The sequence below is a fragment of the Lycium ferocissimum genome, chromosome 3 (genome assembly GCF_029784015.1).
Source record: "Lycium ferocissimum isolate CSIRO_LF1 chromosome 3, AGI_CSIRO_Lferr_CH_V1, whole genome shotgun sequence".
Lineage (NCBI taxonomy): Eukaryota > Viridiplantae > Streptophyta > Magnoliopsida > Solanales > Solanaceae > Lycium > Lycium ferocissimum.
Genome location: NC_081344.1, coordinates 62,890,940 through 62,963,028, shown reverse-complemented (window position 1 = coordinate 62,963,028; position 72,089 = coordinate 62,890,940). Strand labels below are relative to the sequence as shown.

The 72,089-nt window shown below is 36.6% G+C and overlaps 2 protein-coding genes across 2 annotated transcripts; one reads left to right on the top strand and one right to left on the bottom strand.

The window, feature by feature from the left end:
• Positions 1–38,251: 38,251 nt before the first annotated feature.
• Positions 38,252–43,693, top strand: LOC132050370 (mitogen-activated protein kinase 3). The gene is made up of 6 exons (XM_059441600.1): positions 38,252–38,613; positions 39,621–39,750; positions 40,427–40,564; positions 40,922–41,254; positions 41,838–42,021; positions 43,086–43,693. Exons 1-6 carry the CDS (start codon positions 38,441–38,443, stop codon positions 43,253–43,255), a joined length of 1,128 nt encoding a protein of 375 aa, XP_059297583.1. The 5' UTR covers positions 38,252–38,440; the 3' UTR covers positions 43,256–43,693.
• An 8,934-nt stretch (positions 43,694–52,627) lies between these two features.
• Positions 52,628–67,970, bottom strand: LOC132048979 (uncharacterized). Its single transcript, XM_059439660.1, has 5 exons — positions 67,897–67,970; positions 54,854–54,914; positions 54,241–54,548; positions 53,853–54,157; positions 52,628–53,661 (listed from the first exon to the last, which is right to left on the bottom strand). Exons 1-5 carry the CDS (start codon positions 67,968–67,970, stop codon positions 52,628–52,630), a joined length of 1,782 nt encoding a protein of 593 aa, XP_059295643.1.
• Between the last annotated feature and the right edge of the window lie 4,119 nt (positions 67,971–72,089).

The following is a 72,089-nucleotide window of genomic DNA, read 5'->3' as shown; positions in this document are numbered from 1 at the left end:
ATATGGTCTAGAACTCATAAATTAAGAAATTTGGCTTTGCCTCTCTCTGCTACTACTAAAAAACACTTACTTTTTTCCTTAAAAGTTTAGTCAAATACCTCAACTCTCTAAAATAAATATTTTTGAAAAGAAAATAAGCAATATTGGCTTCCCAAAAATCTGGTCAAATAAACTAATAGTCTCTAATAAAGATCATCTTATTTAAGATTGGAATAAAATGAAAAGAACCTGAGAATATCATGATAGACATATGATCCATTAAATACCTCTAACTCTCTAAAATAATTTTTTCCCAAAGAAAATAAGCAATTTTAGCTTTCCAGAAGCTTGATTAACAAGCTAATAGTCTTCAGTGAATCATCCGTGTTAAGGTTGGAATAGAAAGAAAAAGCACTGCAAGCTTGATGCAGTGGCAGATCCAAAATTTTAAGATTAGAGTGGTCTTTGCCCTTTTAATCTGAAGTTGCTACCACTCATATATTAAGTGCAAATTTTTCAAACACACAATAACTAAAAATTTTAACAGAAACATTACAGGAAAAAATTGTTAAAAACTAAACAAAAAAACTGAACAAAGAAAAAAAAAAAAAAAGAAGCAGAATATATATATATATTGGAGAAAAATAAGGAAAAGTTAGCAGGAACAAGACAACTAAGGAACATAAAAATTTCCAACTCGAAGCCAGTAAAGAAAGTGGTGGAGAAAAAGAAGGAAAAGTCAAAGAAAATAAAAGAAGTCAGGAGCTCTTAAAAGTGTATCACCAGGGAATCGGACCCTCACGCTTCATCAATAATATACCTTAAACTCAGGCTCTAAACCAAAGCACCCACCCAAGTTTTTGTATGATGGGTGCTATTCAGTCAATATATCCATATTTTAACATATTTCTACAAAACGATATATAATTTCCGTTCGGATCAATGGGTGCTCGAGCACTCGGAAAACTATACGTGGGTCCGCCCCAGCCTGAGAGTATATCATGATAGACACATATGACCTATATATATACACCTCATACGATTATTATTAAACACCTTAACTCTCTAAAAGACATTTTAAAAAAGTTAATAAGCAATTTTAACCTCTCGTAAGCTTCAAAAAAGCTAATAGTCTCTAATGAATCATCAGATTTTAGATTGGTATAAAATGAAAACAACCTGAGTATAAATATATCATGATAGACACATGATCCATTAATCCACTTCAAGTAATTTGGTGTATCGAGATAGAATATCCATTAAATTGTATTGGTGCCAGAGGTGGTCCTAGATTAGACCACCACCAAAAGGTGCTCGAATTGGTGACTCTAATATAATAAATGGAGTCATCTCAAGAGAGCAATTACCTCATCAGGCACAAGCGTCCATTAACGGTCCCAGTCAGGATATTATGCACGTTTCTTGCAATATAAACATGATATAATCAGGGCGGCTAGAGTACGGTTCTGGTGCAATCTATTTCCGATAACTTTGATCTAATATACTGATTAGTTATAAATCAATTAGATGTATATCTACGGAATTATTAATTTAGAGCACAATAAAGTAAAACAACTTCTGATTCCAATCGCAAGTATCAAATTAGGATCTCTTATACACAATGATATTAGCTCGTTCAAGTCCAATTCGGTGGTTAACTCACAATTGATATTCATGATAAATACCTAAAATAATCAAATGAAAAGGGAAAAAGTATATAGAAAAGAAGCAAAAATGACTTAGCTTCTGGATGTTGGACGTTGTTATCTAGCTGTATATAGCTCTCTTTCTTTTTTCTTTCTGTCCACTTATTAGGCTATATCTTTACAACCTCTTCCTCTAAAACTCAGTGTCCATGATGCGTGATTGATTGACGTTGATGAGACGACTCGTATTGTAGGGGATGGCTGTAATCCTTGTCAAGAAAACGTCTACCATTTATTGCAGAATGCGCTTTAGGATAGTTGTTTAACCCTAAATAAGTAAGCAGTTAAATTTGTGTGCGGTGCCAAAGATACGTAGCTAAATTTAATATAAGATATGAACAGTAAAACACGCAGTGCAATGGCCCAAAATAAATCAAACCTGACCAAGTATCGGGTTTGCAAGGTCCCGAATTAGGAAACCGAGGTCGGCTTCTTTTATCTTGAGCTTTCAAGGAATATATACAAACAATCTTAAGAGCGAAAAATGAACGAGAACAATATTCTTTTGACTATTGATCTCAATGCTCTCGCTATTCTTTTTTTCCTCCCCTTTGAATGGGGCATCCCTTTATATAGTAGAGGGAGTTACGGACCTAGTACAATTCTAAATAAAGCAAACAATACGGTAACGGTTGTGTCACGGGATTGGCGCGGAAAATCCGGGTGGGGCGGATATTTCGGCCTTCCGTTTTGGCGACGGATCGTCCTTCCATTATTGCCTCGCACAAATCCGTTCTCGAGCTCTCGATCCCGGTGTGATGCTCGGGTTCCGCCCGAGCATAATCATGATAACGGGGAGCGAGAGGCATGGCCACGTCCTCGGTTTTTTACCGTATACAATAGTCCCCCCGTTTCCGTGGCGCATTTATTGACGGCGGGGAATGGAACCCTATGATCAAACTCCACTCGCGATGCTAAGTCATTATTATCCGTCCGCCGAATCTTTACGGGAATCCTCCACGAATCAAAATTCTTGATACGCTACGGGACCCGAATCCTCTCTATATAAAGCCTATGCTTCCATCCTTTTCTTTGCACGTATTTCCTTCAATTATACCTTTCATTTCTCCTTTCGAATCACGCTAAGAAACACACTCTACAACCATGGCGCGTGTTCCATTCTTGACTCAAGGTGAAGGTCCGTCTTCGTCCACACCATCGGCGGGATCCGAAAGCTTAGACAAGGAGTTAAAATCTTGCGGCGAGTATAGTCCGTCGGGTTTTAGCTATGCGAATAGCTTTGCAAAATCCTCCACCATCTCGACCCGGTGGAGAGCTTCGAATCTCTTATTGATGACAGCGCCATTAGCTTGGTTAGGGAAGATTGCCATTTTGGCGTGGATGTTGATATTCGCCCTGTCGGGAGTGGTGTAAGAATAACTCATCACGTCCCCGGCTATTCGTTGGTGTACACATACCCCTTTGCCATAGGGTTCGTCCTTCCAGTTCATAGGATAATCGAGGGCTTCTGCCGTCGATATCGAATATGTACGGACAAATAGCCCCCCAAATTTGGAGGCTCGTGTTCTGTATCGAGAGGTTGGCCAAAGCAGCTGGGGCGGCCTTTACTCTCGATCGCTTACTCCATTTATACATACCTCGAGTGATCCGAGGGGGGATCGTTCAGTTGATTCCCAGGGGAAGCCGAAGTCTCATTGATCCCGAAGATGATTATGACAGGGGGTGGCTGAATCGATTTGTGATGATACGCACGGCTCAACTGCACCGCCCCTCCCCTGTCGAATTTCCTGAAGTGTGGAACCCTTCGCCGACTCCAGTCGAGCCCGCGCTTGAGGCTGATATCTTTGAGTGGGTGATTGTCCTCCTCAGGGCTTCACATAGCCTAGGGCGTTCTTGGAGAAGGATGGCACCCGATGGGTGGAAAGGCAAGGATCACGGTAACTCCTTGTCCCGAATACTCCGTCCTTTATTCCTCTGTATCTTGTCTTGACTTAAAAAATAATTTTTTTTTTTTTTTTTTTAGGACTTCGGTCAAGGAGGGCACCCGGGGCTAGGTCAGTGACCGAGGATGTGGCTCGGCGAAGGAGAGCGCATACTCCATCGAGGCTACCCAGGAGCGAGGGAGGCGGTAGTTTTCCGTTATGCATTCGGGGGTTGGGTCTCGAGTTCGAACTCGCCATATCATGGGAACTCGCGGGGAGATGCCTTCGGGTGAAAGTGCGCGGTGATTGTGCTTGACGAGGAGGATGCGCCGAACGGGGATATCCCGGGTCTTCCGCCCTCGATGCTTGTCGTGGGGACAGTTAACCGGTATCACCGATTACCACTGCATCCTGTGGCTATGCTCGGAGACATTGCCCTTCGACTCATTACTTCGAACCAGGATGTAGCCGCTTTATTACTGCTTTCGAATACAGGCCATTGGATATGGCTTTTTCATAGCTCTTTTTTTTTTTTTTTTTTTTTTTTCTTTGTTTTTTGAGCGATGTGGCATAATTGGGTTTCTATGAAATGGAAAAAGAGCCTTCGGGATCTTAGCGGCTTGATTTTTTTTTTTTTGATTATATCGAGCATTCCTCGAGTGGTGTCTCGTATTTATACGTTTCGAGCATGCTTTTAATAGTATTTCATCAATAACTGTTTATTCCATATCTTGAACGAACCCGCCGTATCTTGCTCTTTCTTTGAATTTCGCATTTCATGAATTTTCATTCCGTAACCGAGAACACGGTCAGAAGACTCTCTCAGGGTCGGTTCGGAACAGTACCCTTTACGAGATATTTACTAGCTATCCTAAGATCGTGGGGAATTTATTCGAGGATATGTCCCGATTGCTTCTCGCATACGCTTCTCATGATTAGATAGGATCAAAGTCCCATCCGTCACATCCGCCTGACAGCGCCCCGTTGGCCTTAAAGACGGTTGCAGAAGATTAACCGTCTCGGCCCCATCCTATAAAAGCGAGTTTTCCCATTCTTTTTTCACTTTACGATTTTTACCAAAGCAGGTTTTTACCTTCGTTGTTCGCTTTGAGTTGTCCAATCTTCATATCTTCATACCTTCAAACCTTCATCCCTTCATATCTTCATCTTTTCTTCTTAAACGCCGTTCCAATCGTCAAACACCTGTTTCTAGCATCTTTAACCTTCATATTTTCAAAATACGCAGGCAAACCCTCCAAAACTAAGGCTGGTGAATCCTCCTCGGCTCCCAGACCCGAACCGCTGCTGTCCGACTTTGTTCCTCAGGATTATTCGACAATTCGAGATTTCAAGGTTGAGAAACCTTCCCGGCGGGGGACCGAGGTATCGACTTATCCGAATACACAGTGCACGATTCCCCGAACAAACTCGAGCGAGTAAAGAGGATTGTGGGTGGAAAGGAAAGGAGGTCGTTATTCCCGATCAAGATAAATCCATAACGACCCACGTAGAAGGGTATTTAAGCGTTTTTACTTATCCTTTTACTTTTACCACACTCGATCCAGTCGCGGTCGACTTCTGTATTTTATACGAGGTCACCCTCGGCCAACTTCATCCGTCATTTTGGAGGATCGTGGTGCTCCTTAGGCATTTTGCCACGAATGCGAACGTCCCGTTCACGGTGCCACACCTTCTCCGTTTGTACAGCCCCCGTATCTTTAGAGGGGGAATGATTAAACTCTCCAAACGTGCTGCAAAAGCGCCGTTCTCCGGTCTAGATGAAGACAGGGATCGAGGTTGGCAAGGGAGGTATGTCCGAATCAGGACAGCGGACACGATCCTGGCGACAAACTTAGTTTCCGGAAAAATGGAACCCCGAAACGTAAGTTAATTTATGTCGATATGATTCGGTTGTATACATACTTGTCATTAACCTCTCGTTCGTTTGTGTGTATGCGGCGTTGGTCCGAACCCTTAGTGCGGTTCCCAGACCTCGACCAATGGATTGGGAAGATATGCTCCCAAGCTGACTTATCTTTGAGCGCAGGAGGCGCTTATCCCGGTCCCGTTGGGAGGCCGGGACCCATGGTAAGCCTTCTCCTTAGAGTTACACTTCTTCCGTTCTGTGTGGTATGCCATATGGGCCAAATTTCAGCGACCTTCCCCGCACTTTCCTTATAGGTTTATCAAAGGCCACCGGATTCGAGGTCGGGAAACTACGAGGCCTCGGCCGATGAGCAAGACATAGATCTTTGCCGGTCGGGAGATCGATCGTAAAGAAAATCTTCTAGGTGCCTCAAAGCCCCGCCGAGCTAGAAAGAGATCGAGGGATGTTACTCGGGGGGCCTCCTTGGAAGGGACCCCGACCCACGCTCTCGATGCTGAGGCTGTTGGTCAATTACTAGATCATCCGGAAGATGATGACCAGGCTTGGGGCGAGCATCGCTATATCGATCAGATCTTTGAGCATGAACTGCGTGGTTCTGCTGCAGCCACTACACCGTTGGTGGAAAGCTCAAGTCGTACTCCGGGTAACATTTCGGGGTCGAAAGCTGGTACTTCTGCTCGAGTCTTTGGCCTTTGCGGCCGCCGGATCGGGGGCGGTAACTTCCTCGATATCAGGTTCTAAGGTACCCACTATCCCGCCTTTGTACGGTATTGGCTCCGTTCTTCCGATACAAGGCGTGGCCGGCTTACGAAATAATAATTTGCATACGGGATTCTCCGCCGCCATTGGTGGACATTCTGGATGGTACGAGAGCAGCCCCAGGGTGGCGGCGAGAAGGCGACCGGTCGTGGCGGGTATGAAATGCGGCTCGGGGATGTCGGGTTTCGAGCATACGCATCCACGTGGCTAAGCGTTTCGGGGGTTAATTTAGGCCCACGGAGGCCCGGAGAGGTCGTTTTCGGCCCCAAGTGTTGACCGAGTCGGAGGGAGGCTAATTTCCTTTAATGTCTTGGCGATATGAATATGCTATCGGGTCTGTTGGGATATCTAGCTACCATGTCCTTGGTATTCCAAGAGGATCGACAAAAGATGGCCGAGGTTAGCGAATCGTGCCTGTTCAATGAGGCTCAGCACGCGTTGAATCGGGTAATTCTTGATTTTGGATTCTGTTTACCCAACTTATTTAACTTTGAATGTTATTTTGATATCCGTCCAATCTTCCCTTCTAGGCCTCCGTGCTCCACCACGCGAGTTTCCACCAGTTGAGGTTCCAAGTGGGTCGGCTCCAGGAAGAACTCGACGCTAAGAGTCGGAAGATTGACGAGCTTCAGGTCTTGTATGCAAAGGAAGTAGAGCATTCCTCGTCTCTTCCAGATATCTCCTTCCTTAAATCGAAACTCGACAAGGCTCTGAGCGAAGCCGCCGAAGCCAAACGTGAGCGTGACGAGCTGGCTGAGAAGGTAAAGGCTTTTGAAATTTACAATGAGTCTCTAATAGCCGATGCTAACGCCTTCACTTCTCAGGCTCGAGCGTATGTCAGCCAGATAGATCAGCTCCGTTCAGAGCTTGAGGGGATCAAACCCGAGCTCGATTCCCTCCACGAAGCAACCATCGGTGCTGTGACCGAGCGTGATATTCTCTGGGAACAACTTCGGTCGGCGGAAGGACAAATAACGAACCTTGGCTCGTCACTCGCTTCGGCCCAGGGGGGAGAGGGATCAGCCGGGCCATGCCATCGCCAAGCGCAAGTTGAGCACGGGAAAACTCTCGATCAACTCTCGGGCTATGACGACATGCTCGATCAATATAAAGCCGACGTGATTTCTTGCCGAGAAGGCCGGTGATCTTAGAGGCGGTATGAACGATGTTTGTCCCGTAGGATGACCCTCGAGGAGGTTCAAGCCACTGGTGCGGATCTGTCGAGTTTGCTCGAGGAGGCAAGAAAGCACGAGGCAGAGGCGAAGGCTGTATTTGATCCCGAGGATTCGGACGTTGACACCGATTCGGCCGATGGAGATTCCGAAGAGTCTGGTGAAGAATAGTTCAGAGACTTTTTTCCTCTTCTTCTTTTTTTTTTTTTTTTTTTGTTTCGGATATTTGTTTTGGGGCCACTGTCTGGGCCTTTGTAAATCTCGTTTTTGCGTATGAATGACCGCAATTTGTATTTGACTTTGCAAAGTATTTTCTTGCTTCACTGTTTGCCTGGTTTATGCCTTTGTTACGATTTGCCATATTGCGGTTAATATAGAATCCGGGCGGTAGCGACCCTTGATCGGGCTTTGGTTCATGTAGATGTTAGCTGCTGTTTTGTTCGTAATTTAAGAGGCGACCCCGATTGTGATAATTTTGCAATTTTAGGTCGAAGTCATCGACCGTTTTGGACCGTGGTCCTTAACGGTTTACGCGATAATTTTGACCATAGGCTTTATGTAATCATTTAGATCGTAGTCTTTTGATTGTTTGTCGATATTTGATAACATAGGATCCTTTAGAACGAATCCTTTAGAACGAAATAAGATTTTTATTGAAGAAACCGGTCTGGGAATACATTCGTAATTGTTGCAGTGGCGAGAACGAACTAAATGGACACGATTCGATCGATCGTTTGGTCCTTACATCAAATCCTATTGTTCAAGCCTGCCTTTTACATATGAATAGACCGTAGTCTTTACTCACGATATAGTAGGTAGTCCCCTAGTACTTGAGTTCGAAGTATGAGGACTCGGGTACTACTTGATCGAATAGTGAAATTCCCGATTCCCGGTCTCTGATCCATATTTGTAGCACGCTGTTCGGCGCTGCCTCATTAAAAACCTTGCCGAAAACCCACTTCGGGACAAAACGGTCGAAGGGAAAAAGAGTGCAGCACGTGCTTTCAGTCTATACTTATGTCACTGGGGCAATCGGTTTATCCGTTTCGCTTCCCTCGGGCTGCATCCCTGCATGGTTAGGTTGAATAAAAGAAAAAGGGGAAGTTATTCATACCTTTAACAATAATATCTCTTCAGGTGTGCTACGTTCCAGTTATTTTTCAACTGGTGTCCCTCTCTATCTTCGAGCTGATAAGAACCCTTTCCTGTTATTCCAGTTACCCGGTACGGTCCTTCCCAATTTGGAGCTAGCTTCCCCTCGTGAGGGTTCTTCGTGTGAAGCGTGACCTTTCTCAGTACCAAGTCCCCAATTTGGAAATGTCTAAGGTTCGCCCTCCGATTATAATACCTCTGCATCCTTTGCTTTTGTGCGGCTATCCGGATATGTGCAGCTTCCCTTCTCTCGTCCACGAGATCCAAGGTGACAGCCATTGCCACGTGGTTCGAGTTCTCGGTGGCATAACGGAACCTTAAGCTCGGCTCACCAACCTCAACGGGTATCAGGGCCTCTGCTCCATACACTAGGGAGAACGGAGTTTCCCCGGTGCTTGATCTCACCGTTGTGCGGTAAGCCCACAGAACTTCGGGCAGGACCTCCTTCCATCGGTGTTTGGAACCGGCCAATCTCTTCTTCAAATTCTGCAGGATGATTTTATTGGTAGACTCGGCTTGGCCGTTCGCGCTTGGGTGATATGGGGTTGATAAAATCTTCTTAATTCTGTACTCTTCAAAAAACTTGCTGACCTTGCTACCCACGAACTGCTTCCCGTTGTCACATGCGATCTCTGCCGGTACCCCAAACCGACAGATTATATGATCATAAATGAAATCAATGACTTCCTTTTCCTGGACTTTCTCGAATGCCACGCTTCGACCCACTTAGAAAAATAGTCGGTCATAAGTAAGATAAATTGAGTCTTACTGGAGCCACGGCGGCGGTCCCCTATGTCCATGCCCCATTTCATGAACGGCCATGGGGAGAGGACCGGATGTAGCTCCTCCCGGGTCGATGTATGGACGGGGGCGTGCCTTTGGCATTCGTTACATTTCTGAACGAAGGTCCTGGCGTCCCCATCCATCTCGTTCCAGTAGTACCCTGCTCTGATTAATTTGCGTACCAGTGAATCGGCCCCTGCGTGGTTCCCACAAGTGCCCTCGTGAACTTCCCTTAGGACATAGTCAGTTTCCCCTGGTCCTAAGCATCTGGCCAAGGGACCATGGAATGATCTTCGGTACAACTGGCCATCGACTAGACAAAATCTGGCTGCCTTAGTTCGGAGGGCTCGTGATTCTTTGGCATCTGAGGGTAATTTACCTGTTTGGAGATAGTCTATGTATTTGTTCCGCCAATCCCAAGTGAGGCTAGTCGAGTTAATCTCGGCGTGGCCGGTTTCTATGACTGATCTTGTTAACTGCACCACAGCTCCAGTGGAGAACCCTTCTGATTCGACTGAAGATCCTAGGTTTGCCAAGGCGTCGGCCTCATTGTTTTGATCACGGGGAATGTGCTCCAATGTCCACTCCTTGAACCGGCGAAGGACAACCTGCAATCTTTCTTGGTATCTCCGCATTCTGTCGTCTTTGATTTCGAAGGTTCCGTTCGTTTGGTTGACCACCAGGAGAGAATCACACTTTGCCTCCATGACCTCGGCTCCCAAACTTTTGGCCAGTTCTAAACCTGCAATCATAGCCTCATACTCGGCTTCATTGTTAGTTAAATCGGCAGACCTTATAGATTGTCTTATCACGTCACCTGAGGGGGGTTTGAGAACGATCCCCAACCCGGACCCTCTCACATTGGATGCACCGTCCGTATGAAGGGTCCAAACTCCCGTGCTAGTCCCCGAGGCAAGAAGCATTTCCTTATCAACCTCAGGGATCATGGCTGGCGCGAAATCGGCCACGAAGTCTGCCAGTATTTGGGATTTGATTGCGGTTCGGGGTTTGTACTCAATATCGTACCCGCTAATCTCTACAGCCCACTTTGCAAGTCGGCCTGAGAGTTCGGGTTTATGCATGACGTTCCTTAGGGGTATGACGTTACAACACATATCGGGTGACAGGAAGTAAGGCCTCGATTTTCTAGATGCACTCAACGAGCTAAGCGAGCTTTTCCAAATGAGGATACCTGGTCTCGGGGTCCGAGAGTTCTACTCACATAGTAAACCGGATGCGAACTCCATTCTCTTCCCGAACCGGGACACGCGCACGCAATCTCGGACACAGCCAGGTACAAATACAACTGCTCGTGCGCCTTCGGTGTGTGGAGCAGGGGTGGACTTGATAAGTATCTTTTGAGTTCTGCTAAAGCCGTTTGACACTCGGTGGTCCATGCGAAGTCCGTCTTTTTCTTGAGCAACGAGAAAAAATGGTGGCTCTTATCCGAGGATCTGGAAATGAAACGGCTCAGAGCGGCTATGCGTCCCGTTAGCCTTTGTACCCCTTTGATGTCGTTTATCACAGTGATGTCCTCAATGGCTTTTATTTTATCCGGGTTGATTTCGATTCCCCGATTTGATACCATGAAGCCGAGAAACTTACCCGATCCGACTCCGAAAGCGCATTTTTCCGGGTTCAGCTTCATGTTGTATTTCCTCAGTATGTCGAAAGTCTCCTGCAAAAATTTCAAATGGTCCTCTGCTCGCAGGGACTTAACGACCATGTCATCAATATAAACTTCCATGGATTTCCCTATTTGATGCTCAAACATTCGATTTACTAGGCGTTGATAAGTTGCACCGGCATTTTTTAGGCCAAAAGGCATTACGTTATAACAATACGTGCCGAATCTAGTTATAAAAGAAGTCTTTTCTCGATCTCTAGGGTCCATTTGGATACGGTTGTAACCGGAAGTATGCATCGAGGAAACTCAGGGTGTCATGACCCGCGGTAGCGTCGATCATGCGATCGATGCTAGGCAAAGGAAAAGAATCCTTCGGGCAGGCTTTGTTTAGGTCCTTGTAATCTACGCACATTCTAAACTTATTCCCCTTTTTAGGTACTACTACAACGTTAGCTAGCCAATCCGGATACTTTACCTCTCGAATGGACCCTATGTTAAGGAGTTTGGTTACCTCGTCTTTGATGAAAGCATGCTTCACCTCGGGCTGCGGCCTTCGCTTCTGCTTGACCGGGGAGAAACTCGGGTCCAAACTTAGTTTGTGTGTCGTCACGTCCGGTGAGATACCTGTCATATCTAAATGGGACCAAGCAAAACAGTCGGAGTTAGTTTTAAGAAACTCAACAAATTCGTCCCTGAGATCGGGCGTTAACGCCGTGCCCAGGTACGCTTTCCTTTCTGGCAAATGGGCAAACAATGCCACTTGCTCGAGCTCCTCAACGGTGGATTTGGTGGCGTCAGAATCGTCGGGTCCCACAAAGGTTCTCGGTACCCCGAGCTTTGACTCGTCATCTAGTGTGTCCCCGTCCCGCTCTTTCGAGGATTCCGAGGTCGGGATCTGTAATTGCTATTTGACATTCTCCCCTTTAGCCCGATCTGGAGCTTTTGCGGTCTTCGCGATTCTTCGACCGCGAACATTTCTTTCGCAGCCTGCTGTTCACCACAGACGGTTTTGATGCCTTCTGGGGTCGGGAACTTCAACATCTGATGCATAGTCGATGGGACCGCCCTTGCGAGATGAATTCACGGTCTGCCCAGCAGTGCATTATATCCCGTATCACCTTCTGTCACATAAAACTTCGTCTGCTGCGTAACACCGGCCATGCTGATTGGTAGAGTGATCTCGCCTTTGGTCGTTTCGCATGCCATGTTGAATCCATTGAGGACTCGGATGGCAGGCACGATCTGTTCTAGTAGTCCCAGCTGTTCGATGACTCTCCATCGGATGATATTAGCCGAGCTACCTGGGTCAATCAGCACACGTTTAATTCTAACATTATTGACAAGGATAGAGATTACCAGTGCGTCATTATGTGGTTGTGCAATGCCTTCCATGTCCTCGTCGTCAACGTGATGGCACCCTCGGGGTCGTCGCTCCCGAACACGCTTTTCCCGTTATGGAGATTTTTGTGCGTTTCGTCACGCCCCACGGGCTCGCTCGGTTCCTCCGCATGATCATATGTATCACCTGATGAGGGCTCTTCCGGTCATAGAGCTTGTTGGAATCTAGGCTTTTAAAATGAGTTTTTGCTCGCTCACTCAAGAATTCTCGAAGATGGCCCAAATTGAATAGACGAGCCACCTCCTCCCTTAGGCCGACAATCTTCGGTCCGGTGGCGTGGTATGATGGTACACCACGAAATAAGGTTCTTGTCCCGCTTCTCAGGGTCGATTGGATGGGCCTTGGATGCCTCGTTTCTTTGTTCCGCTAACGGCGCGATTTGCTATATCGACGCAAAGTTATACTCGGATAGCCTTGGAATCTCTCTGTTCCGAAATTCTTTCGACGGCGTTTTTGTTAATCGACATGACCCCTTCGGCCCTCGGTCGTTCAACTTTGGTCGCTTCTCTTATCAACTTTGCTCGATTCATTGTTACGCCCGTTTCCCCCGATCGAGCGAATATGGTTGGTATCGGTCATAAGATGCTGCGGAATCTCGATCCACCACTCTCTTCGGATGATCGACTCCCTTACCCGAGTGCCACGACACCGAAGCGGCCCTCAAAATCTTATCGTCTTCGACTCTTATTTTGGGCGGTATCGCACGTCCGCCCGGCGATCGGCGGGTACTCTATCAGGGGATTCCGTTTCGGCCCATCGAGGTGATTGAGCTCTTGAATTGAGCCATGGGCGAAAGCCGTCGTCCGTAACCGGTGGCAAGTCCATGCGTTCCATTTGAAATCGAGCCACGAACTCGCGGAGGGTCTCGTCGTCTCGTTGCTTGACGTTGAATAGATCGCGGGTTTCGACTTTGATAGCCCTGCGCCTTAACGAAAGCATCGACAAGCATGGCAAACGAATCAATTGAATGGGGCAAGTTATGATACCAAAGCATAGCTCCCTTCGATAAGGTTTCTCCCGAATTTCTTAAGTAGCACCGATTCCCGTTCATCATCGGCGAGATCGTTGCCCTTGATAGCGCGTGTATGTGCGATTACATGCTCGTTCGGGTCGGTTGTCCCACTGTACTTAGGGATATCGGGCATGCGAAACCTTTTGGGGATTTTCATTGGTGCCGCACTCGGCGGAAACGGCATTTGAACAAATTTTTTCGAGTCCGGCCCCTTCAGCATCGGCGGAGCCCCCGGTATTTGATCGACCCTCGAATTATAGTTTTCCACCTTCTTATCATTCGCCTCTATCTTCTTTTCACCGGATTCAACTCGTTTAGTCAATTCCACGAGCATTCTTTTCAATTCGATATTTTGCCCGAGGAGTCCGTCGTTGCCCTGCGGGACCTGCCTCTCCTCCGTATCTTGGGTCGGCTCCGATGGAACAACATCGGGTGCCTGATTCCGATTTTGCAATTGCACTATGATCTCTTGTTGGGCTCGCACCGAGCCAAGGCTATGTCCAACCGGAGGCTGCTGACGCGCTCCCGTTATCTTCACCGGTAGGCATATTTCCCAATCATGAACCGACTTGGAAGCCGGATTAACGGGGGAACATCGTGATCCGTGCGTCACCGCCATCATGCTCGTGACGGCTCGGTTCCATTTGAAAGTTAATGGGGGCTCGTGAATCCGACATTTCTGTATACCGAAATCAAACCTAAAGAGCAAGTGTTATACCCCATTTTAACGGGTTAAATTAGGTACAACATATTGGTGATTCCTATTTTTGCTCATTTTAAAGGGAGTAAGCCACCTAATTAATTTTAAGGTGAATTAGGGCACCTAATTATTAACTTAAGGTAAAACTAACCTCCGTTAATAGTCTGCTTAATCTTAATTCTAGGTAAGGGTTCTAATTATCCTAAAGGGAAGGGATTAGGCATCCTCTAGGATCCGTTAACTACGGTTTACCGGCCAAACTTAGGTTAATTAATTAGGATGCTTGAAATTTTAAGAAAAGGAGCTAAGAAGTGTGGCTAAGGTTTTAAGAAAAAATATAAGAATATTGCTTAAAATAGGATTTAGAGAAAATATAATGATTTGCGTAAAAGAAAAATAAAACTTATAAAAAGTTGCTAGGCTTTAAATAAAAAATGTCATTTAGAAAGAGATTTGTAGACGATATGATCATTTGCATAAAAGGAAACTCCAAAGTGCCATTTAAAATAAATTTATAAGTATTGATATGATTTTAAATACTAATGCTATTTTTATTAACTATGCTTAAATAAGATGATGCGTGATTGACTCCAAATTTGAAAAAAAAACTGTTTATAAAGTATATATGACGTTTGAAATGTTTATGATAGCAAAAATATGATTCCCTTTACTAAAAAATATAATCACGTCATTTTGCAAATCAATTATTCCTAATAAATATTAGACATTGTAAATAATATTAATGAGAAAAGAGAAATAAACTTATGAAATTTGTTAGTCTTCCTTAAACTAACTACCCATTACTAAAACTAAACCTACTAATTCATTAGTATTCATCTAAACTAAGAAAGCAAAAACAAGCAAAGAATTAGTTGCATAAAATAAATAAAGAAGCAAGTAATTTAAATGGGCTTAGCCCATTTTGGGGTTGCTGATCTGTTTACTGTTGGGCTTCAGCCCAGCAGGTTTCTTTCATGTGTTGCTGCGGGTTGGCAACTGCTATTGGGCTTAGCCCAGAAATTTTATTCTGCTACGGGTGTGGACCGGACACGAGAAGAATCAGGCGAGATTATATTGGGCTTTCAGCCCAACACCGAGTGCGGAAGAGGAGCGAGTCCCGTGGACTCACATCACGGTGATCATGCAAAATGAAAGGAAAAGAAGGATTAGTATCCAATCAAGGAATAAAGTTAAACATGTAACATATAAATTCAAAACAAATCAGCAGATTGTGTATATTCTAAGTACATCTCATTTTCTTCAGCGTTCAAAACTTAAATGATTACCCCAAACTGATACTAAAGCAATAATCTTTTAGTTAATAACATTTCAAAACAAGAAAACATTTCAAACACGTAGCCTTCATGGAATGCTTAGAAGTAACAAATGAGAACACGCACGGCCATAATCTCATTTAATGGTAAGGGTATACATCAAGCAAAGTAACAGGGCATTAAAACACTTCAATTTTTAGAGGAACCATTTTAAACAGAGGAAGACAATACGGTCCTGGGCTTCAACATACTCAAATGGTACACACGTATACATACATGCTTGCTTAATTATAAGGGTATAAATATGATTGAGCATTGATTATTTAGGAACTTGAATCACCTAGCTCTTGGCTATGATCACGGCTTCAACAGCCGAATTAAAGTAATATATATATACCACCTTATTAAAACGAACCAGGCTAAACATGGTACAATTCTCACTAAGTGCAGCAGTGAACCTTCCTAGCACAGCAACTAATCACAACTCGTCATACAAACAGCCAACGATGGACAGGAATCAAAATATCTAAACATGCTTAGCTAAATAAAATTAATATAACTAAATAAGCATACTAACGAAGCCACAGGACTAACAAAGCATTAGTACAAATTCGTAGATGTTGGACTAAGTTTAAAATGCCTTTAGCTCTTTTAAAATACCATCCGAGACTTATAATGATAAAAAACCAATAAAGACCAAATGGGCATGCAAAGGTTTAGATAGGTTTAGTTCAACAAACAATTAACTGTTTAATATTCATGTCGATTTACTTCCAAGAGTTCAACACATAAATTTGGAGCACAATAATGTTCTAAAGGACCTAAATAAAGCCATAAACAGAAAAGAAACATTCGACATGGAAAAAGAGGTTGCTGAACTAAAATTATGATTATACTAAAGAGAATCCAGTAATCAGTAACTTCATTGTTTAAAATATTTAGCGATGATTCGAGACTAGACCAGTTATGTATCAATATCTAAGCAGCCGACATGGTTTTAAGCTAACCTAAACACATAAGACAAACAGAAAGCATTTAATTTACTGATGAATTCATAAAGAAGAGACGTTTACCGACCTGATTAGCATGTTTACTAACTAGGAAAATTATCTCCCATAACCATTTCAGTACATACTTAAACTGGCATTATACTAATCGAACTAAATCAAACTAATCACATAACACAACCCTCGAACACATAACAATTTAAATCACTATATCAGATTAAACCATGCAGAATTCTATTGCGAAAACAACCAAGCAGAATTCTATTGAGAAAACTAATAACAGGCTGAACCAATAATTAATTTACAAACTAATTTCACACAAATACCCATAAATCCACGAACACCCTTGAAAATTACTGAAAACTAAACAATAAGGAGGAGGTTTTACCTTCGTCGAATGGCTGTGGTGTGGGGGTTTCCAATCTACCTCGAAGACTGCCAAATCCGAACTTGCGATACTCGGATTCAAGACTATCCGGAAGCAAAGGAAAACAGAAAAATGACTCAATCTTTTAACATCGATATCCGAAATACCAGACTGATAAAAAAAAAAAAAAACTGCTTAGGGGATTTTCGCGACTAAGGGAAAGAACCCCTTTTTGGGAGGGTTTATGCGGCTCAAGAACTTGTTCTAATGAATTAACAGAAACCATTATTTATAGGGGGGATTCTAGGGTTTTCGGAGTTCAAAGATTTGAAACTTTTGGGCGGGTTATTTTAGTCAACAACCCCCACCTCAGACGCAACGTTCGGATTCTGTCCATTTTCAGAAGTTTGATCAGAGAAAAAAAAAAGAAGTGGACAAAAACTCTTAAAAATTTCGTACCCGAAAAATAAGAAAAAGAATTCATAAAAGATTTTGGGTTCATAAACAGACAAAACCCATTAAAATTGCCTCAGATCGAGAACAGAAAAAAGAAGGAGAAGACAAAATTTAACCTCCTTCAAAGGTTTGAATCTGGATGGGGGGAAGTACAAGGCATTAATTACATTCCCACATTTGGCCATGCAAGGACTGGGTGAGGCGAAATCATTCTGCGATTTCGCCATTTTCGTGAAGATGGAGGGGGAAGAGAGAGAGAGAGGAAAAGGAAAGAGAAAGGGGGGAAGGGTGCGGCGGATGAAGAATGAAGGAAACCCTAGTGGTTTCCTTATTTTGAAACGGACGGGTCGGGTTGCCGGGTTAAGAGCTTAATGGATTGGGTCAATTTTCTTTTGGGCTGGGTATTAAAACGTGGGCTGGTCTGAAAATTGGGTTGGGATGAATTAAAATGGAGGCTTCTAAATTTAAGTAAAAGACCCATTTTGACTAATTATATGCTGACATGTATTAAAATATTATCTCATATAAAAGTATGTATTTATTAGTACTCAGATAAAAATGAAGTGGCGTCGCAATAGCCGTGCGATAATATATTGAAAATCAATAGTAAATAAACGCTATTATTTAATTATGCGAAGATAATTGCGATGCGTGTGCATAAGATGGCAAAAATGCTGAAATGATAAAAATGCGAATAATAATAATACTGGTAGTAAATAATAATAACAAAATAATAATAATAATAATAATAATAATAATAATAATAATAATAATAATAATAATGATGATGATGATGATGATGATAGTGATAATAGTGGTAACGGTAATAAAATAGTATAATAGCAATACGACTACAAGGGATAATAAAATGCAGGTATTAGTAAAATCAATAATTATAATAAAGTATAAATAATCATTTCTCAAATTGCCAAAATTACTATAAATATTTAGGAAAGGCGGGACAAAATTGGGTGTCAACAGCAAGTGTAAAATATCGAGTTTGAACACAGTGTTATATTGAACCGCCGCTAATACCTAAGGCCCCACGGTGGGCGCCAAACTGTTTAACCCTAAATAAGTAAGCAGTTAAATTTGTGTGCGGTGCCAAAGATACGCAGCTAAATTCAATATAAGATATGAACAGTAAAACACGCAGTGCAATGGCCCAAAATAAATCAAACCTGACCAAGTATCGGGTTTGCAAGGTCCCGAGTTAGGAAACCGAGGTCGGCTTCTTTTATCTTGAGCTTTCAAGGAATATAAACAAACAATCTTAAGAACGAAAAATGAACAGATACCGTATTCTTTTTACTATTGATCTCAATGCTCTCCTATTCTTTTTTTCCTCACCCCCTTTCTGAATGGGGGCATCCCCTTTATATAGTAGAGGAGTTACAGACCTAGTACAATTCTAAATAAAGCAAACAATGCGGTAACAATTTGTGTGTCGCCGGGATTGGCGCCGGAAAATCCGGGTGGGGCGGATATTTCGGCCTTCCGTTTTGGCGAGATCGTCCTTCCATTATTGCCTCGCGCGGCATCCGTTCTCGAGCTCTCGATCCCGATGTGATACTCGGGTTCCGCCCCGAGCATAATCATGATAACGGGAAACCGAGCATGGCCACGTCCTCGGTTTTACCCGTATACAATAGTGCTAGGGACGTTCATGTTCAAACACTTGGGTTTCGATATTTATGGGATTAGCCAGGGATTTTGTATCTTGTACAATCCTCTCAGTATTCTAGTAAAGGCTTTATAGATGTGTCATTAGTTAGGTTATGATCAATTATGCTTATTGATATTGTGTTTTCAGTATTTTTGATCAGTTATTTAAAGATTTATGAGTTTGATTATTTAAGAATAGTTTGAATAAAGTTTAAAAGCTAAGATACTCGGACTATTCAGTATTTTTGATCAGTTATTTAAAGATTTATGAGTTTGATTATTTAAGAATAGTTTGAATAAAGTTTAAAAGCTAAGATACTCGGACTATTCAGTATTTTTGATCAGTTATTTAAAGATTTATGAGTTTGATTATTTAAGAATAGTTTGAATAAAGTTTAAAAGCTAAGATACTCGGACTAGCCTAAATATCGTCGGATGCGTGTCGGATCCTTCAAAAGTAGTGTATTTTTGAAGGATCCGACACGAAAGTGGCTGCAACACTTTCAAGAGTCAGTAAGCTTAGGTTTCAAGCATAGATTTAAATTGTTCCTTTCTAAAGTATATTGAGTATGCATGGGACGTGATAGTACAAGCTATAGTTGTCAAGCCACTTTGTCAAGTTAAAGCACTGAGTCAGTTAAAACTCAATTAGAAATCGGACTGTGACATAAATGTTGGCAATAACGATTGACATAGTTAAAAAGACATCACCATAGCATGCACAAACATCTGTTCTAAGTACGTTTTAGTATCCAATTGCTTAACTGAATTTACTATTATTCTACCCTGATTTGCAATTGGATTTACTGTTATCGATTAACTTCTTTTGGTGTTACTTTTATTTTAGGATATTGGTTTTTAATTGGATTTACTATTATCGATAAAAAGCTATTGTTTTTTTTAAGAAAAAAAGGAAATAAAAAATTGAGTAAGTAAAAAAGAAAGAGCAAATAAAAAAATTGTTCTACGCTTTATGTTTAGTTTTGGTTTCTTTTACGTTAATATTTTTGTAGTATTGTCATTTTAGGTTTATGTCTTTTAACTGAGTTTATATATTATTGATAAATTAGTGATTTGCAACTAGGTTTGTTTATTATCTTTTTATTATCTTATTTTTGGCATTACTATTATTTCAGGATATGATTTTAATTTGCTTTACTTTTGTAAAAAAAAAAACAGTTGAGTTTTGGAAAAAAAAAATCAAATTGAATAAGAAAAGAAAAAGAAAAAAATAAGAAAAAAAATAATTAATTAAAAATGAATGAAAAATCTCATGTGGCTGCTCTCGTTTTTGGCCCAATTTTTAGTTTCCCCGCACCACAAAAAGGGTAGAGTCATGTCACTTGGCCTCCGGGGAATCTTGAATAGAAAATGATATAGTTCAGGGGTAATAATAACATTCCATAATTAAGCATAAAAGATGCAATTTGTACATAATTTGCTACCTACTTTGTGCGCTAACTAATTCAAATTTACCGCGTAGAATTCATTAAAAGTGGAAGTGCTCCTATTAATATTTTGAATAGAATTTTTCCTAGAAATACAAAAATTGGGCCCTACTTGCCCTATGTAACAGAAGAACCATACTAACATAAAGTACCAATAGTTTTATAAAGAAAATATATACAACTTCCAATAAATACCAGAAAATTAAGGATTTTGGAAATCTTCCTTTCGTATCTTTCGTCCTATCTTCTCTTCTAACAAATTCTAGCCGCCATTATTCCACTACTAGACTGTAACCACCACTCATTCGCCATAACAATGCAAAAATCATTCCCATACAAAAAAGAGGAAGACTACTTCAGAACCAACAACAGTGAACTTGCAGTCCAGCAATGAATATATTTCACTCCAAAAGTTTCAAACCAGTAAATGAAATTATTAAATACTCACTTCCAACAATATGATGCAACAACGTTTTATGTATTTTGCATATCGTTTATATGTATTTTATATTTCATGTGTATGTCCCGTGAACATAAGACATACAGTTACATACACCAGACATATACTAAATATACATATAAAATGTAACAAATATACATCATAAATACATTCGACATACACCAAACATACACTCATTCCACACCCAATAGCATACACCTCATTCCACACCCAATACATACACACCTGACATACAAGTAACATACATCCGAGATACATTCATTTCACACCCAGTAACATACACACGTCATACTAGTAACATATACCCTGTTATTGTTATGATTTTAATAATGACAAATTGTCGTGTAGGTACCAATACTCAAAGGATAAATCAAATGGATCGGATAAACAAGCCCAATGGACAGCGCGGGGAGTTCGGTCATTTTGAATAGAAGGGCAAGCTCAAGTCGACGTATAAGGAAAGGAATTAAAAATAGGCTATTGCGTATTTTTGGAACAAAATCAGTTTTACTCAAGCATTTAAATCAGCACAATCATGGTGAGTCAAGCATCAAATCAAATCTGCTATACAAGGAAACAAGTACCACTCCAACAAGGCAAAAAAACATAGTCAAGGTGGACTAATACCCGAAGCTATGTTTTGTCCTGTTTTATTAAGATAATCTTTTTGTTTTGGGCATTAGTCCACCTTGACTATGTTTTTTTTTTGCTTAACTATTCGTAGACTACAGCGGGTGGCTGATCGCTCAGCCTTATAATCTAACCCCTTATCGCATCACCTATAGTTTGTCATTTTTGTTTTATTGTTATTATGGCCTTTGCTGTGTATCTTTCTTTTTGATTGATGCCAAAGGGGGAGAAAGAGTCCAGTTTGGATCAGTCAACTATTCAGGGCAGTCAACTATTCAAGGGGAGAAGTCTCTGGACCAGTCAACTAATCGGTTTGCCATTTCCATAAAGGATATAATTGACAATTCGAAGCTGCACATTATCCCTTTCCTGCAATGGATCCGGTGGAAAAAGGATTGCTAAATTTATACCGTCCGTTATTTCATATGTGACGACAGGTCGAACTAAAACAAAAAACCTTTTCTTACTAGGTGTAATCCGTTGGACATAGATCCAATTTTTCACTTTTTTGGATTCCTTGGAATTTCTTTTTCCTATTCCTGGTGGAAATTGTTAGGGTTATGATTTTAATAATGACAAATTGTTGTGTAGGTACCAATACTCAAAGGATAAATCAAATGGATCGGATAAACAAGCCCAATGGACAGCAGGAGTTCAGTCGGCTGAATAGAAGGGCAAGCCCAAGTCGGCTGCATAAGGAAAGGAATTAAAAATAGGCTACTGCGTATTTTTGGAACAAAATCAGTTTTACTCAAGCATTTAAATCAGCACAATCATGGTGAGTCAAGCATCAAATCAGATCTGATATACAAGGAAACAAGTACCACTCCAACACGGCAAATGACGCACAAGGAAAGCAGCTGTACAATCTTTATTTCTCATCAACAACGTACAAGGAAAGAAGCATCTGCCAACCAGGCTGGTATCACAGAAGGAAAGCAACGTTACAAGACTTAATGAGCTCTTGCTTTATTCTTGGAAATTAGGATCCTCAATATTCCTAATTTACAAGGATCAATTCTCTTGGGTTGACATCTCTGCTGAAAAAGAGTCTAACGGCTAGTTGATTTGAAGACTATATATTCAAGACTCTAGAAACGAAGAAAAATATACATTCGTCTCATACTCTCAAGTTCTCTGCTTTACTTTTCACAAACATTGTATTCTTGAGTGATATAGTGTAAACAAAAAAGAAAGGAGAGATATAGAATAGTTTGTGAGGCATTGTATCAAAAAGAATTCGAGTGTTTGAGTGTAGACGTAGGAGCTCCATTCAAACAACCCATTGTACCAAAACATTTACAAAGAGCTGCAGAGAACACCCTTGCAACCCAAGGGGACTGGACTAGGATTCACATTGAATCTGAACCAGTATAAAATATCTGTGTCAATTTTATTTCTGCATTTTTATTACTGCATTATGATATAGTCGACTAGTGTTCTCAGTTAGTCGACTATCTAAACGAAAAAGTTACAATTCACCCCCTCTCTTGCACTTTCATACCCGACATATAACTATTACACCACCGAAGCACTAACCAGAAAACCCACCACACCTATCACTAAAAATCACCTTAACCATTATTACTTCCACTATAACAATGCAAAAAGTATTCTCTACTAAAAAAAATGAAGAATTATTTCATTGAAACATTTCCCTATAGTGAATCGAATTATGTTGGGGATGAAGTTTATGAGAGTAAGAAAAGACTGTCAATTATAGGTTTAGTGAGAAGAAGATGAAGAATCAACATACACTGATGGAGATTGTATTGAATTTAGAGAAAGAAAAGTAGAAACATTAGAGAGAGAATCAAGTTTTTCTGAAAATGAAAAGAATGAAGATGAAAGCAATGATAGACACGAAGGGGGGTAATGGGTTAGACCCATTTAAGTGGCTAAAATGAAGTGACCTTCTATTTTATTAATTTGCTATAATTGGTAAAATATTGTCATGTTACATAGTTAAGTGCAAATATCCCGAAGAGTTGTAACTAGTTAATGGGAAAACGACCTAATAATACAAGTTAAGACCCTATATTACAAAATATAGGAATACTTTTTCTTATTTACAAAACATAACAACATATTCAAAGCATGTAATTTGAAACTTTCAACATACCCAGGATTTTGGGCTTAATTTAAGGAAGAGAAAATCTAATTTATAAGGCCCACGATTTTTGGAGCCTCAAAATTCCTTTTTAATTTCAAAAGTTCATCTCTCAACACCACTGTTTCAAAGTGTGATCTTCATTCAAATTTCTATAAACATTTATTACTGTACTTAATTGAATGTACACGTCACTCAATTTCTTTATCACCTATTTTATGATGGATGAGTTTTAGCAATATATAACTATGCTTTTTCTATTTCAGATTTTTGTTTGCAAATTTTTACACTTTCCTCACGTTGGTTATTAGCGTTGAAGCCAACTTTATTTGAAGTCATTTCATAGATAAATTTGTGTTATAATTGCATTCTGAGTTGTATGATAATTGTATGCGTTGTAGTTATATTAAATTTTTATGAATATTGTATACAATATTTGTTGTAGTTGTATTAAATTTACAGAAACCAACATGATCATGGTACAATTTTTTTTATTTTTTTTGCTATATACGAAATTCATACGATACATGAAATTGTGAGCGGGTTCCGAGCCTTAAGTGAGATTCTAAGCGCGGTTTTGCTTGTAATAACATGAACTTTATACAACATTAATACGATATACGTAGTTCATACAGATTTTATATACTTTTTATACACGAAATTTGATTTTTTCCGAAACCTAACATGAACTTCAAAAAATTTATGCATTCATACATATTTCATACCGATTTTATACAATTTTAATATCAGTCCATAAACCTTGTACCCGTAATTTGTTTTTCCATAAACCTAACATGTGACTTTATACAAAATTTATACGAGATTTTATACCGACTTTATACAATTTTTATATCGATATAATATGTCGAGTTAAATATCATATCAAAACTGTATTTTGTATAGAAATCGTTTAGACCATGGAAAAACATTCAAACTGACAAGGATTTACATTTCAACATTGAATTTACACTGTAAGTTCACAACTACAACAACACACAATTAAAATAGAATTTTCATCCAACATTAATACAATTTTGAAAATACAGTATTCTCATCCGAAAATCCAGCCAAACCAAATCTAATCTTCACAAAACACCTTCAAAATTGAGATATAAGATCCAAAAGATATTCCCACTTATTTGCAACAATACCCAAACAATAATAGTTCTAGAAAACCCGAATGCCACAAAGCTTCGATGAAATTCATTGTTGAATTCCCTGAAGAAGAAAAGAGATGAGAAAAGAAAAGAGTCTCTCTTGCAAGTTCTCCTCTATTATGTTTAAGAATATCAACGATATTGTCCTCTCTTCTCCGGCGACGACAACGACGATGAGATCTAATTCGTGAAAAAGATGAAGAAAAATAGGGATGAAAAATCAATTTTTCTTGAATGGGGATGGAGAAAAACGGGGATGAATTGTTGAATTTTTGGACTGTGAAAAAGATAAGGGAAGAAAATCATATACTTTGTGAAGGGGGAGAGAATCGGAGAGAATATCATGCTGATTGCGTGATTAGTGCAACTTTATTAGGGCTAAAATTCTGCCTTTTTAATTTTCTATGCCTTTGTATATGTTTCGTATGATTTTTATTGTTATGTTTGAAAACTCTCAAGTATGTTTCGTAATATTTGGTGCTTATTATGTATATATATTTTTTGCCCAATTTTAATTATCAGAGTAAATTTTTTATTTTTTTATTTTAATATTTAGAATCGAAATTTCTGACTAAAGATGCAAAGGTAGTGTAGTTGGGAATCATACAATTGGTTGGAGCCATCCTCCAATCATGGAACGCTCGAAAACAAGAAAGTAAAGGGCACATGTATTTGAATCCAGCTAGTAATCCACACTCAGGAACGATCATATTATTCCTTAGGAAACGGTTGAGAGATGTGCCTTAACGTTTTGGCGTTAAATACGTCACGTAAAAGTCTGGAAGTTATGCCTCTATTTTGGACTCCACAAAATTACTATTACCAGAAATATTGAACTGGTCATAGTCGGTGCATTCATGCAGAAGACCATTTCTTTCAGTAAATGAGATATTCTTTCTCAAAATAGAAAGACCAATTTGGAGACCTTCCCTTCACAAACTTCTGCGTTTTATAATCAAACAAACAAAACCCTTTTGACCCCCCTTCACCTCCACACACCCCCCCCCCCTCCCCCCCCTAAAAAAAGGATTTGTACAAATAATTGATCGGATTTACTGTTTATTTTTTTCAGTCAGTATACATAGATTATAAATTGATGTTATATATGTGTGCATTATACATTCGATGACTATTTTTAATTTAAGCGGTTGGATGAGCAATTCTTTAGATTAATTCTTAAAAGATAAAAAGAGGGACGCAAATATCTTACGAAATAGTCAAGAATATACATAGAGCTTAGATATCTCCCCGTACTAGTACCATTTGATCATAAATAACTCACAGTTTCATTTGAAATTAGGTTATTCAGAAATTTATATTTTTTTAGATAATACTATGATGAGTAATTAAACCTGTTGTGCTAGTGCCGATATCAATTGTAACCATCAACAGTGTGATGCAATGGAGGTAACATCCCTCTATTTTTAATCAAAGGTTTCAGGTTGAGTCTTGGGAATGAACAAACTTCGACAGAGAGTGTTTCTCCTTTTAAATGGGCCCTACACGACACAAAACAGGATATAACACTGACTTAAGAAGTACAATTATCCTTACTAAACAATCATTTTACATCTTGGAATTTAGTTATTATCCCGGCAATAGAGTTCTTGAGGGTATGTTATGCAAGTTTGCTTCTCGTAGTAAAGGTGCTTAAGGATGAACATATTTTGTTTATTTATCAAAGAATTGATTTTATTTTTGATGAGCATCATATCATAAAATTTATACTTTTTTAATCAATAAACCACATAGCCGCATACGGCATACCAAATAATCCTTGAATAAGTCAATTATAGAGTCTCACTTGTCGAATGGTTCTAATTATCATTGATGTGTCATCCTAGGTTTGACCTGCGGGGTGTATATGATTCAATAAAGTCTTGCTTATTAAAATACTATTTTTCTGACTCATTCTTCCTTCTCTAAAGTAATTCATATGAACCAATTTTCATGATTCATTTGACTCCGATTACTTCTGACTTAAAATCACCTAGCTACACCCTATGGTCGTAACTTGTTATAATGCTATTTTTTAATCTAAAGTCCCAAAATTCCAAATACTAGTAATACTTTTTTTAGTTTAGTTTAGTGGATTATTTTATCTCAAGGGGAGACGAAATTCATAAAAACTTTTACTAAATAATCTTCAACATTAGAAGTTATGGTAGTGTGTCAATAGAGAATGAGTATTCAATTGTACGATGTAAACGTGGATGAATAGGAAAGCATTACTACTAGAAGTACCTTCTTTGTGCTGTGCTTGTGAGCATAAGCCGCCTTGGTCCACACAAATGTAGTCAAACAATACGCACGCTTACTTGTATGCTTACTTTAAAAACAAAAGATTTTAAAGTTTCATTTTTGTTCTCACCCATCTTTTGGTGTCCACATTGAAGTTCCGATTAATTTGAATTCGCATCGCATAAGATCCACTTAAGAAAAAACTATTCTCTAATATAATTTTTTAATTCGAACTCGAAATCTCTGATTAAGGATAGAAGAATCTTATCCATTCCACCACAACCTTCGTTGGTTAAAAAAAAAAATGGATTACGTTACATTAACAACAATATCATGATCAAGAGAACTATATTGTATTTTCTCTGAAGACTTTTATCTATTGATATAAATCAATTTAATATAATGGCGTGAAAAGTTTATACACTGATAGTGATGCGTCGAACATAAATTTTAAAAAAAAAAAGATCTATTAGTATATGTAAAACATGGTCCTCCACCAATATAATTTTTGCTGGTGTACACTTTATGATTTTTTTTTTTTAAATGGATTTCCATCTGAATCTTTTACTAAATATGTTAATTATTCTTATATTTGAAATCTTAGACGAAGGGAGTTCGAGTTACTCTTAATAATATGTCACATTTAATGGAAAAATAATTAGCACATTGGTAAAAACTAAAAAGGCGATCTTTTACCGTTCTGAAAAAAAAAAAGAATCTGAGTGAAATGTTTGAATATATATTTGTTGTTTTAAGGAATTTTGTACTGGTTCAGAAAGAAGTTCTTAACCAAACAAATTATAAGAAAGTATAGACACACACATTAAGTTTGATAAAATATTTCGTAAGAGATAATATCTCAAATGACCACTCAATTAAGGGTTGCTCTCTTAGAAAGTCACTCAATATTGTTTTCTAACCTAAAAGTCACTCAACTATTGGTATTTCACTTAGAAAGTCACTCAATTATTGGTATCTCACTTAAAAAGTTACCCAACCTATTTAAGTGATTTTTTCATTAAATTTTATTTACATAAATTTTTTATTTTAAAGCCAAATTTTTTAGAAACAAAAAGGTACCCATTTTAAGTATTTTATAGACTCGCGCCACTTAATTCAGTCCACTAAAAATATATTAACCAACAAACCATTTATTTTACCCTTATTCTTGAAAGTGCAAGAGGGGGGTGAATTGTAACTTTTTTCTTTCAGATAGTCGACTAACCGAGAACACTAGTCGACTATATCGTAATGCAAAGAATAAAAGTGTAAAATAAAATTGACACAGTATATTTTATACCTGCTTCGCATTCAATGCGAATCCTAGTCCACCCCCTCGGGGCAAAAGAATGTTCTCTCGCTGTAAATGTTTTGGTATAATGGGTTGTTTGAACGGAGCTCCTACGTCTACACTCAAACACTCGAATTCTTTTGATACAATGCCTCACAAACTATTCTATATCTCTCCTTTCTTTTTGTTTACACTATATCACTCAAGAATACAATGTTTGTGAAAAGTAAAAGCAGAACTCGAGAGTACGAGACGACCGTATATTTTTCTTTGATTCTGTAGTCTCGAATATATAGCTTTCAAATCAACTAGCCATTAGACTCTTTTTCAACAAAGTGATGTCAACCCAAGAGAATTGATCTTTGTAAATTAGGAATATTGAGAATCCTAATTTCCAAGAATAAAGCAAGAGCTCATTAAGTCTTGTAACATTGCTTTCCTTCTCGCGATAACACTGTCGACGTTTCTTTCCTTGTACGTTGTTAATGAGAAATAAAGATTTGCTTTCGCGCGTCATTTGCCTTATTGGAGTGGTACTAGTTTCTTTATATAGCATATCTGATTTGATGCTTGACTCACCTTGATTGTGCTGATTTAAATGCTTGAATAAAACTGATTTTGTTCCAAAAATACGCAAGAGCCTATTTTTAATTCCTTTCCTTATGCAATCAGGCTTGCCCTTCTATTCAGCCGACTGAACTCCTGCTGTCCATTGGGCTTGTTTATCCGATCCATTTGATTTATCCTTTGAGTATTGGTACCTACACAACAATTTGTCATCATTAAAATCATAACACTAACAATTCTCTCCTAAATCATCCTCTCTCTCACATAAAATTATGATGGATTCCTCCTTTCCCTCATCTCCAAATTCGTAATTATTAAACATATGCTTGAATACAAAATTAACAATACAATTGAACTGCGTGTTTGGACTTTGAGAATTTGAGCAGAGAACCCAAGTAAAATTTTAATAAACTTTGACGTTCTTTTATACATTTGCAGAAGTGTATGTATTCTGTCTTTAATTGTTGCTTCTACAAAGACAAATGAGATTCCGGTGGATTTTTGGAAGAACGCGACCGAGGCAGGTATGGAGTGGCTGAATAGGTTGTTTAATGTCATACTTAGGACTGCTAAAATGCCAGAAGAATGGAAGGGGTACCAAGCTCCTAAGCCACACAATGAAAGTCTGGGAGAGAGTGGTAGAGATGAGGATGGGGAGGGGTGTATCTATCTCCAAGAACCAATTCGATTTCATACCTGGGCGGCCAACTACAGAAGCTATTCATCTTGTAAAGAGATTGTTGGAACTGTATAGGGACAGGAAGAGAGACATACACATGGTGTTCATTGACCTAGAAAAGGCGTAAAATAAATTTCCTAGGGAGGTCCTTTGGAGATGTTTTGAGTCTAGAGGTGTACCTGTGGCTTACATTAGGGCTATCAAGGACATGTATGATGGAGCCAAGACACAGGTTAAAACTGTGTGAGGGGACTCAGACAGACCACTCCCCTGTCATGATAGGATTGCATCAGGGATCAGCCCTTAGCCCGTTCTTATTTTCCTTAGTGATGGAGAAATTGACATGACATCCTCAAGGGGAGGTGCCATGGTGTATGCTATTCGCTGATGACATAGTTTTGATTGACGAGACACCTGGTGGAGTTAACACTAGGTTGAAAGTGTGGTGACAGGCCCTAGAGTCTAAAGGTTTTAGGTTAAGCAGGACTAAAATAGAGTATTTAGAGTGTAAGTTTAGTGACGTAACGCATGAGGCGGAGGTGGAAGTGAATATTGATGTGAATGTCATCTCCAAGAGAGGAAGATTCAAGTATCGTATGTCCATTTTAAAGGAAACGGGGAGATTGATGAGGATGTCGCACATCGTATTGGAGCAGGGTGGGTGAAATGGAGGCTCATTTTCGGGATTTTTTGCGATAAGAATGTGTCGCCAAGGCTTAAAGGTAAGTTCTATAGAGGGGTGGTTAGACCAACTCTATTGTATAGAGCAGAAAGGCTGGATAATCAAGAATACCTATGTCCAGAAGATGAATGTAGCATAGATGAGGATGCTCAGATGGATGTGTGAGAATACTAGGAGATATATGATGAGGAGCAAAGTTATTCGGGAAAAGGTGGGAGTGATCTTTGTTGCGGACAAAATGAGAGAAGCGAGACTGAGATGGTTTGGGCATGTGAAAAAGAGGTGTGACGAAGCGCCAGTAAGGAGGTGTGACAAGTTAGCTATCATAGGAGTTAGGAGAAGCAGAGGTAGGCCGAAGAAGAACTGGGGGGAGGTGATTAGACAAGACATGTCACAACTTCAGCTTACTGAGAACATGACCCTAGATAAGAAAGTGTGGAGATCGTGAATTAGTGTTGAAGGATAGTAGGTAGTTGAGTGATATCTTACTGTAGGTGGGAGAGGTAGGGGCTAGCCCACTTGGCACGTATTCTTAGTAGTAGTATTATTTAGTAATCGCGTAGTTGTCTATTCTTCGATGTGCATTACTATTTAATGCGCCATTGCTTTGTATCTTGCTCTTTTGCTGCCATCTTCTATTAGCTTTGCACGACCTAAGTGTCCCAATATATACCTACTTCTTGCCTATGGACAGAACACGTTACCTAACCTATTCTACGGACGTGTTTGCAGAATAAAAATCAACATGAAGGTAAGTGACACAGTATTTTTATGTGGAAACCACCCAACTCAAAAGTTGATAAAAACCACGACCTACAGACCTGTAGGATTTCCCCAACAACTTCATTGCAATTGAGCCAACTGCAGGTTACAATTACAACCTCTCTAATCTAACTCCTATCTCAGCCTTGCTACCCCTCTGACTAGTAAGCTATATTCAAGCTAAACTCTAACTTGAAGTTACACCACTTGTAACTACTTTAGTGCTTCTACAATAAGATGATAAAGATACAACTTGATAACCAACCTAATACAAGATATCTAGACTTGTGAACTGGAAAACATTATTCAGTAGAACACCTCATTCAATCCTTCTTCTTGTACTCGGAATGCAACCCCGGATTCTTGAATATGATGGATAGATCCTCTCCCTGCTCAATTTCTGGATTCTCTATTTGTGGGTGCACAAACTTCTTCTTGAAAAGACCTAGGTATTTATAACATTGAAGCTTCGCAGGTCAGTTAACACATAACCATTTTCTAGTCGTAATGACACGTAATAGAGTTTGTGTAGTATTTGGATTCTTTCCTTGTTGAGTCCGCTCCTTGTACATGTGGGAGGCTTACTAATCTCTACAAATATGGAAAGGAATATTTCATACTTGACCGCCAAGTTTTTTCCATAATTCTGCTACAAATTCTTGTTGCTACAAGATTTGTTTGGAACATGTTCACGAACCTATTTCGTCCATCTCCGATTATCTGCATTGTTGAGCTGGAACTTGTCTATATACTTGTTTCACTAATCTCTTTCATTCTGCATCTACCTTTGAACTGTTTTTGAGATATAACATGTTATCAGAATTGTTTCATGTATCTGTATGTCTCTGTGTCTGCAACTGGTCAACTCTTCTCTGTCTTTCATTGAACTGTTCTAGGACTATATTCTTCTTCTTCATTCAGATTTAATCCTTGCCTGAATAAATCATGTATTTAGCCTTGTCTCACTTTGTGGCTCTGATTACGTTGTTACTATGTGTTGGAACAACTTAGAATTTCTTCAAAAAGATAAAACTAACTATTTCTCTTTTTACGAGTAATGATTAAGTATACAAAACATATTATACGAACTAATGAATTATTTAAACCATGAATTATACAAACCGCTGCCTCATTGATGGTAACTTGATTAAGTTATAAGAAAAGTTTAAAACGTCTTAACATGTATTAACTGATATTGAACCTGAATGTCAGGTAAACTGCGAATCAAATGTTGGAATCGCTTGAAGAACACAAGAAGTTGAGTTTAAGCACGTAGCTTGAGGTAAATTAAGACTTACTTACGAAAAGGGACTCCTAGTGAAACCTATATAATTCACATGTCCGATAAATTGGGTAGAATTCTTGTGATTTAGCTTTGAGTCCACTCCATTCTCACTCGTTTTACTCTTAACTAAGATAGAATGAGTCGTGCATGCACTATTAACTACTCTTCATGACTTTTGTGATTAATTTACTCAGATTTCAGAATATTATATGTTGGTGAATATACGTAAATTACAGTTGAAAAATAAAATGAATAGTAAATAAATAATATTTAGGCTGAGGGTGGATATTTCGCTCTCTTTAAGGATATTCAAGCACACTGCGGTATAATCTTCACCGATCCAGCAATATAACTCTTGCTGTCACCTCCGGAATATAATAGTCCGATAACGTTGTGTGACTCGAATAACTCCGGACTAGTTGAAGAGTTCAAAGCTCCACTATAAGAACACCTTCAACATGAAATTACGCTCTTTTGTAATAAATTACTTGGAGACTTAGAATACATTTATTTCTGTCAACTCTTTCTTTCACTACTCAAACCTCACTTTTTCATGCACATTACAACATTTTTTCACACTCCAACACTATTTTTTATACTTTTTCCACACTCTAATACAAGGAAGAAACACCACTATTTATAGGTGTAAAATTCTTATATAGATTAAATTAGGAAGTACTGAGACATTAAGTGAGGTAGAACATGAGAGATAATGTTTTTTGTGGTTACAAGAGTTATGGGCACTTTCTACATCATGGATAGTTGTTACATGAGTTACACCAAAATATAATGGCCACTATCTAGCCTTTATAACCACTAACATAGAATAATGCAATTTTGATATTATTATTTTAATATTAAAATGTACTTACACCAACATTCTCCCACTCATTTATACATTATTAGTATACATGCTCGCGCTTCGCGTGGTCATTAAAAAAAAAAAAATCAAAGCATGACCGAGTATGAAGATTATAGGATACTTTCCTCCTCCATAAATATGAATTTGAAAAGTTGCAACGGTCCATAAAATAGTAGAATATGAAAGGTTATATAAGATAACAAACATCCTTGAGACTATTCTTTCATTAAAGTGCGAATATTTTGTTACAGTAATTTTTTTCTTTTGGTAGCTAAGTATCAAAATTTACAACTCAAGAGAAAGGAAAAAACTGTCAAAACATTTTGGCCGATATGGGCCTGTACTGCTACTCTACTTAGCCTGGCTACACAGCTCCATTTGCAAACTAACTTCTACATTACTCAAGAGTAGAAGTTCATAGTTTGTAATGCTTTTCATACCTTAGTCGTCATATTCGCTCTACAAAATATCTCATGTATTACCAACCTTGTGAAGTTGTGATCGTGGCTGGCCTTCTCAGCTTGTCCTGAAAGATGCTATAATTCCTTATTTGCCATATGTTGAAAACGGTCCCTGTCAATAATATTAAACCAAGAATATCAGATATATGAAAAATTAGGCTTTGTACAGAAACATTGGGACATAAGCTCATACAGAGCCTTGAGGAGAGTCTGGGAAGAATTTCTGAAAGTTTTTTGTGCTATCATGTCAGATCAAAGGCATATAAAGAACTAATAAAATAAAATAAAGAGAGATGTTCCAATAAAATAAAATAAAACACTAAATCTATGACTCTAGGTAACAGTTGAAAATTGTTTACCTGGACCAAAGTTGACTCAAGTATGGTAATTATGATGGCTTTGTCTCAATTGCTCGAAAGGCACATAAAAAAAAAATGAAGAAAAGATAATCGCGCGAGCGGAAGGAAAGCGGAGATCGACCGATCTAGGATTTGGTTTCCTTATATTTTATTTTTACCCTAGTAAATATAGAAAAGAAATTCACCGTAGAGAGCAAAAGTAGGAGAAGAGCATTAATTCATATGTTAAGGAAATTAAGAATAGACAGAGGGAAAAAGGATTTTTTTTTTTTTTTTTAACTTTCCAAGGCAACATTTTGGAAAGATATTTGTTACATTTGAGAGTAATTAATGGTTACAGAGTAAAAGAACAAACACATCCAAATTGAAGAATTTGCCTTGACACTCTAACAAAAATGGTGGATTCAATTTCGGCAAAGTCAGAGATAAAAAAAAAGGCATTTAAAAATCGGACACCTTGTTTAAAAGCGGAGTATTGCCTCATTTTTATAGTAGTTTAGTAAACCAGTCAGTGATAGTTTGTTCCGCTCCGACTCCGGCATTAATCGCTATGGATATGAATCCTCAAAGAAGCGGGAGCAAAAGTTAATCGTGGCTGGTAGAAAGAAGAGGAAAAGACTGAGGGAAATAACAACAATGAACACGTGACTTTTCATTTTTCTTTAGTTAAAGATGCGACTATGATTTTTTCTTTTTTGTAAGAAAGCACAGTATTTTTTTTAATTTTTTTTTGAAATAAGGAATAGGCCAAAAATTGAGAATTTCTTTTTAAGAATACTAATAAAGAAATCTGATACATCAACGAATGACTGGTCGTGATAATTAGGTGTTACGACCCAATTTACAATTCGTGCGGCCAGGTGCCTTACCCCACCAGACAGGCGAACCCTTACCATCCCATCATTCGTTAAACTCATTTTATAATTTAATAACTGGCAAATGATGAACAATAGTACAGAAACACAAATGACATTGTTTATAAAGTTAGAAATTACAATTTTTCGGGACCTAGTCTAGACATGTACAAGAGTTGCTACAATACAGAGGAGTAAACTCAAAATAAAATGACACACTTCTGCCTTGGAGTAAGATAAACAAAAGCTATAGGGAGATGTATGCCACTTCCGCTGTCGAGACCTTCAAGCCATAACCTGAAACACATCTACACCCCAAAAAGGGTGTAGCAAGAGTAGTATCAGTACACTACACGTACTAATAAGTATCATAGGCCGACTAAGATTAGTTCACACAATGTGATATAGAATCAATCAGAATAAACAGATAAGTACAGTCACAACACCCTTTTTAAATCCTACCCATACTCAAACAGTTCCGACATAAACATGCTCAAATTCCTTTACCATGTCAACACAACAGCATGAAGTAAGGGCCACAAACAACAAACAATTATATTCAAGATAGGCTCCTAGACCAGCTAACCCACAACAATTAATATAGAAAAGACATCAACCCCTATACCAACCATTACTAGGTAGAACAACCCTTACCTTTTTCCTTCATAATCTAACAGACTCATAAATTAACAAATAGGCACAACAACCCACATCAGACATTAGTCAATAATCACTTATCAAATGCAAGTAAAACTAAGTAAAAGCTATACAACCAACGACGGTATCTCAACCGTACTTCCAGACCTGAATCATGCTAAATGGAATCACTCCGACACCACCTTTCCTCATGAGTCAACGAAGCCATGAAGATTGCATGTAACCACAAATGCTCATAACCAAAATAACATCATCAAACAGGATCAGCCATCAACCAATCACAGGGATATGATAAGTTCAGTCATCAACCAAACACGGGAATAATATGACTCTAATGCAATGCAATAATAATAGTATCACATCCGTACATACATGCTAATGGTATTGTTTTCCGAGTAGACATGACCTGCAGGGGACCCATGGCATCTATGTACCACTCGTTCCGGAACTGACCTCGGATCATGAGCTCTTAACTAGGCCACATCCTCACCCCCTGTCAATGTGACTTTTGTATATATATTTTGTTTCTTATCACTATGTGTATCTCAACGTATTTCCAGTCCAACAGTCAATATGAAATATGATCAGTCAACAATATCAATATCAAGATCACAGGGCATCATGCCACAATTCATATCAAGACCCAAATAATTCAGCTCATTAATAACATAAATATGAAATCGGCTAAATCACGACATGAATACTCTAATGAAGACACATGCAATTACAACACAAGTCACCCTGCCCAATGGTGCAACATGACTCTATGGTGGTCAGCTCAGCGTATACGAATCCCCACTTTCTAACTTAATCAACCCTGAGAACATAAACACCACCATATTTCCCTCAAGCATAACGACTATACACCTTGATTCAACTACTCACTTAATGGCGACAAGCCCACATAATTCAACAATTAATATCAATCTATCTAATACCCAATCGAACTCCGTGTCCGAAGGCCTAATCATGCTTTCTCCCGTCAATTCTATAACATATATACGACTTACTAATCAAAGTCTAATTCAAGTAAACCATAAGCTACCGCGATGCCGAGCAGCTGTCACAAACGTCCATGGAATCTCCACTTTCCCGTTTCCAACCGGAAGTTATGATGGAGAGGTCTAGAAATATCACGAACCTGAGAACGAGAGTCAAATTTAAGCATACGTAGTAGTCGAGACTCCATAATTACTAGTCTTTATAACTCGTGGGAAATAACCCTTCCCTTCATGCTCCCAATCAATAAGTCAAGACTTAATCCATTCTCTAAATATTGACAAAATCATTATTCGTGATTGGCTCTTCATCCTAAAATAAGAATCTACATGAAGATTTAGAGAATTACCAATTTCTGGTTTTGTGCTGCCTATTTCATCCCTCTAATGTGTGAACAATTTCAAGAACTCCACGTTTATTATCATCAAGAGGTTTAACCTAATGGTGAGGGATTAACTGTAGAAAAGATAGCATAAAAGGGTTAGAAGGTTACCTTGCTCAGGTCTCTATGCGTTCTGCCCAGAAATTCTCCCAAGTGACGAATTAGAGATGGTTTGAGGGAAAAGTGGGATTAAATCCCGAAATAAGGTTTTTAAACGGGGTCTGGTTCGCATCGACTGCTGCAGCGGTCTTCTCGTCCACTGGGGCGGTCTCGCTACAGCGGTTCTTCGACCGCTGCGGTGAAGCGGCCATATCCGGCCCCATAGTTTTTAATCCTTAGCGATTCGTCTATAACCTAAATTACACGTAAAACTTTCCCATGGACCAATCATATAGCAAATCAACTCGATTTTTATATACGTGCTGCGGGGAGTCTAAATACGACCGGGCTGGTTGTTACATTAGGCCACAAGTCTTATAAGAAGTACACACCTTTATGAAGCTTGAAAATCATCCATGGAGTCCATTCTCAAGTTCATCCTTATTCTCTACAAGGAAGTGATAATTAATGGAACCACTTGCACCATTTCCTTGCACTCGTAAATCACAATCTCTTTGGTAATTTTATATTAAGTGCGATGTAAATTCACTCTTGCGTGACCCTGCGTATTTGCCGTTACAGGTTATTAAGGGGGTAAAACGCGTCCTTTGGAATAGGTGTAAGTAAAAGGATTTCATGAAGTGTCTATTAAGTTTTTTTCAAGGAAGACAATAAACTGGGGAAAAGGCCAAAAACTGATAAGTGATTAAGAGGGGTAACAAAGTGCCTTTTGGAATAGCTGCAATTAAGAGTATTTCTGAAGTGCCTTTTAGATCTTTTTAGCCGAACACCCTTAACAATAAATTGGAGAAAATTAGAAAAAGGGCAAAAAAATGAGGAAAAAAATACATGTGTTTTCTCGTGTTTTAGAGTATACCACATCACTGTACTTACGCCTATCTTTATATATATATATATATATTATAAAAGAGTTCACGAATTTAGTAAGGAAGACTATTACGCATAACGGCGCGCATTCGTATCAACCTCCACTTAAGAAACAACGATCTCTACTCCAGAGTCAGTGGTGCTCTACATTGAACTATGATTTTTAAGGGAAATAAAGTATCACTGCTTACACATAATAATAAATATGTTAGACATAAGCTTTAACAGCCAGTACATTATAGCCTTGTGTTATCCCGATTTTCATAAGCGATTTTTAGAATAAGCTCAATTCTCACAGGAAGCTACTTTCACACTTCGTTTTGTTATTTTTAACGAGGTGAGCACTAATTATTGTGTAAAAATATAATTTGGGCAGAAGGACTTGGCAAGTAGCAAAAAAGGTGAATAGGAGACCGTTGACTCGGCGGCTAAATATAACGTGGAAAACAACCAGAAATCTAATCTAATCCATAGATTATAAGTAGTATTTGTATATATACTATAGTATTAAATCTCCAGTCAATTGGCATGTAGTACACCTAACTTCCCTTCTTCTTTCCCATAAACTTCCTTCCTCCTTCCTTCTCCTGTAATTCCTCCATTGACCCTCCTCTCCAATCATACATATTTTGTATATATATATACCAACAATATATCATCTATATATTGTCATATTTACACTTTCATGATCTTGTGTAATTAATTAGGCACCTACATTTGTTTTTCCTTCAATCAAGAATGGTTGATGCAAATATGGGTGCAGCAGGTGGTCAATTCCCTGAATTTCCTAAAGTCTTGACACACGGTGGACAATATGTTCAATATGACATTTTTGGTAATTTATTTGAGATCACCACCAAATATCGTCCTCCTATTATGCCTATTGGCCGTGGTGCTTATGGAATTGTCTGGTAAACATCTTTTTCTTCAACCCCATTTCTTCTTTTTTCCATTAATGTTAATTTTTCAGCTTTAGATTTTTTAGCATTGAACTTATTGTAGTTTTAAAATTGTGGTTTAGATCTAATATTTGTTGTTTTTCACATGTATATCTATGTTTCCTGTAAAAGAAATACTCTCTGCGTCCCAATTTATGGGAAGTTGTTTGACTAGGCATGCACATTTTAAGAGAAAAAAGGATGACTTATAAAACTTGTGGTCTAAAATAAATCATAGAAATTTCTTGGCTACAAATCACTTCATTAAGGGTAAAATGGTAAGTTTGGAGTTAAATTGTTACTCTCTTTTAAGAAAGTAAAGAATACTTTTGCATCCTGTGGTCTTCAACTAAGGATATGTAGAATGTATCAAAATGTTTACAGAGTTGCCAAAAAAGGAAAGAGACATTGATATTTAAATGGACTAAAAAGGAAAGAAAGACAAACAAATTGAAATGGAGTGAGTACTAAGTATGGAAATATGTCATACTTCTTTTAGACTGACTAAAGAGAAAACTGTGTCACATAATTTCAATTGAACCCATTGCGCTAAGGCAACATCTGCCACTGATTGTTATCTTAGACTGACTAAAAAGAAAACTGTGTCACATAATTTCAATTGAACCCATTGCACTAAGGCTACATCTGCCACTGATTGTTATCTTCCACCAACACAGCTACAGGTAGCTCTGCTGATCAAGGCTTTAGTAAATGGAAAGAAATTTCGTAGTTTTATCTATGTGCCACGCCTTTGGGTTCCATGAAATTACTTTTTCACCTATTTTTCGGTTTGTATTGACAATATAGTCCAGACCTAGTAAATAAGCACTAGATACACATGATGTTGACATATTATGCATATAGAAATTTTATGAATATGTATGTTTATTAAGTGACGTATCTTCTGACTTTAAATTCTGGATTCGCTATGGCTCTGAGTGACTAATTATGGGTGCCTTTGTGTGTCTATCTTCGTGAAGCTCGGTGTTTAATGCGGAGCTGAATGAGATGGTTGCAGTTAAGAAAATCGCCAATGCTTTTGATAATTATATGGATGCTAAGAGGACGCTCCGCGAGATTAAGCTTCTTCGCCATTTAGACCATGAAAATGTGAGTCTTCTTGTGTAACTTTTTCACGTTGGCTATTCTTTTTGGTGTTGGTGAATTATAAATGAAAGAGAGTTTTTTCTGCGCAGGAGTGAAATTCTCATATTATTGCTTTACAGATGAGTATTTTTACTTCTTTATCCCTAGTACCAAGATATGTAAAATAGTTGGGATTAACTAGTTATCTGTATAGGAAAAGTGAGGCGAACAATGATTAGTATTAGACTGAAATGGACCAGAATAGCGTGAATAGATGTAGAAGATTCATATAGTCAACCCCGACTGATCTCCCTCGTTGTAGTGGAATCTCCAACAGCCCATAATAAACTATTCCTCTGGTTTTCAGCTGTAAATTTTCATGATTTTCCAGTTGTCTTAATATGCAAATTACCTAGTATCGGACATAAAAAATTTACAATCACTATTGCACTATGATCAATTATATAGTGGACAGTTCAGAGTGTAATATAATAGTTAAATACTTCATATTCCTTCACATAGATGGGGGATATTTCCTGCTGTATATCAATGTTTTGCATCATTCTGGAAAACATGACTTCATAATGATGAACTATATTCCAAACAGAATGAGGTTTAATGGGATGCAATTTGGATGCCTCATTTAGTACATGTACCTTATACTTTTTGCTTATCAAGGAAACCAAAAATGCCATGGCAGGTCATTGGTTTAAGAGACGTGATTCCTCCGCCCTTACGAAGGGAGTTTTCTGATGTTTACATTGCTACTGAACTCATGGATACTGATCTTCACCAAATAATTAGATCCAACCAAGGTTTATCAGAGGATCATTGCCAGGTAAATCCACCCCTTGCTCACCCAAATGCTTTTATAAATTGTACTCCCTCCGTCCCACAATTTATGTGAAGTTATTTGACTGGGCATGAAGTTTAAGAATGAAAGGAAGATTACTTGTGGTCTAAAACAGGATAGATATTTGTGTGGCTATAAATCATCACTAAGGGTAAAATGGGAAGTTTAAAGTTAAATTGTTACTCAATATAGAAATGTGTCATTCTTTTTGGGATTGACTAAAAAGGAAAGAGTGTCACATAAATTGGTACAGAGGGAATAACAACTTAAATTTATAAACCCATCTGATATGTGTCTTGATATTTTTTCTCTAAATAATTTTCAAATTTTTTTGTTTTGCAGTACTTCATGTATCAGCTCCTCCGTGGGCTAAAATACATACATTCTGCGAATGTTATTCATAGAGATCTCAAACCAAGCAACCTCTTGCTAAATTCAAATTGTGATCTTAAGATATGTGATTTCGGCCTTGCTAGGCCAAACCTAGAGAATGAGAATATGACGGAATATGTAGTAACCAGATGGTACAGGGCACCGGAGCTCTTGTTGAACTCTTCAGATTACACTGCTGCCATAGATGTTTGGTCTGTGGGTTGCGTCTTCATGGAGCTTATGAATAGAAAACCTTTGTTCGCTGGAAAAGATCATGTACATCAAATACGCTTGCTAACTGAGGTAAAGACTGATTCATGAAAGACATGTATAACAGAAAATAGGATACACTCTTTTCATGCTTTTACTTGGAACGACATTTTACCATGTGAATTCTTGACTTGATTTTGTAGTTTCTTCCTGAAAATTAATTCACCAATGATCAATATTGTCAAATACTCCCTCCATTTCAATTTGTTTGTCTTACTTTCATTTTAGTCGGTTTAAAAAAGAATGCCACTTTATTATATTTAGCAACTCTTTACACTCAACATCCTACCTGACATATTTAAGATCACAAAATTCAAAGGGTATTTTGGTACATCAGACACATCTTTAATTTAAGACCACAAAATTAAAAAATCTTCTTTATTTTCTTAAACTCCGTGCCCAGTAAAACTAAGACAAACAAATTGAAATGGACGGAATACTTTGTTTATATTGGTGTGGAATGTTTTCTGTTCGAGTTGTCCAAACGGGAAAATTTTCCTTCCCTTTAAACAACCGTTAACATCAGCTTATTTTGGACTGCAAATAACAACTTAGCATTCCCTTCTGAGTAATCTTGTGAGTAACAAATGCTTATTTCTACGTTTATTTTTCTCAGCTTCTTGGCACCCCAACGGAATCTGATCTTAGCTTCCTCCGAAATGAGGATGCGAAGAGATACATCAGGCAACTCCCACAACATCCACGCCAGCAGTTAGCAGAAGTGTTCCCTCATGTGAATGCATTAGCCATTGATCTTGTAGATAAAATGTTGACACTCGACCCTACTAGAAGAATTACAGGTAATTTCCCTATTTGTATTTGGAGGCGGAGTCAGAATTTTTAGTTTGAGTTCTGATTGACAATCCTTTTTACTCACTAGGTTCTGAATAATTAATTATTCATATTAAATGAATTTTTTGATACCATTACAGGGTTTGAGCCAAAACTATTGAGTTCTGCCGAACCCTTAGCTTTAAGGTTGGCTCTGCCTCTGTCTATACTGATATTTAAGATAGACCGGAAAGCTTGAATAAGGAAAGCTTGAATAATCAACTATTTTGACTCAAAAGAATATCTTTTTGTAATAAAATCATAATATACCTTTTCTCTTGAATGCATTCACACTTTTAACTCTATGGTGTCCAATTTGCCTTATCTTTTTTACTGAAACTAGTCAAATCAAGCCTTTCGTTACCAAAGCCAACTTTCTCCCTTCTTGCATTAGTATGAGCGCTAATGCGACTGCAAGCCTCTTCAGAATGAAAGACTTAATGTAATATCATATTAATTAATTAATGATTAAAAAAAGAAGGGGTTGGTCAAGAAAAATAGACTGTAAACTATGGCAGTCACTTATTATTCTTTCTTCCTTAGTAAAAAGAGCTCATTTTTGCAAATTCCACACTAAAGGAAGATTCTTCCTGCAACATCTTCCAATCATTCTGTTTTAAGCTCAGTGCCGGCTGAAGGCCCGCTTTAGGCCCCATTATCTATTAGAAGTAACCATTAACCAACATCTTTCGTGATAATTTGTTTCTTCGAGACTTGGATCTGTTCCTTTTGTATCGGGAAACAATGGAGACATATGGAGAAGAAAGTTAATATTATTTGTAGATTTAGCAAGGATGAATCAATCTCATAAGCAAACAAAAAACATAGAGGGATGATGCAAGAAAAGACCAGCCTTTACTATCGAAAAGTTTACCTTTTGTGTAGAGAAAATAGACTTCAAATACACACACACACACATATATATATAAAGGAAAAATATAGGCCTTTGATTAAAGTTTCACTTTAGGCCACTAATTGTATTGAGCCACCCCTGTTTAAGCTCATCCTCTAATGTTTTTGTCTTCTGTTGCAGTTGAGGAAGCATTAGCTCACCCCTACCTTGCAAAGCTCCATGATGCAGCTGATGAACCGGTCTGCCCCATTCCATTCTCCTTCGACTTCGAACAACAAGGGATAGGAGAAGAGCAGATTAAAGACATGATATATCAGGAAGCCTTGGCACTGAATCCTGAATATGCTTAAACATAAGAAAAATCAGTTATTGCTCTTGTTTCCCTTTTGATCTGGAGTATCTACTTTACCTAGTGTGGATTTCTTGCTTGGATCAGCCCTCTCAAAGGTTTTTGTTCACGCAGGGTCAGTCCTTTGCATCTTTAATCTAAGCCAGCCATCTATATATCTTTTTTTTTCCCCCGTAATTACGGTGGTGGCGGGGCTAGCTTGTGTACACCTCGTCTATTCTATTGGATATTTGCTACCTCCCACCAGCACAAATATTTATATATCTTCCACTCATTCTTATGATTTGTATCTTGTATTCTGTTTTCAGCTTATTGTAGTCTGTATTTTTGTTCAGTGTATCATGTTGTACTATCAACTATGTACAGTAGATTGATTGTATTGAAAAGTAACTCAGTAGCATGTGGAAAATCTATCAAGAATCTTTTTTCATTTTGAAAATGAGTGTATTTTCTGTGTTCAACCATTTGTGCATGAACTACTATGCTATTGGAATGAGTAGTGGGGAGATATAAAATCTCAGTTTTTGACATTTACTAGTGCTGCCAGCTTGAAGGTTTATAAAATGATAATTCTCCTTTATTAATGTACGGTTTAGATATTTAAGGTTGTTTTGAAGTTATGCCAATCTTTGAAACTTAAGCTTTGATCTAATGTAACTTTTAGATAGAAAGATAGAAAATCTGCAATAAAAGTAATAAAATATACTAATAGTGAAAATGCCTCAGAAAAAGAAAAAAAAAAAAATTAATCTTGAATTTTGTTTAGAGAAAGACTTGGAACTAGTGCCATATGAATAAAAACAAGGGCAAACTATATAAATGACAGACATTTGGGCTTTAATCAAGACACATAGCAAATGTTTCAATATTTACATTTTGTAGCAACAATCCAACTATCAACGGTTGTATACGTTGTATATGTTTTTTTCACTATATTCATTTTTTATTTTCGCTGTATTCATGAATACAACAAAAAAAAAAAATCTTGTTTTTTCACTATATTCATGAAAATGACTATCTGTATTCCTAAATTGGTTTGCTGTATTCATAAATACAGCGAGTAAAAAATGAATACATAAAAACATATATACACCAAAAATTAACAAACACCATATTTTTCGGTATGTATAAAACAAACACAAGCGTATTCAACATAGATACACCAAAAAAATTAACAAAAATAGGCGAAAAACACTGTATACAACATATGTACACCAAAAAAATAACGAATACACTCAAATATTGAATACAAAAAATAAAATTGATTGTATTCATTTGTATACCAGTGTAAATTCACTCTATTCATTTGTATACAAAAAGATTTCTTCGAAAAACGCGAAAAATATTGTATACAGTGTATGTATACATAGATCGGAAAAAAGAACTTCCGAAAAATATGTATACAGTGTATATTTATACACAGATCTGGAAAAAAACTTCTGGTCAAAAATTCCGATCAGATCTGTGTACACCTTCTTCTCCTTCACCTTCTTTTCTCCGTCATCATCACCGTCACCTTCAAATATGAAAAATTCCGATTAGATCTGAAAAATTCGATGAGTTTCTAGGCACCGCCACACCAAACCGCCTATCACCAACAGCAACAACACCGCCGGTCACCAACAACAACAACACTGCCACACCACACAGCAACATACCACACCGTCGTCACCAAACAGCAACACACCACATCCGTCACCAAACCACTGCCGTCACCAACTACAACAACACCGCCGTCACTTGCCGGAGAAAATGGAGAGGAAGACGAACTAGATGTTAGAGAGAGAGAGAGAGAGAGAGAGAGAGAGAATGTGGAGGAGAGTGTTGTATACGTTAGAGAGAGAGGAGGAGGAGAGAGTTATGTTTTTTATATTTATTAGCTAATAAGTGTCATTAACATATAACTTTTTGCTATGGGAAGTAATTAATGCAAACTATAGCTACTAAATATAATTACCTACTACTAGTTTGCCACACCATGTAGATTTTCCTAAAAACAACTATAATAAAATCAAAAAATTGTGAATTGTGGACTGGTCTTTAATTTTTGCCCCTCAAATCGGTACTCTTTAATTTTTATCCCTACTTCTCATATTTGTGGACCAAAGTACCCTTATTCGCTGGTCTATGAAACCAGAGATTCAGATTCGAACCCTAGCAGAGGTTTAAAAAAAAAAAATTCGCAGGGAAAAAGTTATGCCTCAAGGCCTAACTTCTGTAGAATCCTACAGAACTATGTTGGACAAGGGGTAAAGTTATGCCTCAAGGGATGACTTCTATATAGAAACTAGCTAGAAACTATGCCTTTAAGGCATAACTTCTACTATATAGGAACTATGGCCTAAGGCATAGTTTTGTAGGATAACTTAATCTCTACAGAACTATACCTTAAGGCATAACTTTGCCCGAATAGCATAGTTTGGTATGAAACCTTGCCTTACGAATTTTTTTACTCTGCTGAGTTTCTACCCAAGTTAAGGCCTAACTTCTGCTCGAATAGACATAATTTGCTACGAAATTCTGTCTTGCAATTTTTTATTTTTTTTATACTCTGTTAGAGTTCGAACCCAGAATATCAGGGATATTTTCAAACACTTAAAGTGTCGAAGGATAAAAATTAAAGACCAGCAATTTGAGGGGCAAAAATTAAAGTCCACCCCCGAAATGGGGTATTTGTGCGAATGACCCTAACAAAATCATTGAATTGTCAGTTTGTTGTGCATGACTGTAAATTTGTAATCATGAGATAGAGAAACATAGAAATGCTACAAGAATAAAATCAAAAAATTATATAGGAAAATCTAGATCCCTAAAATACTACTCCCTTCGAATCAAAAAGGGTGTCCACTTATCCTTTACTTTTTTGTTAAAGAAGAGTCTCCACTTACCAAATTCTGAGAATTAGTCTTATTTTTTCAAATTTGTCCTTATTAAGTGTTAAGTGACCAAAGTCCAAATCCCAATACCCATTTAATTGGGTGTAATTTAGTCAAATTGCTTATTTTTGGCTAAAAATTAGTATTTTTTTAAAGGGTGTGCAAATACCTAAATGAACTCTCTCTTTAAACCGGAGGGAGTAACACTGAAAATGCCACAACAACAGAGTAATCTTGAAATTTGTTTAAAGGAATAATGGTTAATAGTGCCAAGTAAAAAACGAAGAACTTTAACAAATCATTGAATTGTCAGTTTGTTGTCCATAATTATAAATTGGTAATCATAAGATAGTGAAACATAGAAATGCTACTACAATAAATTAAAAACTTATATAAGAAAATCGGATAAGGTAGGGGTAAGGTCTACGTACACTTTATTCTCTCCTAACTCCACTTATGGATTACACTGAGTATGTTATCGTTGTATTTAGGAAAATTTTATATCCCTAAAATACTAATACTGGAAAATGCCACAAAAATATAGTAATCTTGAAATTTGTTTAGAGAAAGACTTAGCACTAGTGCCATGTAAAAAAACAACTTGAATTGTCAGTTTGCTGTGCATGATTCTATATTTGTAATCATGAGACTGAAACATAGAAATGCTATAAGAATACAACAATAACATATCAGTATAATTCCACCAAGTGGGGTGTACGGATTCTATCCCTATCTGGTAGAGTGTGCGCGGATTCTATCCCTATCTTAGTGAAGGATAATAGAATAACAAGTAAAAGAAACAATCATATAGACCGTTTCCGATAGACCCCTGATTCGAGAATGGATGAAAAAGCATTAGTAATAACAAATCGTAATAATAAGCAATAATAGTAGCAGGATAATAGAATAACATAGTAAAAGAAACAATCATATAGTACTAGAGATCTAATAATAAGCAAATGTGACAAAGATACTACTACTCCTAGTACAGAAAGGAAATCTGTATGCAACTTACTAACCCTCTACCCTGATACTCGATCTCCACACCCTCATATCCAAGGTCATGTCCTTGGTAAGCTGAAGTTGCGGTATATCCTGCCTAATTACCCCTCCCCAAGACTTTTTAGGCCTGCCTCTCCCTCTTCTCAGCCCAACCACGACCAACCTCTCACCGCTCCTCACCGGAGCATCTGCGGATCTCCTCTACACTTGTTAGAACCATCTCAACCTCCCTTTCCGCATCTTGTCCACCACAGAGGCTACTCTTACCTTGTTCCGTATCACTTTATTTCTAATCTCATCCCTCCTGTTATGCCTACACATCCACCTCAACATCCTCATTTTTGCTACTTTCATCTTGTGTACATGAGCTTTCTTAACAGGCCAACACTCCGTCCCATACAATATAGTCGGTCAAACCAACACTCTGTAGAACTTGGCTTTAAGTCTTGATGACACCTTTTTATCACACAAAACACCGGAAAAAGCCTCCATTTCATCCATCCCGCCCAATACATGTGTGACATCCTCGTCAATCTCCCCATTACCTTGAATAACTGACCAAGGTACTTGAAACTTCCTCTCTTCGAGATGACTTGGGTATCAAGCCTCTCGTCCTCGTCCGCTTCCTGAGTCATGCCACTGAACTTGCACTCCAAGTATTCTGTCTTAGTCCTACTCAACTTGAAACCTTTAAACTCCAGGGTCTTTCGTGTTAACACCGCTTCACGTCTCATCTATCAAAACAGAAATGCTATAAGAATAAAATCAAAAAATCATACAGGAAAATTCGATATCCCTAAAATACTAATACTGAAAAGGCCGCAAAAGTAGAGTAATCTTGAAATTTGTTTAGAGAAAGACTTGGAAGTTGGAACTAGTGCCGTGTTAACATAAAAAAAATAAAAATAAAAATAAAAAAACCTATGGCAAATCACTAAATTGTCAGTTTGTTGTGCATGATTGTAAATTGGTAATCATAAGATAGTGAAACATAGAAATGCTCCAAGATTAAAATTCAAGAATTATATAGGAAAAATCTAATACTGAAAATGCCACAACAATAGAGTAATCTTGAAATTTGTTAAAAACTTGGCACTAGTGCCATGTAAAAAAGAAAAACAACTATGAGAAATCATTGAATTGTCAGTTTGTTGTGCATGATTGTAAATTTGTAATCATAAGATAGTGAAACATAGAAATACTACAAGAATAAAATCAAGAAATTACATAGGAAACTTCAATATTCCTAAAATCCAAAAGATGAAAAGGATGGTAATAACATATAAATTTACTTATTATGTTGGACAGTTCATAGCAATTTTGATATGTGTTGGTCCGAGTATAAACCTTTTTTTATAGTGTACTTCTTGCTTGATTTACAAGATCATCGAAATTGAAACTTGTAGGCATTGAGCATCTTAGTTAATTTGGAAGGGGTAAATGGCTAAAATGATTATTTTTATTTTAGTATGATCATTATCTAGTCAGCTAGATTGTTGAATACAAAAATTAAGTTAAACTACTTCGGAAAGGTACTTTGAAAAATAGTAGTTTGTATTTGGCTAATTAATTTGGAAACACTTTTGACAGTATTGGAACAAGTAACTTATGCTTGCCCAAAAAATTTAGAATTGCTTATGGGCAAAATTATTTTTTTAGCTTTTGAAAAACAGTTTCTGCAACGGCTCAAATCACTTATTTTTTATTAAAAGTTTTCTCAAAAGCTTAATCAAACAGACTAATAAGCTCATCATTCGATCAAGACAAATATTTACATTGCATATGTTATACAAACTAGAGCTTAACTTTCATAAACTGACCGTGTAAATTTATTTTTAACATCATCAGGTAAAATTAATTTACAACACTGAGTTATTGATCAGGTAAAATTAATTTACAACACTAAGTTACTGATCTGATACGATAATCTAGAAAATAAGGTAAATAACCTAGTACAATAAGTTAAATTATAGTGATAGTACACAAATTGAGTAAAGTCATACCTTTCTTAATTGTATTTAAAAAAAAAAATCACCACAATGCCTTTTTAGTTTTTCCCCGATGTTCAGCATCTCCGTTGAGTCTCGATTAATCCGGATTCTAATGGGGCTTAAGTAAAACCAACTCAAGGCTTTTGGGCCTCTTCTTCGTGTCAACCTCCCAACTATTTTAACGGCTAGGACCCTTCCTTTTAACATTAAAAAACCCCGTAAGCGTGACAATGTTTGCCTCTATTATAGTTAACGATCCAACACTGCAAGAAACATCTAAATGTAACTAACATTTACGCTTTCTGTCATACTTTAAAATTGTGTTTGGTATTACTCTTTCTTAAAACTATACTTTATACTCCCTCATTTCACTTTTACATGTCCACTATACTAACAATAAATTTTCACGTTTATTTGTCCAATTTAGAATATCAAGAAAAGACAAAAAAAAAATTCTTGTTTTACCCTTAACATTAATTACTCATTTCCTAATCATTCTCCAAGTCCAATGAGACTATACACCAATTAATATGGGTATTATAGTAAAATATATGCTTCATTTATTAATTCTTAAGGGACGTGCAAAGTCAAAAGTGGACAAGTAAAAGTAAATGGAGGGAGTAGCCATTTTAAGTTCTTGAAATCAGTTTGATTAAATATTTTCTAAGGATTAAAAATTGGCAATTACATTTTTGGACCACCCTAAAAAATAATAGCCAGGAAATGTATATGTCTAGTATAGTAAGTATACATATACATGATGCACATAAATATAAAACTAGCAGTGTATATGTTGTGTATATTACCGCCATAATTACTCTCGGGGCTAAAAATGAAAAAGCCCATAAAAATAGCAAACTCTTAAATACCATCTGATGAACTGATCATAAGAGAGTTAAGTTTCAAGAGTAGGAAATACCATCTGATGAACTGATCATAAGAGAGTTAAGTTTCAAGTGTAGGAAATACCATCTGTAGGCGGAGGCAGGATTTCCATCAAGGGGGTTCAAAGAAAAAAAGCAAGCATGCTAATAGTGCTCGCAAATGAACGGGTTGGATCAAATATGAGCGGGTCGGTCGGATCAAACAAGCTCCTTACATTATTCTTTTCCTCGGAAGAATTATGATGTTCACTACTTGGTAATTCTCTTTTGAGATCATCATAATTCTTCTCCGTAGCCCCATATTTTTGTCGCGCAAACGAACATGAAGATATTAATGTTACCAATACATGAAACAAGCTCTTCTTGGGATCTAGCATATGAAAATCCTACATTATTCAATCCAAAAAAACAAAGTATGGTGGAAACTATATTGCACTATATCTACAGGTAAATGATAAAACAAGAAATCACATCCAAATGTTTAAGGCAACTAAATGAGTTTGTGTGTATGTAGTATGTGTTTTTGCTCAAAAGAAACTGTCAATTACAGTAAGAGAATATGTATCAAAATATATGATAAAAGTAAGAATTCACAATCTCAATTTCATTACTATATTGGTTCTTGAAAAAAGCAAGGATCTAACAAAGCCTCAAAAAGCCATTAGAAAAAGGATTAAGTAATCCAAAATGTGCTCGCTGTTTAGATGATAACTCTTCCACAGTTAACAATATCAAGTAAATCAAAAACTAGAACACAAGAATGAATAAATCTCAAACTAGTAAAAAGAGCAGATGATCATTCACGAATTGCATCTTCTTCTGACGAGGCCATTGCAAAAATAACGCAAGCAGTTGTGTCTTGTAAAGTTGAGTAAAAAAAGCCTGTTGTAATTTCTTGTGTGTATCGACTGTTGTTTAGCTTTTGATGCCTCCTATTATAGTGCCAAGAAAATACAAATTTGATGTTAGCAGAGCCATAAGCTATAAACTTCAAAAATTGGAAATATGTCAAAGTTATATAACTCACTTCAAAGTTCAGCAGATTTGGCATCGTAGATTTGGCATCGTAGATTTTTGCATCTCAGATTTTGGTTCAACGACTTTTTGGTTCATCAAATTTATGCACTTACATTCTCTTTACACAATCGTACAAAGAATTATCATCGATATTGCTTTCGAAAGATTTCCTTTTTGTGTGAGTTTAAATTCTATGCACTGGCGAGTAAAACAAATATTTACACAATCAGGTTACTAATAATATTCATCCATCAAAGATGCACAAGGAGGTCCTCAAAAAGCTCTACTCGTTACACTAATGTACATCTCCTTCAGTATTCACAAAGGGAAGTCAATAAGTTGAGTTCCATCATACCGTTGCATAATAGAAAAATATATAATGTTGACGCCGTTGTAATATTCGCTTAACTTCTATCTAATCAATAGGAGGAGAGCTAATAAGCCACTAACATTGGTCCACGAGAACTCAACAGAAATAAATAGTAAACCAGAAACTGAATCTGAGCAAGAATAAAAGACACTGTTCTCCACTGAATAGCTCCATGTTTCATCAATAATAAATCTTAAGGATATCTCCATGTTGCATCAATAATAAATCTTAAGGATATCTCCATGAATGCTTTAAGATCGAAGATAGACATCAATAGGAAGTCAATAAGGTATACAAATAGAATGATTCCATCATACCGATGCTGATAATAGAAAAATATATATCAGTGATGTCCTGTTGTAAAGATTTAATTAGCTGGGTCAAAATTAAATAACTAATCCATAACAAAAACATTGAGTTAAAAATAAAATAACAAATTACTTTTTTTTTTTATGAAGTAAGAAGTTTCCATTATCAAAGGCAAATATTATCAAATAATATAAGAAGGTGCCATATTACAAAAGCAAAAGCTTGGGAGCTTTTGAAGCAAAAACAAAAGCTAGTAAGCTTTTGGAGTGGAAACTAAGTTAGACTATGCAAGAACCATGGAGCTAGTAAGCTTTTGGAGTGGAAACTAAGTTAGACTATGCAAGAACCATGGAGCTTTACAATTGTACTCTACGAGATTTCATTTCTTGAAATGTCTTAATAATAGCATCATTAGAAATATTATCAAATAAATCTTTTTTTAGATAAGGCACCAAACAACCGCTAAAAAAATCATCACTCATTTGACTCATTTCATCTGCAAGTCATTCTTGATAAAAATACTTCATTGCCGAAAAAGCTCTTTCAAAGGACGTGTCTTCAAGAGAGTTCGTCCGTCACATACCTTTTGGGGCAGCTTTGCTCGGGATTACCTCGGCAATTATAAAACCATTAGCCGGCTTTAGGCAGAAAAATTCTGGTAACGCAAAGCAAGTTTCACTAAGCGAAATACAAGAGGATAATTTGAATGCTTCTTTGTTTATTAACTAATCTTTTCGAAAGATCACAAAGCCCTTTTAGATCGAAGAACCTTTCATCAACATCACGAACATCAATAATGTAACTTGCAAGTTGATTCTCAAGAGCACTCATATTTAACTCATCAAAGTCATCAGGATATAAAAGATTCAATTGGATTCAAACAAGCAATTCCACGAAGCAAATTAGTCGTATTCGCTCCAAATATCATTTGCCAAAACGATCTTTAAGCTCTAAACAATGACAGTTGCCAATCAATAATATTGCAAAACACTTCAACACGATAATGATGTAAGATTCCGTATTGTCACCAAGTCTTCGTCGTGATCTTAAAGAGCTAACATATGGATCCTTAAAGTTAGGTACCAAAATGTCATGCTTGATACAAAATAAAGATACCTTAGCAATGAGAGAATCCCATTCCTCATCCCTATACGCTTGCAACCTTTTTTTTGCTACTTCAAGAAGTAGCATGGCATTCGCCAAATCTTGCTCCTTTTTTTGTAAGCATTTGTTAAGCTCATTTGTGATTGCTAAAACCTCACTCATCAAATGCAACATGAACGCAACCTCATATGTTCGACAAGCGTCGAGATATCCCATTGCCTTGGCTCTTTCATCCATTAATCGTGCATCATGAACAAGTGATTCAAGAACATTAACAATAGAGCCATACATAAGAATAAATTTTTTAAAAGATTTATAATGAGATCCCCAACGAGTATCACAGGCTCTTGAAAGATCAAGTTCTTGATTCAAGCCCCTACCGGTTGTAAGCTCACCCATATCTAATGCCTCTTGAATTCTTTCTTTTTGAGAATCTCGAAATTCATCCATACGCTCAAAAGAAGATCCCAACACATTCAAAATATTTGAAACCAATACCACAAGTTTTCCCACTTCAATACATTTTTTAGAGACCGCAACAAGAGTTAGTTGAAGTTGATGAGCAAAACAATGAATGGAATGAGCCGATCTACTTTCTTGCCTAATCAACATTTTAAGGCCATTGATCTCACCTTGCATATTGCTTGCCCCATCATAACATTGTCCACGTACATGTGATAGACTCAAGGAATGTTGAGCAAGTAAATTAACGATCGCCCTCTTTAAAGATAAAGCACTAGTATCTTGAACATGAACAATGTCAATAAGTCGCTCCATCACAAATCCTTTTCTATCAATATATCGTAAGACAATAGCCATTTTCTCCTTGCGTGACACATCAAAAGACTCATCAACTAGTAAAGCAAAGTAGTCACCATTTAATTCATCAAGAATAGCTTTAATTGTTTCTATTTTACATGATGTCACAATATCTTTCCGAATCCCCGAGAAGTCATTTGATCATTTTGAGAGCATGTTCCAAAGACATAATCACGAATATTATCACACTTTTTCCCATACCATGAGAGAATATGAAGAAAATTACCCCTACTAAGTGATGATTTAGATTCATCGTGACCTCGAAATGCAAATCCTTGAGTTACAAGAAGCCTTACTACATCAACTGAAGCACTTAAGCGAACCCAATATGCATGTTTAAATTGATTAAATTGTCTCCCAAGTGCAAATTCAACAGACTGTTGTTGTCGCAATAAATCTTGACATTTCTTTTTTGATTGATTATGTACGCTGTTCTGTAGACCAATATGTCCCCCAAGACTACTCTTTTTGTGCCAACTCTTAAACCCAGTAGTTGAAAACACTTCACCTCCACCTTGATGAATGTATGGCCTTTAAATAGATAACAATACAAACAATAGACTGCGTCTTTACTAACACTATACTCCAACCAATCATGATATACATCATCAAACCATTCGGAATTAAAACGACGCATTGATCCAGAAATATTCGTTTGAGGATCCTCACGCTGAAGCAACCGAGGTTGACAAGGGCCATTCTGAAGGTATGCTCTTCTAATAACATCACGATGATTTGGATGATAGTCCAAAATTGGGGTTCTTTCACCCGGATCATAGTTTAAAGTACTCAAATCAAATTCTTGAGAAGAATGTAACGCTACTTCTGAATGGTTGGCATTTGCTTCTTGGTTAGGTTGACTAGGAGACGCTAAACTTGATTTTGGTACTTTGGTAAAATACTTCTTCAGTGAATGTTGAGACTGAATCGTAAAAGTAAGAATTTTGTTAGAACATAAAAGAATTAAAGAGTTCTATAGACTAGTTACTAGCAAATTGAAGCAATCTATCTAATCTTCATAGCAAATATATAGAATTCTGGAAAAAAAAATCTCTCTGCTATACTGATATATTAATTGCTTGTCCTATTAGGATTTAGGAACATGCTAAATTTATAGAAGAAATTATCTTTGTAGGCCATTTGTATTTCAGTCTGCAAAAATGAATTTGTGTTTGAATGCCTATTCTCCTGAGGAAAAATAGAAAAAGAAGGGAACTAAGAACTTACCGAGGAAGCCATGAATGGAGTCTGGAGACTGGAGACTGGAGAGCAGCGACGAGCGCAACAGCTTCAGCGACAATCAAGTATCAATAGAGCAAAAAAAAATAATGTAAGAGGCAGAATAGTGAGGTCGTGTGGACTGTGGAAGAGGGAAAGAGCAGGAACTATGCAATAGGGTTTTTTTATTATTTGACTTTTAGATTAGGGATTTTATTCAAATCCCAATTAGATCTACCCATTTAATAAATGTCGTCGTTTTGTTTATTTTTAAAAAAATATTGAAAACGCCTGAAGCTAAAAATATTGAGAATATGTTGCAAGCGGGGTTCGAACCTGCGTCCCATGCGCGAAACTGAACCCCCTTCGCCGCTCAACCAAGTATTTGGATTGTAATAAGGGGGTTCATTATTATATATATACACATAAAATAAAATTTTGACGCTATACGAACAAAGGTAATTTTTCGACGAAGGGGGTTCGGATGAACACCCTGGGCTCTACGTAGATCCGCCCCTGAGTGTAGGACCTTAAATATTTCTTGCAATCATTTCTTTTACTAATTAAGTTGATTAAGCGTTCAAGTTTGAGGGCACTACCTAACTTTGATGGTTACAAGCAAGTGCTTGCTTGTTTTCAACAATGAGATGCATTTCAAGTCTAAGTTCTACACATGGATAAAAGGAAGAAACTGCACGGTTTGTCGTTCAAAATGGGCTGGTCTTTAATTTTTTTCCTTCAAATGGGTTGGTCTTTAATTTTTGACTTTCAAAATTGAACTTATGCCTAGCGGAGCATAAGTTCTTCAAGGACGCGGGACATAACTTGTGGAATATTATGATCCAAAAATATAAACCTATGTCCAGCAAAATAGTTGTGCCTTGAGGCACAAAATTAAAGACGAGCACAAAGTAGGGCCAAAATTGCAAATGACCTGATTAAAACGCTTAAATTTAAATGTTTTTGCAGTTTAGGCCCAAATATTGTATTTCTTATTGGACAAGTCCATCTTCTTCTTAAAAGGGAACATCCGTAATGAACCCAAGTTTAATTTTGGGCCAACTATCAATTATTCCCCGGTTTAGGCTTTTTTTTTTTTTTTTCCTTAACACAATAACCAAGTGCAGAAAGGGTCAGGCTTTTCCTCATCATTCCTCCAGCAGGTAGTAGTACTACCCCATTAATACCACCATTAACCCACCATAATTAAACTTGAAGCTCTAAATCTAAAGATCAAAATGTTAAAAGTGTTGTAATTAGAAGTTGGCATTCAAATTTTTTTGATAGCACATGTGTGAAGCTTATACTAAATTTTTAACCCATTTGAATTGGGGTTGATTTCAAGAGGTGCTAGTTGAATTGGGTTCCCGACTAATCCGAATTCGCACCCCCATAGCATAACTTTGACGTAGAAAGTAATCTCTAAAGATATCGTTTTTAGCTTAAAATTGCATAATGTTCTAGTATGCACTCGTCCCTCAACATACTAGGTATATTGAAAGAAATTGCCAACAATATTTATGCAGGTTATAAATCATGCTTTTAGAAAAAGCAACCATTCCCTAATGTTAAAGCGTCCAATCACCTCTCAGTCGACCTCCAACGACCTCAATCTATGTAAAATATAGATTAAAGACATCAATTATGATAGTTCGGGTCAATTTCATGTGTTTAGGTCAATTATATAAAGTCAGCGCCAATAGAGAAGCAACCCTCAGTCAAACAAGCCAGACCCCAAAACAAATAATAGAATCGGATTATCTATAAGTTTCAGGTTTTGATTATGTAATTAGATTCCTAATTAGAGTCCAATTACATTCTCAATTCATCAAATTAATGAACTAGCTAGGTCTGAAACCCCAATTTTACCTATCAAGGTCTCATGTTTTTATGGTTCAAATCCAATCAATATTAAATATAATCATCAAAGGATGTTAGGGAATCATTACATTAAGATTAGGGTCAAAATCAATCCATTTAAAGTCACCCAGCAGCTCCTTTTTTTTCTCAAAAAAGTAATAGAAAATGAGATCTGAAATTCATCATTGCCCAAATTATGACCAGGTACTTTCTCATCGTAATAGCAGACACGCTCTCATGATCGTGCTCAAGTCCAAGCTCATGCGATCACAAAGAGTATTTTCCCTATGTTCAACTCTCCAATTAATTCTTCACTATCAAGGTCACTCTGTTGTGATCGTGGAGAGTCAATATTTTTTTACCTCTGTTATTGTGGTCCAAGGTTCGCGATCACAGAGAAATTTTTTTACTTGATCACTCAATCCATCTTTTACTCTTTTCTATCGCGACACCTCTTTCGCGATTGCTATGCACAAAATCTGGCATCAGAAATTTAAAACATTAGCAACAGCTGAAATGTTTAAAGCTCGCCCGACATTACCTCGAGCCTTTTGAATTTTAACTCGAGTAATACCAACAAGTCATAAAAATAGTACAATTAACATATACAAAGTCTCAAAATAAGAATTTGGAATATAGATACTCAAATGAGGGATTGGATTATTATAATATATTTGGTTATGCAATTCCAACATTGTTATTTAAGGAAGGATGGTGACAGTTACAGGAGAGGTAGGCAACATGGTTGAGGGACCCTATGAGCTCATGAAATGATAACAGAACCAACACCAATCTGTTGTGGGCAGTGGGACACTTGAAAACAAAAGGAGAAAATAATATGTGAACTCCTACAAGAAGTAGGAAAAAAAAACAGAATAAGGACACAACAAGATCCAATTCCAATCCAGGTTAAAAAACAAACAGAATCAGTACAAACAAAACAGCCAAACACCAACTACTTCTTGCCCTCTTCCTCAATCATTTTGTCTTCCTTCACCCCAAAAACCAAGCCCCATTTCTCTTTTGTACTTTTCTCCTCTCTCTATCTCTCTCAAATTTGTGTTGGAGAATCTTTCTATAAATAAACATTTTCATTTAAACAATGATATGTTATTCTATGCACACTTCATAATATTTTGGTTTCTACCCTCCGTTCACTTTTGATTGTCCAGGATATTAAACATAGATGTTTATTTTTACTTGTAAAACAAAAAGATAATTTACTATTGTATACCTATTTTACCCTCATTATTTAATATTATAACTATTTCCAATTCATTTTCCGACATATAAGAATTAAGAGTGATATAGTAAATTATCATCTTATTTATTTCAATTTAAGGGATGTGTAAGTCAAATGTGAACGGAGGGAACAACTCATTACCGGAAGAAAACAACTTGAACTGTCGCATTAAAACTGCATACTTAGTGGTCTCATTGTCATACTGTCCAATTTGGCATATAAAAATTTGGTTATACAATTTCTTGACCGCGTGTAGCACGTGACTCATATATATCATTTTTCTAGTGTCAAAAAGATCAAGTTTATCACATATTGTTGCTTGTTCAAGCTGCTTTTGAATTTAAAAATGGCCATGCAGCGAACAGCTCATGCTCCACTAAAACTTGTTAAACTAGAAAAGCACGGTCCCATTCATGGATTTAAGAGCTTGATTGGAACAATTTATACTAGCTGCTTTTAGACATATAAGTTAAGAATCGTAAATACTAGAGGCTATGGTTTAAACTTAAGTTGTAAGTGATAAAATATTCTTAAAATGTCCAACTATCCGTTGTGTAATATTAACGACGAAAATTGCTTGTACTTTCTTTTAAATATGTCTATTTGTGTATGGTGTTAGTTTATATAATTGAGAAAAGTCGAAGTCATAATCCTTTATTACATGAGTATATACGTAAGTCGAAGTCAAATAAACTATGGTTACCGAATTACCGAAATGCACCGTGAAATTTACCGAATTTTTGGTATGGTATTCAAATTTCTAAATTCCCATTCATGGATTTAAGAGCTTGATTGGAACAATTTATACTAGCTGCTTTTAGACATATAAGTTAAGAATCGTAAATACTAGAGGCTATGGTTTAAACTTAAGTTGTAAGTAATAAAATATTCCTATGTCCCAACTTATGTGGCACATGTAATTGATCCCGTTTCTTGAAATAAATTTATATATTTGAAAACTACGTAAAAAATAAATCACAATAATTAATAACTTAAAATATTTGAAAGGCATATAAAGAAATTTCGGTCAGAAAAAATATGTTGACTGACATAATTTCATTTGTAACACAAATTGGGACGGAGAGAATAATAAACTGCGCTTTAATCACAGGTAAGATTGGTTGGGTTTACGAATTCTTGGTTCATTTTGCTCTATTTCTAGCCGTCACAATTCAACATAACAAAGAATTAGTTTCTCTATCACTAAAAGCCCTCTAAATTTCCTATTGATATATAAATTTCTAGTAAGATTTAAAAACTCTAGCAAATTTTGAAGCTAAAATAAATGCACTAACATATCAAAACTTAAATTGGGGATAAATGTATACATAGTCTAGCTTTTAACCTCACACTTCACTTATCTTCCATATATTTGAAATGTCCATTTCTCTCTCTCTCAGAATAACCTAAAATGCCAAGTAAAACTTAGTTAAGGTTTTGAATGATTAGCAAGATATAATAGGGGAATAAAACACACAAGAACAAATGGGGAAGAAATTGCTACTTTTCCCATTTCATGTTATATGACTTTTTTTTTTCCTTTTAGTTAGTTCCAAAATTTATATAATACCTGTCTACAGTATATGTTTGTATTGTAACTTTTTATTCTATAATCATTTCATCACTCTTAATAACGTTGTCTTATAAATATGATATCGAGTGCTGACAAGATTAAGGCTAAAACTTCTAAGAATATATTTGTGATGACTGTCGCGGGATATTATGTGATTTTGAAATATTTTTATTCATTGGTATTAATTGGGGGGTCTGCAAATTTTGTTGCGCTCTATGGAGTTTTCAGCCTAATAGGTTTCAGGGTATATCAATTCTAGCTTGTTCGATCAATTCAATAGAGACTTTATGACAAAATTATTACATTCTCCGATCCAATTTTTTTCTTTCTATATTTCTAATGTATCCACTAAGTCTATCTTGTTGGTTTTTTGCACCTAATTTTAGTGTAGTCTATTTTTCAATTCATCCTATTTTCTCAAGAACCCCTTTCATATGATGGAAGTTAAGGTGTATTATGTGTTGCTTACTGTAGAAAATATTTTATTTGAAGACAATGATGGTGCAGATATGTTCCGTATTTTTAATCCTAACTCAATCAAAAAACAAATTAGTTCAATGATCACCACTAACCACTTCTCGTGTATGAAATTATGACATGTGGAGATTTTTTTTTTTTTTTCTCAAACTCCTGTTTCGGTCAAACATATCATATATAGTATTAAATTAAACCAAGGGAGTATCATTTGGGTCTGGCCAATAAGAGGGATGATACTTTGCTTCAAGAAGGAGAAACCCCAATGCGATAAGGTAATAATGATGATAGTTCTCGTAACCTCGTAAACTGAAATATTCGTTAGCCAGCCGTATTTAATTGCCAGGTGTTTTTGTCGGAATATATATGGTGGCCCCTCCTCCGCCCACCCAAAAGCCACTCAGCAGAAAGCCAGTAATTTGCGCAACCTGGTACATAAAACATCCCGTTAGCAGAGACGGACTCAGAATTTTAAGATAGTGGAGCACCATTATCTTAACATAAATGCCAACAAGATTTTTAATAACGATTGAGGGATAATATCGTGTCAAACCGTCACTAATAGCGTAGCAGTGACGAAAATATAAGTATATAAGTCAAATATGTGTAATAAATAAGATTTAATACAGTGAAGCAAATGAAAGAGATAGCTTAATGGCTAAGGCAACATGAGGTGACAGTGCAGGTTCGAATCTGGGCGAACTCATTTAATGCTTATTGTTTTCCTAAAAATATATTCAAAAAAATAATTAAAAGTGACATTCGGGTTCGATCCGGGGTGACATATAAGGGAAGCAGTAGTTGCAACCAACGTGCCCCAAAGACACTTTCGTTTGTTAGAGTGCACTATTAAATATATACTAATTTCTCAAAGTATATACACATATATATACATAATTTTTTCCAGAGTGCACTCCCACCCTTCCATGTGGGTCCGCCTCTGGCGTTAGCAGGATTTAGGGAAGGACCATATCAAGAAATGTGACAGTTTAACCTAATGCAAGCATTAGTGATTGCTTCCAAGGCTCGAACCCTTGACCTGTAGGTCAATAGAGACAACTTTATCGTAACTCCAAGACTCCCCCTAACACAAGATGTGTATAAATTTGTTTGGGAAAAAAACTTGGTCGAAAAAATAATTATCCCGTTATTAATACTCTGTATAGGGTTTGTAGTTATATCAATAATATTTGCATTACTGTATATAAAAACTTGTTAAGGTGACACACCTTAGCAAAAATCATGCTCATTAAGAAATCAATAAATATCATGTGAAGTTTACTATATTACTCTCTATTTATTATTTTCTGTCCCAATTTATGTGATACACTTTTCTTTTTAGTCTGTTCCAAAAAGAATGATACATTTCTATATTTAGAAATAATTTAGTTTGAAACTTCCCCTTTTACCCTTAATAGCTACTCCCTCCGTTCACTTTTACTTGTCCACTATTCTAAAAATAGATTTTCACGTTTACTTGTTCACTTTCACATATGAAGATAAAAATAATTCATTTTTGCTGTTTTACCCTTAGCATTAATTACTCTTTCCAAATCATTCTCCAAATCCAATACAATTATAAACCAATTAATATGGGTATCATGGTCAAATATGCACTTCATTTATTATTTCTTAATGGGTGTGCAAAGTCCATAGTGGACAAGTAAAAGTGAACGGAGGGAGTACACAAGTATCTATGACTTGTTTTAGACAATAAGTTTCAAAAGTCTATTTTTTTTAAATCCCATGTCTAGTCAAACTATGTCACCTAAATTAGTACGAGGGGAGCCGATGTTTTTTGAGGATGGTAATATTAATGAAGACTACTTCTTTAACTCTAAAGGTATAATGGAAACAATTGCCAATTTTTATCTTGAATTTCTTAGGTGACATTTATTTTGGGACTAATTCTTTTTACTAAGATGACATTTATTTGGGGCGGGGGTAGTATATATTATTGTTTGATAGAATGTGAAGTAAGGTTATTGGGTATTATTTAAAAGGAAAAAAGCTTAAATATGTCATAAAACTATTAAACATATCCATCTCACTCATTAATAATTACACATAAAAGTGTCACCATCGTGACACATTTGACCCTTTCGTGCCACTAATCACTAACGGCTCACACATACGAATAAGCTAAATTTTTAATTTTAAAATATCAAATATGTCACGTGTCAAACAATTAAAGTACCCACATCACCTAATCCATTTCATCTAGTTTAATCCATTCCATTTTAAATTAGGAAGGCTAAAAAATCATGTAAAAGGAACTGAACTTGCACATGCCTTTGCTTAGTCTATGAATTTAATATTTCTTAAACATTAGAACCTCAGGCTAGAAACACTAGCCGATATAAATGTCCTTTGCACAAAGCACTAGGAGAATCCTGTGTTTGATTTCCAATCTGATTAGAACCTTCCCCCTTCCAAGATCAAATCAATACTTCATCATACTTGAATTAACTTTCGCTTTACCTCCAAAAATGATTTTGAAATAATTATTAACAGTAGCAATTTAACACTAAAGTAAATAATTATTTCAATTATATCTTTAATATTAAAAAAGTGGTTCTTTTAAATACTGGTATTTGATTGAATTGATTAAGAGTAGCTTTTTAATAAATTAAACGTAACAACATACCAACACAATATTCCCATAAGTGGGTATGAAAGGATTGGATGTACCCAGACCTTAGAAACCTTTGTGGGGGTAGAAATGATGTTTCCAATAAATCCTCGATGACGCATAGTAACTTAATAAACTATATTTTGTATTTGTTGTTTTATCTTAATAAGCATGAAAAAGTGAAATGCCAGTTAAAATGTGACGAAAAGTATTACTACTTCATGTTCATAATGATAAAAAAAAAAACTTACTCGCATGCATTTTTTGTCTGTACTAAATTAATAAGTGAAGAATATGTATTTTGCTTACACATGCATGTTTATGCCTTAATTATGGTAAAATGATATTTGTTTATAATATTATCGTCACACATTTTTGTTATTTAAAAGTTTTAATCATAAGAATATTTATCTGAATGGTTCACGTGTTTCTCTCTTTTATATATTTTACTTATAACACTCCACTAATTGTAACAGTAAGAATAAATCTAAGATTCATATACAAATTTATTATTTCTTAAACGTCAGCATTTTCTAAGTAGATTCATACCGCTTAAATGATTAATATTTAGGCAAGAGTAGAACAACATATTGAATTAATGATTGAAATAGTAGTATGAATATTAATTCAAAATGGCTCTTTTTTAAGTGCCTTCCAGTTTTTTTTTATCTTTTTTTTCTTTTTCATGGTATGATTCCTTCGTAAGAACACTGAACGTATCGTAGAGCATTTTTTATTAAGTCCACAACATAGAATGTACCTTAATTTTTCATCGAGCACCATTTTTTTCAGATAGAAAGGTGCTTTGACTTCATTGGATCACCACATATCTAAGCCTTCTACTAATATATTGGTAAGGAGAGACTTAACTTTATTTTCGAGATTGAAATTTTTTTGGGATTAACTCCTACTAGTAACAAGTTATTCCTGAGGTAGGATTTCTGAATCCACATATTTCTACCGGAGCCTAAGTAAATAAATTTACTTAGTTAAACTTCTATAGAAGTTGTATAATGTAAGTATTCCACATTTACAAGAACCAATGTTAAGTATATTTGAATAACTTTATAATGAAGAAACTATCGTGGGAATGAAAATGCATGCAGATTTTTTTTTTTTTTTTTTTTTGCTTGGGAAAAAAAATGAATAGATTCTTTTCTTCATAGGAGATGCCAAGTACTGTTCTAATGTGCAATCTAAGGCATAGGTTGATATTTTTGTGTAATTTTGTATCATAGGTTGATCATAAACATCTTTTGTATTGTCTTGGAGGCTAAGGTTTATATTCTTCTCCGTGTAATTATGATCTTTTGAAAATATACAAGTTAAAGTCATGCCTAAACTCCTCTATCACAATGATAGAACTATAAAAAAAATTAACAAAAAAAGTGCAATCTAAGACTCAGTTTCCAAACATTCCACATCAGTCCCCCACTATCAGTATTGTTTCCATTTGACCAGTCAACTAACTTGACTGATTCCCTGGTCCTATTGTGTTCCATGTCCCCCCATTCAACTGAGTTTTTCAAATGTTTAATATTCGATCTTATTTGATAATTTTAAAATCATTTCTCACATAAAATAGTACTTTCATCTGTTTTTATTTATGTGACATTTTTTGCTTTCTTATCGATCTAAGAAAGAATGATATTTTTTTTATATTTAGGGATTTATAGCCACATAAATTTTTATAATTTATTTTAGATCATAAATATCAAGTGTCTTTTTTCCATTCTTAAACTTTGTGTCCAGTCAAATACTATCACATAAATTGAGACGAAAAGAGAATAATGTTTGATTGTGAATATTAAGAAATATAACTCTCGCATTATCAATTCAGTATTTGGCTCGTTGTATAAAACAAATCTATGTATGACTTGATGCATTTATTTATTATTAGAAAGTACACTTTATAATCTAGTATATAAAACAAAATCGTGATTATATATACCAAAAAAATTACTTCCTTTAAATTTGAATAAAAATCAAAACAGTACGATTACTTCATGAAAATTGAAAGAATTGAAGTTGGAAAAATAGTTTGAAACAAGAAGTTGTTAATTAATTTTAATTGTCAATTATTATAATTTATATTACTTTTTATGTAATTTTCAAATATGTAAATTTTATTTCGAATAAAAATTTCATGTTGAATCACGATTAAAAAAAAAAATTAACTTGCAAAAGGAAAAAAAAAATTAACTTTCGAAAGGTGCCACATAATTAGAACAGAATGAGTACTCATCCTATGAACTATGGCTTCAGCCAAGAGTGACTTTAGTATCCCTTGTTATAATATTCTGTATTTTGAAATGGGAGACGCGGCAAAAGCCATTTTCAATGGATCCAAAGATAATCAAATAGCAGCAGTGGAATCAATGATTGATTGCTTTCTTTTTTATATGATGATTTACATAATAGATGCTATTGACATACCTTGATATTGACAGGTTAGGGCATTTAATGCTGGTGTTGAATGACAAATACTAATCCTATTGCTAATATTGACTTTCCCGCCTCTCCAAGAATCTCGGTTAATAATTTCCTAGGAGTTTATGTTTGGTTGCAGTATAAATAATTTTTATTCTAACCCATCAAGTTAAACCTATAAATAAATTATAAAATAACAAATTACCAATAAGTAAATTTTTATATAGCATCCGATATGATAACTTAAAAAACATAATAATAGAAAGTGTACATAGTTGCTTTAGCTAAAATACTTTGGAGTAATTCAATCACTCCTACTTAGTGCTTGCTAAATGTAAAGTTATGACTTTTGTACAATTAATGCCGAAAGGATCCTGGTACAGTTTGATTGTTACTACCTCTAACATATTTTCTAAAATTAATTCTAAAATAGAAAAACCGTTCACCAAACGGAATAGAGTACTACTGTCATGATCCAAAATCTCTAAAGTTCTATTATCGGCTCCTGACAAGCTCTTTGTGGAGCGAACCATCCTCAACAGCTTCATTAACCATTCAAATTACAAGATTTATCAAATGAAAATAACTATATAGTCCAAAAATCAAAGGTTGGTAAACAAATTTGTAATCCAAACTTCAGTACATAATGTCAAAATCGAGCTACAAGGTATAACCTCATCCATAGACTCAAGAGCATCTAAGAATCAAATATGATGTGATACAACTCAACAAACTAAAAGAAAAGACAACTTAAAGATAATTTGGCACCCCAAAACAAAAGTGGTTAGTTCATCGCTAGAAAAGCATGGAGAAGGCTAGAGTCACGTGAATATTGAAAACTTTACTATTTTCTTTGCAAACGATTAAATAAAAAACATTCTTTCGTTATTTTGTCACTTATTTACTGTCAATTATTTAATTCGCTATTTTGACTATTAGTTTACTGCTTCCTTAACAATATCAAAGAATTAAAAATATAGTACCTGTTTAATATGATTTATTGGTTATGTAAAAATTCACTTAACTCAATAAAGATAAATCTAAAAATAAAAATTAATACTTTCTTGATTATATAAGAATTTATTAATTTAATATAAAAGTTAAAAATACCGTATAATATAAACCGGATGAAGTATCAATTATGTGATCATCATTAGATCGTTTGGAATCCATCATCGGATTGTTTGATGAAACAATTTAGATATGCATATTTCTTTTGTCTCCTTTAGGACAGTTTAATAAAGAAGAGGTCACAATTTATACTATAATCACATTAGTTTGAACAAGATGCTGGTACTGATGTGTTGGAATATATTTCCCTAATCTCATGTTATTTATGTGAAAAAAATGTTATAACACATTATTTTAGTTATGGAATAATTTTAGGTTTAGCACTTCCTGTAGTAGTCAAACAAATAGTCAGCGTTTGAAAAGTCACTATTATTAATGATAGAAAAATACAGTAAGGAAACAGCAACAACTTTTTTACTTAGCACTCAAATGATTCTTTTTTTCCTTTTAAAAGATAATTTCTAGCATAACAGAAATGACATGGGCAAGACAAGGTGAGCTTGCATAATAAGACAAATTATGAGGATTACATCATCAATGACACCCTTATCTTTATCTTTTCTTTTTATTTAGTTACTTAAATACTTTTGTGAAATGTTTAACTAAAATTTCCATAAGATTATCCTAAAAAAGAAGAGAGTATATAAGTGGGGACACATCCAATGAGATTCTAAAGGGAGTTAAATTAAGTGATTATTTCATTTAAAAGTGTATAATCAAAAATGATTTTTCATTTATTTAAGTATTCCATATTATACGTCTTCTCATGACCTGCCAATCTAATTTTTTTATGGAACAAATATATAGATTTTTTTTATAATTATTGATGATTTATAATTGTCGAAACATAGATTTATTTGTTTAAATTCCATATTGAATTGTATTGTTTATCTAAAACTTAAGCAGTTATAGAAGGTACAATAATATTGGCTATATAAACCCTTACAAGTCGTATTGCAATTCCAGCTCATTTCAAACAAACATACTAGTACTAGTGTATACATGGAAAAGTAAAGATTGCCACGTGGCGTATTAACAGCAGGACATATGGCAGCTCGGGTAAAGGCATTCTTAACCATTTCGTCGGGACAGGATAAGGGTCTCTGAGTCTAAATCAGAGGAAATCTGTTGAGCCAATATTGCCACGGGATGTCATTGGATCGGGTCATTAAATGAGGAGGATACAACTCGCAGTCGTTACTCGATCGGAGCAAATCCGATTGAAATGTTATAATTAGGATTGAATGAGCATTTGAGACTCATAATTAGTCTTAATTATCAGATAATCATAGCCAAAGGGCTGATTCTTGTACCATAAATAGGAGATATAATTCATGTTAAGGGGATCAGATTTCTAGTACACAATATTCTTTACAATTTCTTACTTAAGCGATATATTCGAGTTATCTCTTGCATTCATTTTTAACTGTCAATCCTGCCATCAAGCTTCAACTAGGAACGGGTTGACCCTAACTGAGAGAATCACTCCGGCTAAGCTATTCAAGCTCTTTCTTTTTATTTATTTCCTGTTCTGTTATTATTCGACTGAAATGCATTTTACCACAAATCGATCCATGTATCCCTTAAACCACTAACAAATTCAACTGTATCCTTTTCTGGGGTAAACAGTTTGGCGTCCACCGTGGGGTTAAGGATAATAGTGGTGATTTGTTTAAATCTCACCTGTTTTGTTTAAAGTTTTTCTTGTGACCAGGAATTTATCAAGAATGTCTGGCAGCCAGGATCACAACGATGCCAACAACAACAACCTGGGAAACAACCTAGCTAGCAATGAAAATGCTCCAATCCTTGATCCAGTGATTGGTGAAACCAGGCAAATCATTTCGCCTTAAGGATCCAGAAGGAATAACGTTGAGGATGAAGCAGAGAACGTGGTATGGGTTGCCAAGACGTATTTGGAAAAAATATTTGATATGTTGGACAAGCAACAACAAGCAATTACGCAGTTGCAGGAAAAGGATAACGGGACAAATGTGTCAAATAAAGATGTTGAGACTCGCACCGAAGGTAGAGGTAATGGGAACGACAAAGGTTCGGAATCAAACGAATCTTCAGAGGTCTTGAAATTCCTCCAGGATCTCAGTAACCGTATGGAAAAGAACGAAAAGAAAGTGGACACATTCAATTCACGAGTGGACCAGATTCCTGGAGCACCGCCGGTCTTGAAGAGTCCGGATTCCAAGAAATATGTTCAGTTGCCATTCCCGCCAAGTGCTGCTCCGAAGTTGATCCCTAAAAGGTTCATTTACCTAAACATTCTATTACTTCTTTTGCTATGCTTGCAGATGCATTCCTCAAGGCTCATGCCGGGGCAAAAAAGGTGCAAGCACGGAAGGCCGACATATTCAGAATAGCCCAGAAGGATGACGAGTTGCTGCGGGAGTTCGTGACAAGATTTCAGAAGGAACGAATGCTCCTTCCCGCAGTACCAGATGAATGGGCGGCCGAAGCCTTCACTAAAGGCTTAAATCCAAGAAGTTCTAGTGCGTCGCTGAAATTGAAGGAAAACTTGTTGGAGTATCCGACAGTGACGTGGGCAGATGTGCATAACCAGTATGAATCAAAGATATGGGTAGAAGATGACCAGTCTGAGCTTCCAGCTGGAACTGCAGGAAGAGTTGAGGGATGTGAAAAGTCGAGAAGAGTAGCAGATTCGGATTTAAAGGTGTTAAAAGATAGATATCAACCCTATGGAGCTCTGGAGCGGTCGAATTCCCGATTGGATCAAAGGCAAAATAATTGATCCTTTCCATCCGAGAGAAGTGGTAGTGATAGGCGTTATGATCGCAGACCTTCAAGCAGAGGATTAAAAGATAGGAATGCCGCTGGGACTTCCTTTGCTAATAATGTTCATAGTCCCGGCCTGTCTGAGTATAATTTCTACATAGATGTAGCTGAGTTGGTGTTAGCAATTGGACGTATTGAAGTTGCCAAATTATCGAAAGATATTTGAATAGATCCTAACCTAAGATCGGAGGTTGATATGTGCATACCTTCAAACGGACGGCCATCGGACTGAAGATTGTCATCATTTGAGGGATAAAGTAGCACGGTTATTAAAGGAAGGACACTCGAGAGAATTCTTAAGCGATCGGGCCAAGGCGAATTACGACAAAAATAAGGATGCAAATAAGCATGTGGAACTAGTTAATCCACAACATGTTATTGACATGATTATCGGAAGAGCAGACGTTGCAAAAACCACCATCGTGGCTTCAAAGAAAACGTATGTGTCGGTGACTAGAAAGAAGAGATCCAGGGATTACGTACGGAGTGAGGCAATCACTTTCAATCATGAAGATGCAGAGAATATTTCCCATCCGCACAATTTCATGTTGATAATTTCTGTTAATATTAATAAGTTTCTTGTTAAACGTATTTTAATTGATCCAGCTAGCTTGGCCAATATAATCTAATGGAGGGTGTTAAAACAAATGGATTTGCTCGATCAAATCGTTCCGGCAGTTCGAGTTTTGAATGGTTTAAACATGGCGACCGAAACAACAAAAAATCATCCTACCAGTCGATGTAGCTGGAACGGTCCGACTAATGAAGTTCCATGTCATAGACGGAGTAATGAGATACAACGCTTTATTTGGTCGACCATGGAAACATGATATGGAGGCTGTGCCATCAACTCTGCATATGACGTTGAAGTTTCCTACTCTGGGGGGATTAAGGAAATTCGGGGCGATCAACCAGCGGCTGAGGAAATGTTCGCAATTGAAGGAACATTGGGAAAAGAAAAAGACGCGAAGAATAAGGAAATATCGGATAAGTTGCAATTATAAAAATCGGAGGATATAATTTCGAAAAAGCCAGAAGAAGCAGCCCCTACGAACTCAAAAAAATTGGAAGGCGAAGTTGAAGATGTTGATCAAGAAGAAGATTTAGATCGAGTTCCCAGATCGTTTGTAGTACTCGATGATTCGGATGCAACGAAGTTGATGATACGCTCAAACTAAACCTTTTAATAGCATAAAGTGGACGATGTCAAATACAGTAACCCGACGAGGTTGGGGTCGAATCCCACAGAGAATATGGTGTGAAAAGTTTACTAAACGAGTATTATACTAATCTTGTGGTCCTGGTGTATTCCAGAAAAAGGGGTTTTATAGGAGTTTTGGTTTATGGACTAATTTAAAGTGACTAGTAATTTAAAGTTGTAAATATATGGGTAAAAAGAACCAAGGTTGTGTCCCCATCAGATAAAGTGTATGATCATCGGTTTTGATCTTGATATACTTCTAATGGATCGTTTGTGTGGATGCACTTAACCTCTATGTGAATCTAGGCTATTTCTCAATAAAAAAAGATTATTTCTTTCTATACTTTTTCCAAAGATAAGAAAGTATGCATGAAGAACGGTTAATTATGCCAAGTAAATTCCTTTTATTCCTAAGTGAATTTATTAAACAAGGTTTAGAGCCTTGAGTTCTTGTTATTTGTTCTTACCAAACCCTAGTTATTTTCCCAAATCAACCAAAGTTTATGGCATTAGCTAATGTTTGCAACCACTAACTATATGATTAAAACGTAGAACAAATAAACCCTAACAATCCATTATGCGTAGATCAACCACAATCCCCAATCACAAAACACCCATCTTTGGGTTCATAACCTTAGTAAAGGTGTTTAGCTACTCATAGAAGAAGAAGAACAACAATAATAAATAATTGAGATCATAATGCTTACGAATGATTGATTGGAATTGAAGAGAAAATAATTGCAATTGTTTGTAGTCCCAAAAAAGACTTCAAAAACTATGAATATTCAATGCTCTAAATTGAGAGTCAAACTATAATAGCTGATAATAAATAAAACCCTGCATTGGACTATTTATTGGTTTCAAAAACGTAAAAATTACAGAATTGCAACTTAGTCCCTGACGGCACCAATTACGGTCCGTAAATCATTTTACGACTTGGCTTTTCTGCTGAAACTTGGACAAAATCTTCATCAAGTTTTATGGTCCGTAATGTATTTTACGGTCCGTAATTGTCTGGCCGTAATTCTTCATCCCAAAACTTGCCTCTCTGTTTTCTGCCATATAAAATTTTACGTTTTGAATTATGGACCTTAATAGTGGTCCGTAAAATTTGACTTGCTTTTCTGCACCTTCTATTTCAGCTCATCCTTCATTACGATCCAAGATTACGGACCGTAATGCAAATTACGATCAGTAATTCTTCACCAAGGCCAATTCTGCAACTTTCCAGTTTTTTGTCCTTTAAATGCTTATCTATCTGCAAAACATTAAAAGCATATTAAAACGACACTGACTTGCTTAAAAAAAAGTAAAACTTAAGGTCAAAAAGCATTGAATGTGCCGTAATTTCACGGCACAACAACACCCCCAACTTAAAGTCTTTGCTTGTCCTCAAGCAAGTAATACGACACAAACGACTCAACTAAACTTAGATGCAACAGAGTACTAATGTCTACAATGGTTTTAACTCGGAACTACAGGAATGCATGTTTATCATCAGTAACTACCTCATTTTTTAAAAATCAGCACATGACTCACTTTAAGGACACTACAACTTACAGTGACGCTTCAATCCATGACATAACATTATCAGACGCATCGATGTATATCCAAACGTCGCTTTTTTAGGGAATGCTCATAATTTAATCCTAATGCCCTCACACAGACCAAAGAATGTCCCTCACACATATGTACAACGAGATAGGGACCAAGGCAAAGAAGAAGAGAAACACTCTCACTCACAAAGAAGTTCAACAAATGCACATACCATAGGCTTGTCCTTATTTTCGATGCTATACACTTCAGACTGTTCGGTTGAGATCACTCTAGGACTTTTATCGGGTTGTAATGTAGGCTTCGGGACGGGAATGGTACATATTTGGATATTAGTGACTCACCCTCCTTGACACTACACTATTTTTACCTTAATTCTCCTTTACTTCACCCTCTCTT

Excerpts from the sequence above, each read along its gene's own strand:
- LOC132048979 (XM_059439660.1), bottom strand. The coding sequence starts at position 67,970 with ATGATTTGCCTGGTTTCACCAATCACTGGATCAAGGATTGGAGCATTT. Across the intron at positions 54,915-67,896 it reads CTAGCTAGGTTGTTTCCCAG|CTGTTGCGCTCGTCGCTGCT; the intron begins GTTGTTGTTGTT and ends TTGTCGCTGAAG. Across the intron at positions 53,662-53,852 it reads TAAATCATCACTTAGTAGGG|TTGATGAGTCTTTTGATGTG; the intron begins GTAATTTTCTTC and ends TTGCTTTACTAG.
- LOC132050370 (XM_059441600.1), top strand. The coding sequence starts at position 38,441 with ATGGTTGATGCAAATATGGGTGCAGCAGGTGGTCAATTCCCTGAATTT. Across the intron at positions 39,751-40,426 it reads GCCATTTAGACCATGAAAAT|GTCATTGGTTTAAGAGACGT; the intron begins GTGAGTCTTCTT and ends ATGCCATGGCAG. Across the intron at positions 42,022-43,085 it reads CCCTACTAGAAGAATTACAG|TTGAGGAAGCATTAGCTCAC; the intron begins GTAATTTCCCTA and ends CTTCTGTTGCAG.